We start from the raw sequence: 72,089 nt of genomic DNA, 5'->3' as shown, positions 1-72,089 counted from the left end.
ACCATGGAAGCTCACCACAACTTTCTCATGGGCAATTATGAATTAAATGGATTTGTGAGCAATATCCGCATCCCACAACAAGATGGTCTGAAGAAGGGTCTCGACCTGAAACGTTACCCATTCCTTCTCTCCGGAGAAGCTGTCTGTCCCGCTGAGTTACTCTAGCTTTTTGTATCTATCTTCCCACAAGAAGAATTGTTTTCTGGAATCCCTCAGCTATCTAAATCTCTACTGAGAAACTGTTTTCCCCTGTTCACCTTTCCTCTTTGCTTTCCACCGACTGTTTTCTCATGGTCGCTTGTTGTTTTCTGCATGTTTCTTCATTATTTACTCTCTGATGCCAGCTATAAGAAGAAGCCTTACCTGATCATACCTAGAAGCAATTTAGAGTCACAGAGTCACAGAGTTCTACAGTGTGGAAACAGGCCCTTCGGCCGAACTTGCCCACACCGGCCAACATGTCCCAGCTACACTAGTCCCACCTGCCTGCGTTTGGTCCATATCCCTCCAAACCTGTCCTAACTGTTAAAAATTGGGATAGTCCCAGCCTCAACTACCTCCTCTGGCAGCTTGTTCCATACACCCACCACCCTTTATGTGAAAAGGTTACCTCTCAGATTCCTATTAATTTTTTTCCCCCTTCACCTTGAACCTATGTCTTTCGGCCCTCGATTTCCCGACTCTGGGCTTTCTTTCATATTATTTATTTTCCAATTTTTGTGGAACTCAAACTTTTAAATGAATAAAGAACCATTTCAGCATCAGCTTCTCTGAGCTATTAAAACTGTAGACAAGTAAGTAGAAGAGTGCCATGTGTGAACACAATTGTCTGGCAGCAAAGTATATAATATAGGTTCTGGTGAGGAGAAGTGATCCCTTTACTCTTAGTGACCGGGGGCTGGGTCTTGTTAGCATTTAACCGTGCATTCAGCTGAGCAGAATTATGACAGTCTCGACCCGAAACGTCACCCATTCCTTCTCTCCAGAGATGCTGCCTGTCCCACTGAGTTACTCCAGCTTTTTGTGTCTATCAAAATTATGACAGGATGTGCCAGGAATATACAGATATATGGAACTGCAGGTGTGAGTCCTGACCCAAAACTTCACCTATCCATGTTCTCCAGTGATGCTGCCTGACCTGCTGAAACACTCCAGCACTATGTGTCATACCAGGGATAGGATAGTTTTCAAAAGTATCTCAATGATGACCAATAAAGTTGTTGACTGAGATGCATCATAAATGCCTGCTGCTCACTCTTCTTCACCAACTTAGTTCCCTAGGCAGTGCTTCTTAAACTATTTCAGTGTCATTCACCCTTGAGTCTTTATCACAAAATTTCATTCACCGTGGACTAAATTTTCTTAAGTTTTTTGGTAATTTTCATCATATTCTCCCTTGTGTATAGTTTTATATACAATTTATTTTGTCACATGAGCAAAAAACATAAATTAACTAATTCACACCAAAATAATTTCATTCACCCTTGGGTGAACCATTCTCCAGTTTAAGATGCACCGCCTTAGAGAATTAGGTATGTGTGTACATCTCAACAGCTTTCTTTCACCTCACAGATTTAATATTGATTTTCTGCTCATTTGCGGTGGCATGGTGGCACAGCGGTAGAGTTGCTGCCTTACATTGCCAGAGATCCGGGTTCGATCCCGACTACGGGTGCTGTCTGTACGGATTTTGTACGCCCTCCCCATGACCTGCATGGGTTTTCTCCGAGATCTTCGGTTTCCTCCCACATTCCAAAGATGTACAAGTTAGTAGGTTAATTGGTTTGGTAAAATTGTAAATTGTCCCTAGTGTGGATAGGATAGTGTTGTCTGCGGGGATAGCTGGTCTGTGTGGACTCGGTGGGCCGAAAGGCCTGCTTTGCGTGCTATATATCTCTAAACTAAACGGAACTATCGTACTGACATTCACAAGATCTTATTATCTGCAATTTGACTGCATGCCTGCTTCCCAACTTACAGTAGTGATTACATTTCCAAATCATTTCATCGACTGCAGAGTTGAAAATTGAAAATTTGAGAGATTGTAAAAGATGGTGCAGAAATGCAGCCATTCATTAAGAGATACTCTTTGTAATGCCCCTGTCCCACTTAGGAAACCTGAACGGAAACCTCAGGAGACTTTGCGCCCCACCCAAGGTTTCCGTGCGGTTCCCGGAGGTTGCAGGTGGTTGCCGGAGGTTTCAGGTAGTGGAAGCAGGTAGGGAGACTGACAAAAACCTCCGGGAACTGCGCGGAAACCTTGGGTGGGGCGCAAAGTCTCCAGAGGTTTCCGTTCGGGTTTCCTAAGTGGGACAGGGGCATAAGTGTTCAGAAATGAAAGAAATATCAGTATCTTTAGTCTATGTTCAATGCGGAGCATCACAAGTTAATGTTTTGTAGAATGAGAGGAATTCAAGTCAAGTGAGTTTGATTGTCATATGTTGAGGGGACAGAACAATGGAATCTTTGCTTGCTGTAACTTTACACATAACACAACAGTACAAATACACATACAATAACCCCCAGTAATGGCATAAATTATCAGTAATACTATATAACCAGGCCATAATACTGCCAGCCAAACTTTGTAATGAAACCTATACAAAGTACATAATAGAACGTTGTTGAATTCGTGTTGTTATGGTTTTAGTGTTATAGTGTTGTTGCGGGTTTAAGATCCTGATGGTCAATGGGAAGAATCTAGAGGTCATAGAAACTTAGAACCATAGGAAATAGGTGCAGGAATAGCCATTCGGCCCTTCGAGCCAGCACCGCCATTCAATTTGATCATGGCTGATCATCCAAAATCAGTACCTTGGTCCTGCTTTCTCCCCATATCCCTGGATTCCGTTAGCCCTAAGAGCTATCTCTAATTAGCCACGATCATGGTTCCCTATGGTATGGCAGAGATGAGAGCACAGCAGGGTGGTGTGGGTCTTTTATTGTATCAGCTGCCTTTTTGAGGTATCAAAATGAATCAACATTCAGTTCCTTGATCCTACTAACACTGAGAGTAAGATTGTTGCTCTGGCACCATTCTTTCGTCAGACGGTACTAAATATGTGAAATTCATCGCCACGGACGGCTGTGATGGTCAAGTCAATGGATATTTTTAAGGCGGAGATTGACATATTTTTGATTAATTATGGGGCAAAGGCAGGAGAATGGGGTTGGGAGGGAATGATAAATCAGCCAAAATTGAATGGTGCTGTGGACTTGATGGGCCGAATGGCCTTATTCTGATCGTAGAACGTATGAACATTATATGAATTATGTGCAGGCAGATATGAGTTGGTCTTCACATCATGTTCGGCATGGACACTGCAGGTTGTAGGGCCTTTTCCTGTACTGTATTATTCTATGTTCTATGTCACTTGAGCTACTTGGTTTCACCATAAAGGAAGTAATTGTGTGCAAGCTCTGTAATGCTTGCTTATTGCCCATGCCATCTTCCAGTTTAGACCAAAAGTCTCTTGTTGTTTTCTCGATGGGAAGTCCATGAAGCTTTCTGTTTTACATTTCCAGGAATATGCGAGGTGGACAATAGACAATAAGTGCAGGAGTAGGCCATTCGGCCCTTCGAGCCAGCACCGCCATTCACTGTGATCATGGCTGATCATCCACAATCAGTACCCCGTTCCTGCCTTCTCCCCATATCCCCTGACTCCGCTAACCCTAAGAGCTCTATCTAACTCTCTTGAAAGCATCCAGTGAGTTAGCCCCCACTGCCGTCTGAGGCAGAGGATTCCACAGACTCACAACTCTCAATGTGAAAAGGTTTTTCCTCATCTCCGTTCTAAATGGCTTACCCCTTATTCTTAAACTGGGGACCCTGGTTCTGGACTCCCCCAACATCGGGAACATGTTTCCTGCCTCTAGCGTGTCCAAACCCTTAATAATCTTATATGTTTCAATCAAATAACCTCTCATCCTTATAAATTCCAGAGTATACAATCCCAGCCGCTCCATTCTATCAACATATGACAGTCCCGTCATCCCGGGAATTAACCTGGTGAACCTACGTTGCATTCCCTCAATAGCAAGAATGTCCTTCCTCAAATTAGGGGATCAAAACTGCACACAATACTCCAGGTGTGGTCTCACTAGGGCCCTGTACAACTGCAGAAGGACCTCTTTGCTCCTACAGGCAACTCCTCTTGTTATGAAGGCCAACATGCCATTTGCTTTCTTCATTGCCCACTGTATGCTTACTTTCAGTGATTGATGAACAAGGACCCCCCAGATATTGTTATACTTCCCCTTTTCCTAACTTGACACCATTTAGATAATAATCTGCTTCCTGTTTTTGACACCAAAGTGGATAACCTCACATTTATCCACATTAAACTGCATCTACCATACATCTGCCCACTCACGCAAACTGTTTAAGTTACCCTGCAGCCTCCCAGCATCCTCCTCACAGATCACATTGCCACCCAGCTTTGTGTCATCTGCAAATTTGCTAATGTTACTTTTAATCCATCTAAATCGTTAATGTATATTGTAAATAGCTGCTGTCCCAGCACGGAGCCTTGCGGTACCCCACTAGTCATCGCCTGCCATTCTGAAAGGGATCCGTTTATCCCTACTCTTTGTTTCCTGTCTGCCAACCAATTTTTTTTCCATGTCAGCAACTACCCCCAATACCATGTGCTCTAATTTTGCCCACTAATCTCCTATGTGGGACCTTATCAAAGGCTTTCTTAAAGTCCAGGTACACTACATCCACTGGCTCTCCCTTGTACATTTTCCTAGTTACATCCTCAAAACATTCCAGAAGATTAGTTAAGCATGATTTCCCATTCTTTAATCCATGCTTACTCCGACCGATCCTGTTACTGCTGTCCAAATGTGCTGCTATTTCATCTTTTATAATTTCATCTTCCCACCATCGATGTTAGGCTAACTGATCTATAATTCCCTGTTTTCTCTCTCCCGCCTTTCTTAAAAAGTGGGATAACATTAGCAACCTTCCAATCAACAGGAACTGATCCTGAATCTATAGAACATTGGAAAAGGATCACCAATGCGATTTCTAGAGCCACTTTTTTTAAGTACCCTGGGATGCAGACCACCAGGCCCTGGGGAACTATTTTGCCTTCAGTCCCATCATTCTATTCGACACAATTTCCTGCCTAATGTGAATTTCCTTCAGTTCCTCCATGACCCAAGATCCTCTGGCCACTAGTACAACAGGGAGATTGTGTGTGCCTTCCTAAGTGAAGACAGATCCAGAGTACCTGTTCAACGTATGCCATTTCCTTGTTCCCCATAATAAATTCACCTGTTTCACTCTTCAAGGGTCCAACTTCAGTCTTACATATTTCTTTTCCACTTCACACTCCACTTTTACTATCCTCCTTTATATTCTCGGCTAGCTTACCTTTGTACCTCATCTTTTCTCCCCATAATGCCTTTTTAGTTATCTTCTGTTGCTCTTTAAAAGTTTCCCAATCCTCTGGCTTCCCGCTCATCTTTGCTATGTTATACTACTACTCTTTTATTTTTATACTGTCCCTGACTTCCCTTGTCAGCCATGGTCGCCCCTTACTCCCCTTGGAATCTTTCTTCCTCTTTGGAATGTACTGATCCTGCACCTTCTGTATTATTCCCCGAAATACCTGCCATTGGTGTTCCAATGTCATCCCTGCCAGTGTATCTTTACAGTGAACTTTGGCCAGCTCCTCCCTCATGGCTCCATAGTCCCCTTTGTTCAATTGTAATACTGACACTTCCGATTTCCCCTTCTCGCTCTCAAATTGTAGATTAAAGTTTGTAAAGTCAATTTAAGTCTAGCCAAGTTTATTGTCATTTGGACAAGTACAGAGTAAGGGAGGCAAGGCATGTATCTGACCAGAGCCAACCTGTTGAAGACTTTTGGATTTGTAATGTTATAAGATTTTTATCCAGATATGGGATTTAGAAAAAAATAAACAAAGAGATAAGAGACCAAGAGAAATAAACCAAAAAGATAACCAATAAAGTCTATTATTTAAACTATTTACAAGTGTGGTTTATTTGAAGATTTTGTTTTGCTTGTTATGTTACATCGGCAGACAATCCTGTTATCAAAATGTTGGAGTATCTCAGCAGGACAGGCAGCAGCTCTGGAGAGAAGGAATGGGTGGTGTTTCGGGTTGAGACCCTTCTTCGGACTAGAGTCAGAGGAAAGGGAAACAGGAGATATAGACGGTGATGTAGAGAGATATAGAATGAATGAATTAAAGATATGCAAAAAAATAACAATGATAAAGGAAACAATGATTAAGGCCATTTTTAGCTGTCTGCTAGGTGAGATGTTGTGTTGAAGTGTTGGAGAACTTGAATTTAACTGTACCTCAGTACATGTGACAATAAACTACCATACCAGACCAATTCAAAACCTGAGTGAATTTATTGAGCACATCCTCAAAAAATAAATATTTTATTTGCTGACCATTTCAGCACAAAACCAGTCGATTCTCTGACACGTTTGTTCACGTTTAAGGTACTGTAAGTAACAGTGAAATGTCAACATTGCAACTACTTGACAAATAGTATTGGAGCGACAGATATCAAGTGCAGTTGAAAGGTCAGGGCTCATTGCTCATTAACTTGCCAATGATAATCGCCATCATTACTGAAAGTGGATACACCGATGCAGGGGTCAATTAAGCTTGTTATCATTATCCATCCACAGCACCTAATAACACTTTCCTTAAAGTCCAGCTACTTATAGAGACATGGAGTCATAGGGAGATACTGTGTGGAAACAGGCCCTTCGGCTCAACTCGCCCACACCGGCCAACAATGTCCCGGCAACACTAGTCCTACCTGCTCGCATTTGGTCCCTATCCCTCCAAACCCTTTCCTATCCATGTACATATCTAATTGTTTCTTAAATGTTGGGATAGTCCCAGCCTCAACTACCTCACCTGGCAGCTTGGTCCATACACCCACCACCCTTTGTGTGATAAAGTTACCCCTCAGATACCTGATAAATCTTTTCCCCTTCACCTTAAACCTATCTCCTCTGGTCCTGAATTCCCCTACTCTGGGCAAGAGACTCTGTGCATCTACCTGATCTATTCCTCTCATGATTTCATACACCTCTATAAGATCACCCCTCATCCTCCTGCGCTCCAAGGAATAAAGACCCAGCCTTACTCAACCTCTCCCTATAGCTCACACCCTTTAGTCCTGGAAACATCCTCGTAAAACTAGTTGGGCTCAATGAAACTTGGTATTTCAAACACAGTCGCCTGTACCTGTGTCTGATGCTTAGTTCTCCTCTTCCTTTTGCTGCAATGTTCCTCCCAACTTCTAGGCTTGAACAGGATATAGGCCCACAATTGTGAAACACAGTTCATCTTCAGCAATGGAAATAATTCAAAAGGGAGTTGATAATATTCCATAGGGTCAAAACTCATATCCATCCACACAATTAACAAAGCTTGTCAGTCTTGACAGATAAAGCAGGAGCAGTAATTTCAGGTCAACCACCATGTGTGGGGTTGTTTCTTTTATGTGTGTTGGCGCAATGATGGTTACAGTGAATCTTTGTTGAAGATGACAGAGGAATGAATATCTTCCTGCTTCCATCTAGGTAGTAATTTCACTTTATTACCCGCACGTGGGCCATTTATTGGATGCGTATGAAAGGTTTCCGGAACAGCTGTAGTTTAGAACGTTTATTACCAAACTCGGAAATGTTTCCAGGTCAAGCACATCACTGTTTGGTGCAAGTGTTTCTCCTGCCATTTCTTAATTTATTTTTTCTTCAATTGATCCTGAGGATCCTGGGATGCACAGAGCCTCTTGCCCAGAGTAGGGGGATCAAGGACCAGAGGATATGGGTTTAAGGGGCTGTCCCACTGCGGCGACCTAATTGGCGAGTTTAGAAGAGTTTAGGAGAGTTTGAAAAAATGTCATGTTGAAGACCTCCTTCAACTATGTAGAAGACCTCCTTCGACCTTCTTCGACCTCCTTCGATTATGTTGAAGACTAGCTTCGACTAGCTTCGGGAAAATTGGACACCGAATAGTGGAGTGTGAAGACGACCTCCTTCGATCTCCTTCGACCTCCCTTCGACTATGTTGAAGACTATCTACAACTACCTTAGACTACCTTTGATTACCTTCGACTACCCTCGATTACATACGGATAACATGCCAACCTACTACGACCTACTTCGACTAAACCTATGAGTAAACAAAATATCGATTTTGTCCATGGCAACCTTTTTTTACACGCGGGCATTTTTCAACATGTTGAAAAATATGCCACAACCTAACTGAGGCCTCGAGTACACGGGAACTACCCTCGAGCATGAAGGAGAGTTACAAAGATCACCTAGGACCTCGTGTCGACCATGCTGCAAGTATGAGTCAAGGGCAAACTCGTCAGAACTCACGGATTAGGTTGCCGCAGTGGGACAGGCCCTTTAAGGTGAAGGGGGAAAGATTTAATAGGGATCTGAGGGGTTATACTATCTAACCTCCTTTCTGTGCTCAGCCAAACTGCAAGAATTTGCAAAAGATGTGGACGTAGCCCAGACCATCACAGAAACCAGCCTCCCATCGTTTAACTCCATATACACTTTATGCTGCCTCGCCAAGGCCGTCAGTATAATCAAGGACCAGTCTCGCCCCCATCACTCCCTCTTCTCCCCTGTTACATTAGCCACGAGGTACAGAAGTTTGAAAATGCACGCCTCCAGATTCAGGAACGGTTTCTTGCCAGAAACTGAATGGTTCCCTCATCATCTGCAGTGCGGTCCTGAACTCGCATCTACAGCATTTGTGACCTTTGACCGGACTTTATCGGACTTCAATGCTATATCTTTGCATTAAATGTTGTACCCTTTTTCCTTGATGTGTGCACCATGGATTTTATTTCATGTAGTCCTTTTCGTCACAGAATAGTAAGATTAAACGAGAACTTACCAGTTTGAAGTTTGATCTTTATTTTATGAGGAGTAACGTTGAGGGATTACGTGAAGAACCCGCCAGGACGCATGCGTGTCAATCTTCAAAGCAGCCGTGTGAAATCACAGATAACAGTAAATAAACTGATCATAGTAAGATTAGAGAAATAGGATACCAGTTGAACTTTATGATCGAGGGTGGGAGCGGAGGGCATGTAATCCCTCAACGTTACTCCTCATAAAATAAAGATCAAACTTCAAACTGGTAAGTTCCCGTTTAATCTTACTATTTTGCTTCGGAGTCACGTGAGTGACTACATGAAGATTTTAAAGCTCTGTGATTTCATGCCGTGGAATGAGTCCATGCCGCACGTCTGCCTTAATTGACTAAGGGAGGAATTGTGTTAACGTATTCAAACATGAATCAGACATTGAAAAAACCATGATGAATTTATTAACAAACAAAATTATAGCCCCTATTTTATGGGGTAAATCATGATACAGAACTTAAAATGGATTCTGCAAATGTCACAGGTTTGACCACTGGTTTATTGTAATATAGTTGAACAGTTTTCTCTTTTGACCATCCTGCTGTCCCCAGGATTTGGTCCATAGGTACCTTCAATTCCATAGCTGCCGATGTAGCTGCAGCCCTTGTGGAATGAGATTTGAATATGTTAGTATCCATCCCAGCAGCCGTCAAAACCTGTTTCAGCCATCTGGAAATTGTTTGTACAGATACCCTATTATGGGGCTGTTTGTGGCTGATCAGTAATGCCATCTCATTGCCTCTGAACTGATTAGTGATCTCTATGTATAGTAATAAATGCGTCATAATGCATAGACGATCATCTATTGGGTAAGCTCTAAATTCTATTTTGAGGCCTGACAATCCCGGTCGGTTCTGTTTAACTAATTCGTGGATGTAAAAGGTTATTTTACTAGTTGAAGTGGTCATACTATCCAGCCTTAATTTATGTAATGACTGAACTCTTTGTGCTGAGACCAATGCCATCAGCATGACTATTTTATGAGTTAGTCTTTGCAGGGACAGAGCTCTTGCTGGTAACCAATTCCTCAGTAGCGTAAGGACTACACTCACATCCCATATTTGGGAATACCTTGTCCTAGGGGGATTAATATTAAAAATTCCCCTCATAAGTTTAGTTACCAGGGGGTGAGTCCCGACAGAATGACGCTCTGATCCTTGCCACAGATATGCTGAAAGGGCACTTCTGGCGCAGTTTATGGCACTATAACTGAGCCCCTCATCATAGTGGAGGCATGCCAGGAATTCCAGAACAGAAGTAATATTCGCCGTACAGTAAGTGATGTTGTTCCTAGAACAATATATCTCCCACTTCCTGATGTAGACCAGATATTGTTTTTTGGTGGACTGCCTGTGAGCCGCTGTGATGATATTCATTGTTCAATCCGTCAGCCCCAGGTCCAGAAGTGGTTTATTTAGATTCTACAAATCAACAAATTTGTCCTGCCATGGCATGGATGGCTTTCCCCCATTACAGGATGAACCAACAAATCTGGTCGTTTCGGAACGGAGATGCATGGTTCTAAAACCATATCGAGAATCACAGGGAACCATGGTTGAGTAGGCCAATCGGGCACTACCAAAATACCAGACGCCGAGTCTTGTTGTATTTTGCGTAATACCCGACTGATGAGGCAGAAAGGAGGGAATGCATAGAAAAACAATTTCCCCCAATACAGCGAGAAAGCATCCATCACTGCTGCCCCAGGGTCTGGTTCCCAAGAAACCAAGTTTGGCAACTGGTGATTAAGCCGAGATGCAAATAGATCGATATCTGGTGTTCCATATTTTGCTACAATATCAGCAAACACTTTGCGGTCCAACATCCATTCGATGTTGTCATTGAATTTTCGTGACCTGGTGTCTGCCACTGTATTGAGGTTACGTGGTAGGTAACTAGCTGATATCCAAATATTTTTCTGAATACACCATTGCCAAATTGTGTTAACCAGATTATCACATGATATCAATTTGATTCCACCCATATAGTTAATATATGCCACCACGGTGGTGTTATCAATCTGTAGTCTAACATGCAGGTGATGCATTTCTGAACAGTATGATTTTAGACCATAGAACGCACCTAACATTTCCAAGTAGTTTATGCCATGTGTCTGAGGTAATGATGCCTCTTGTGCATCCCATCTACCTCCACAACTAGAGATGGAATTAGTAGCACCCCAACCATGAGCACTGGCATCAGTTTGTAGCACCACTGAAGGGTTGCTGACAATGATAGGGCTGGAACAATGCCGAATGTTTGCCCTCCACCATTGTAATTCCGTAATTGCTTTGATTGGTAGCTTCATTGGCCTATCGAAATGACCAGTATTGATTTTGAGTGCTTGTACCTTAGCCCTTTGTAAATTTTGGTAATGCAAAGGTCCAAACTGTGTGGCTGGAAAAGCAGCCACAATTTTGCCAATTACCCTTGCTACCAGTCGAATAGATGGTTCACTGATGTCAATGAGGTTGTTGCAGGCCTCAGTTAAGTCTGTTGCCTTGTCCTTGGGTAAAGGCACCGACATGTGAACTGAGTCAATGGTGAACCCTAAGTAATCCATAGTAGTGGAAGGCGTCAGTTTAGATTTAACTGGATGGATGATAAACCCCAGTTTCCCAAACAATTGTTTGGTGGCTGATACAGCTATTTTGGCTAATTCCAAAGTTTTCCCCACAATTAATATGTCATCTAGGTAAGCCATGACCATATGTTTTTGTTTCCGAAGAAACGCTAGGGCTGGTTTCAAAATGTTGGTAAATAATCTGGGGGCGGATGTTAAGCCATTAGGGAGTGCTCAATACTGCCAGAGCTGCCCCATCCAGTTAAACTTTAAATAACGTCTGTGATCCTTCCGTATAGGCACCAAATAGTAAGCATCTTTTAAATCGATGCAAGCCATGAAGTAGCCTTTGGAAATCAATTGTTTGGCAGTAACGGTTTCCATTTTGAAATGAATATACTGCACAAATGTATTCAGTTTGGTCAAATCTATAATGATGCGGCAACCATCATCTTTTTTGTTTTTTGTAAAGATATTTGACACGAATTCCAGAGAGTCGTGTTGGGTTTTCTCAATGACCCCCTTAACATATAGCCTCTCCAGTTCAACATGTGCTTCCAGTTTTTCTTGTCGTGAAAGCACGAACGTTCGGTTCGGTACATGCTGAACCGGAGGATGGTTTTTGTGCACAAATTTGATTGTATATCCCTGAATACTATGCAGGATATAAGTGTCAGCAGTTATTGCACTCCATGCCTCCCAAAAAAAAGTGTAACCTACCACCAATTTGTGTATTATTTACACTTCCTGTTTTTTGGAAGGAACCAGACCCACCTACCTCCATGGTTACCAGTGGAAAGTTTATTTATTCCTGTTCTGTTGCCGTAGAGGTTGAGGCGCCGGAGTGTGGGGTTTGCGCATCTTCCATGAAGGCCGGTCTGGGCCATGGCCTAAAAAAGACCTCTGTCCTGTTTGCCCGGCCCTTGAGCTTTCACCAGCTTCTGTGTGTCTTGCTCTGCTGGTGGGTGCGTAGGGGTGCTGTCGCCATGTGTAGGAGGTCCTACCCGTTGCCGCCTTTATGAGCCCGAAGGTTTTAGCCTCCTCGTCGAGCTCTTTTACCTGTTTTGACAGGTAGCCCCCAAATAGTAATATTGGTGGTTTAGTACCTCCAGGTTTGCACAACCCTGCAAACTTGGGGTTTAAGGCTGGGCAGATGGCGTTCTTCCTGAGACTATTAATCTCGTACTGCGTATTGCAGAATAATGCCAGAGCGTCTTGCTGTGGCTCCGACATCTCCTTTCCATCCACTGACCGGGCAAATGCTGTGATCCCTGCAGTCAATAGTTTTAGGATTTTTTGAAGCTTGACCTCCTAGCGTCTGACTCCCACTCCAATGTACCTCCAGATGCAACTGTTCACCACAGGAACGTTGAGAGATACACAATTTACCGGTGCCAAATATTTGGCAGTAATGTCCATTACAGTCTGTTCTTGTAGTGGTTTAAATGAGAGATAGTCAATACTGGATGCTAATTTTAGTTCTAATGGCTGTCCAGTCTGCTCTGGTTGTACAAATTTGGACACCATTTCCAGCAGGTTTTTCTTGTTCTTGCACCCCCTGCACACTAGTTGTTTCTTCAGCAAACCCCTCTTCAGAGCCAGCCCAGAATTGGCTCCTAGCGCTCCCCTCTGCCGAGGGAGATGCACTATGCAGCCCTGGATAAGGTGCTGCCAAGGGTATATTATAAGACCCATGGTGACTAGACTCCATCTCCCGGAGGTGCAATTGAAGTTGAGCACATTTTAGTTACCAGATTGGTGAAACCAGGGAAGTAAATGAATTAGAAAAGTAAAATGCTGCAGATGCTGTAAAACGGAAATAAAAATTGAAAGTACTGAAAACTCTTCTGGGATGAGGTAACGCCTCTTAAGAGAGAAATACATTTAGTGTGACTTAAAATGATGGAGTAACTCAGTAGGACGGGCAGCACCTCTGAAGAGAAAGATTGGGTGATGTTTCAGCTCGAGACCCTTCTTCAGACTCCACAAGCTGCTGGATTAACTCAGTGGGACAGACAGCATCTCTGGAGAGAAAGAAGACTCTGGAGAGACGTCTGATGTCTGAAGAAGGGCCTCGACCTGAAACGTCACCTATTTCTTCTCTCCAGAGATGCTGCCTGTCCCGCTGAGTTGCTCCAGCAATTTGTGTCTATCTTCAGTGTAAACCAGCATCTGCACTTCCTTCCTGCCTAATACATTTAGTGTTTCGGGCTAGTGGCTTTCCATTCTAACTGGAAAAAGTTTGAGGTAAATTAATAAAGCAGAAAAAAGATTCTGTACCTGCATGCTTACCTTCTGTGACTGATGAACAAGAACATTGTACTTCTCATTGTACTTCCCCTTTTCCCAATTTGACACCATTCAGATAATAATCTGCCTTCCTGTTTTTGCCACCATAGTGGATAACCTCACATTTATCCACATTAAACTGCATCTGCCATGCATCTGCCCACTCACCCAACCTGTCCAAGTCACCCTGCATTCTCATAGCATCCTCCTCACAGTTCACACTGCCACCTAGCTTTGTGTCATCTGCAAATTTGCTAATGTTACTTTGAATACCTTCATCTAAATCATTAATGTATATTGTAAATAGCTGCGGTCCTAGCACCGAGCCTTGCGGCACCCCACTAGTCACTGCCTGCCATTCTGAAAGGGACCCGTTATTCCCTACTCTTTGTTTCCTGTCTGCCAACCACTTCTCTATCCATGTCTACCCACAATACCATGTGCCCTAATTTTTCTTACTAATCTCCTATGTGGGATTTTATCAAATGCTTTCTGAAAGTCCAGGAACACTACATCCACTGGCTCTCCCTTGTCCATTTTCCTGTTATATCCTCAAAATATTCCAGAAGATTAGTCAAGCATGATTTCCCCTTCGCAAATCCATGCTGACTCAGACCATTCCTATTACTGCTATCCAAATGTGCTGCTATTTCATCTTTTATAATTGACTCCAGCAACTTCCCCACCACCGATGTCAGGCTAATTGGTCTATAATTCCCTGTTTTTTTTGCTACCTTCTTTCTTAAAAAGGGGGATAACATTAGTTACCCTCCAATCCACAGGAACTGATCCTAAATTTATAGAGCATTGGAAAATGGTCCAATGCATCCACAATTTCTGAAGCCACTTCCTTAAGTACCCTGGGATGCAGACCACCAGGCCCTGGGAATTTATCAGCCTTCAGTCCCATCAGTCTATCCAACACCATTTCCTGCCTAATGCAGATTTCCTTCAGTTCTTCCGTCACCCTAGGTCCTCTGGCCACAAGTACATCTGGGAGATTGTTTGTGTCTTCCTCAGTGAAGACAGATCCAAAGTACCTGTTCAACTTGTCTGCCATTTCCTTGTTCCCCATAATAAATTCACCTGTTTCTGTCTTCAAGGGTCCAACTCTGGTCTTAACTAATTTTTTCTTCTTCAAATATCTAAAGAAGCTTTTACCATCCTCCTTTATAGTCTTGGCTAGCTTACCTTCGTACCTCATTGTTTCTTCCCGTATTACCTTTTTAGTTATCTTCTGTTGCCCTTTGAAAATTTCCCAATCCTCTGGCTTCCCGTACATCTTTGCTATGTTATACATCTTCTCTTTTAATTTTATACTGTGCTTGACTTCCCTTGTCCGCCAGTGTCACCTCTTACTCCCCTTAGAATCTTTCCTCCTCTTTGGAATGAACGGATCCTGCATCTTCTGTATTATTCCCCGAAATACCTGCCATTGTTGCTCCACTGCTAGGGTATCTTTCCAATCAATTTTAGCCAGCTCCTCCCTCATGGCTCCATAGTCCCCTTTGCTCAACTATAACACTGACACTTCTGATTTTCCCTTCTCACTCTCAAATTATAGATTAAAATCTAATATGTAGACCATATTATGGTCGCTACCACCTAATGGCTCCTTTACCTCGAGTTCCCTTATCAAATCTGGTTCATTACACAACACTAAATCCAGAATTGCCTTCTCTCTGGTCGGCTCCAATACAAGCTGCTCAAAGAATCCATCTCAGAGGCACTCCACAAACTCCCTTTCTTGGGGTCCAGTACCAACCTGATATTCCCAGTCTACCTGCATGTTGAAATCTCCCATAACCACCGTAGCATTAAGGGCCTGTCCCACTTAGGCGATTTTCCTCGTCGGCAGCTGGAAAATAGGCTGTCACCACATGGTTGCGGGATGATGCCTGTATTGTCATGTTGTCTCCTCAAGTATCATAACTTTTTTCTTATCACCGCTGGATTTTTAAATATTCAAAACCTTTTGGCGACAGTGGACTTATCTTCTCCTGTCGTAGGTGCTGTCGTAGGTTGTCACCAGGATGACACCAGGTGACGTTGGTTGTGACTGGGTGATGACCTTGTTGAATTCCATTGGCGACATCCCACATCATCCTACGTCAACCGGTGACAGTTTTGTCGACTGAATTGTCTTCAGTTGTCGCCGACAGGGTCGTTGCTTGTTGAAGCTTGTCGCAAGTGGACGTAGGTTGACTTCGGTTGTCGTAGGTTCTTGCCTGTGTGGTCGTAGGTTGCCGTAGGTGTGGTCGTAGGTGGATGTCCTAAGTTGGGACGATTGGGTCACCGGTTGTCGGTAGCTTGAGGTCAACTAGGTGGTAGGTTGTCGTAGACATTATCATAGACATTGTCATAGGGGAGGTCCAGTCTCCGCTTTTTTGGCGACCTGCTTCAACTGTGACAGTCACCGGCAGTCGCCGATAAATTCGCCTTAGTGGGACAGCCCCTTTACCTTTGCGACATGTCAATTTTAATTCTTGATTCAACTTGCACCCTATGTTCAGGCTATTGTTTGGGGGCATGTAGATAACCCATTAAGGTCTTTTTACCATTGCAATTCCTCAGTTCTATCCATACTGACTCCACATCTCCTGATACTATGTCACCCCTTGCAAGGAACTGAATTTCATTCATTACCAACAGAGCTACCCCACCCCCTCTGCCCACCTGTCTGTCTTTTCATTAGGACGTACACCCCTGAATATTCAGTTCCCAGCCCTGGCCCTCTTGCAGCCATGTCTCTGTAATTCCCACAACATCATACTTGCCAATTTCTAACCGAGCCTCAAGCTCATCAACTTTATTTCTAATACTTTGTGCATTCATATATAATACTTTTAATCCATTAATCACCTCACCTTTCACATCAATTCCTATTTCACTTGACCATACTCTCCTTTCCCTTTGTGAGCTCTGGCGTCTTTCTCAACTTTTCCTATAGTCTCTTTCCCTTTAACTCCATCCTTGTATTTCCAATTTGTCTCCTCCCTCCCCGCTATTTAGTTTAAACACACCCATGTAGCAGTGGCAAACCTGATGAAAGAATGGGTCGACTGGGCATGCCTTCACTGGAATTTAGAAGGATGATAGGGCATCTTATAGAAACATATAAAATTCTTAAGGGATTGGACAGGTTAGATGCAGGAAAAATGTTCCCATGTTGGGGAAGTTCAGAACCAGGGGTCACAGTTTATGAATAAGGGGTAGCCATTTAGGACTGAGATGAGGAAAAATATTTTCACCCAGAGAGTTGTGAATCTGTGGAATTATCTGCCACAGAAGGCATTGGAGGCCAATTCACTGAATGTTTTCAAGAGTTAGATATAGCTCCTAGGGCTAACAGAAACAAAAGATATGGGGAAAAAGCAGGAACGATGTACTGATTTTTGATGATCAGCCATGATCATATTGAATGGTGGTGATGGCTCGAAGGGCCGAATGGCCTACTCCTGCACCTAATTTCTATGTTTCTATGTTTGATGATAAGATAAGATAAGATAAGATAAGATAAGATAGCCTTTTATTGTCATCCAGACCGAAGTCTGAACGAAATTGAAGCAGTCATACATACAATACAATACAATAAAAAACAACAATAAACACATATTAACATCCACCACAGTGAGTCCACCCAACATCTCCTCACTGTGATGGAGGCAAAAGTCTTAGGGCTGCAGTCTCTTCCCTCCTCTTCTCCTTCTGCGCTGAGGCGATACCCCCCGGGCGATGTTAAAACCTGTCCCGCGGCTCAAACACCACGGCCTGGGGTAGTCGAAGCTGCCGCTCACCAGACCTGCTGACGCAGCCGCTGGCCCGCGGCCGAACCCGGTCTCAGGCCACCGCCACCAGAACTGCCGTCCCAGCCCCCGGAGCATCGTTCCAGCCCCGAGCCGGATCGCCCTCACGTGAGTACTGCCACCGTCTCAGCCTCGCGCCAGGCCGCCGCTCCTCCCTCGGGCTGGGCCGCCCCGACTGGGCGCCGCTCCTCCCTCGGGCTGGGCCGCCCCGACCGGGCACCGCTCCTCCCTCGGGCTGGGCCGCCCCGACCGGGCACCGCTCCTCCCTCGGGCTGGGCCGCCCCGACCGGGCACCGCTCCTCCCTCGGGCTGGGCCGCCCCGACCGGGCGCCGCTCCTCCCTCGGGCTGGGAACGCCGTACCTCCCCGAGCTTGGCCACTCCGACGGGAGCACCGTTCCTTCCTCGGGCCGGCCGTCACAGCCCCTCACGAAAGCCCTGTTCCAGCCCCGAGCCGGGCCGTCCTCACGGGAGCGAGCTCAGTGCGAGTCCTGGCGGGCTCTGCCTCCTGAGCCTCGAGGTCGCCAGCTCCGCCATTAGGCCTCAGCGCAGACGGAGGCAGAGAAGGGGAATACGGCAAAAAAGTCGCATTCCCCCGCAGGGAGAGACAGCAAGCCCCGTTTCAACCCCCCCCCCAAAAAACACAAACTAAAAACCAAAACTAGACTAACCAAAACGAAAATAAACAACCCAAAAAACACAAAACAAACAGGACTGCCGGAGAGCCGCTGCAGCCAGAGCCGCGCCGCCACTAGGAGCATAGATCAGCATAGACATGATGGGCTGAAGGGCTGCTTCTGTGCTGTACGACTCTGTGACTTTCCAGAGTTGCTGTCTGACCCGCTGAGTTACTCCAGCGTTTTTTGCCATCTTCTGTATGACTCTTTGATTATTTTGATAGATGGATTGAGATTAATGTATCTGCATTGTGACTTAAGCAGCAGTAACCCAAGCTGCAGTAGGAAAATCTTTGAGTTCTGATAGTTATTCTTCAAGTCTGGCGTCTTCAGATTGGTCTCCAGATGATGACCCCTGTGTAACACTGAGGTGCTCAGATATACACAGCCTGTCAGGGTGCTTAATATCCCCTGCAAATGAGTACATAACATGATCACTCAGCAAAGTGTGTAAAAAAACAAATGCAGATGTTCGAAATAAGAAAAAAGAATTCAGAGGCAGTCAGGCCATGAATGTAGATAAATAAACTGAGTTGATATCTTAGGTCACTGGCTTTTTGTCATTTCTAATTCCTGGCTAACTATCAGAATAAACAGAATTTAACCATTTATGTGTAATATATATTGTCTTAAGTTTTGCTGAATAGCACTGATTATTTAAGTGTAGATTCAATTATAGGGCACAATAAGTGTAATAATGGATTGCACTCCTGTGTTGTCTGTGAGATAGATGTGAGATAATTTGGTAGATGCACAGTGTCTCTTGCCCAGAGTAGGTAAATCGAGGACCAGTGGACATAGGCCTAAGGTGAAGGCGAAAAGATTTAATAGGAATCTGAGGGGTAACTTTCACACAAAGGGTGGTGGGTGTATGGAACAAGTTGCCAGAGGAGGTAGTTGAGGCAATGTTTAAGAAAGAGTTAGACAGGTAAATGATAGGACAGGTTAGGAGGGATATGGGTCAAACGCAGACAGGTGGGACTAGTGGACCTGCAACATGTTGGCCAGTGTGGGCAAGTTGGGCCGAAGGGCCTGTTTCCACACTATATAACTCTATGACTCTATGGGATCCACGTGTTGTTGAAATGTCAAATCTAGTGTAGTCTTCAGATACCTTTATTTTCCGAAATCATTGACATGGTTTAATGCATTTAAGCAACATTGAAACTTGTCCTGTTACAAGATGCTATGGCGATCAAATGTAGGTGGGGTGAGGGAGGAATTGAGTAAAATGGGAGATGAGTTGAAATGAATATTTCGGTGGTGGGATGGGTTAATGTTGCCTGAGTCTCTTCGGAGATTTTACACACGATTCCTTTGTAACAGCAGAATGATCGATCTTTTTCAATATGAGAACTGTCATTTAATCATATAATCAAGTGGTTGCTTGCAAATGAGAAAACCTGATGGAAAGGCTTATACTGATTCCACTGTGTTGCAAGAGTCAGATATCAAGGGATTAGCAGTGATTTGGTTGTATGCATTTAAAACTGGCTTACTGTTAGAAGATAGAGGAGTAAGGACGATATTCAGCCTGAAGGTCTGGGACCAGTGGAGTTCCGCAGATATGTTTGCTATGACATCTGTTGTTTGTGATATATATATATATAAATGATCGCACGTAAGTATACTGTAGATGGGTCGGTTATTAAGTTTGCAGATGAAACCAAGAATGCTGGGGTTGTGGCCTGTGAGGAGGTTTGCCAACGTATACAGCGGGATATAGATCATCTACAGAAGTGGGTGGAGAAATAGCAGGTGGAGTTTAATCCAAGCAAGTGTGAGGTGTTGCACTTGGGACGTTGAATGTAAGTCTAAAACAGACAACTAACGGCAAGAGTGATAAAGAAGGAATGTGTCATGCTTGCCTTCATTGGTTGGGGCATTAAGTATAAGAGTCAGGAGGCCATGATGCATAGCAACATCGAAAATAGGTGCAGGAGTAGGCTATTTGGCCCTTCGAACAAGCACCGCCATTCAATATGATCATGGCTGATCATCCAAAATCAGTATCCCGTTCTGGTTTTTCCCCATATCCCTTGATTCCATTAGCTCTAAGAGCTAAATTTAACTCTCGCTTGATAGCTTTATAGGACTTTGGTTGGGCCACATATGGAATATTGTGTGCAGTTCTATTCACCCCAATAAAAGAAGAATGTGAAGGCTTTGTAACGGGTACAGAGGAGATTTACTAGAATGATGTAGGAAGGAACTGCAGATGCTGGCTTAAACCGAAGATAGACACAAAATGCAGGAGTAACTCAGCGGGACAAGCAGCTTCCCTGGAGAGAAGGAATGGGTGATGTTTCGGTTCGAGATCCTTCTTCGTTCGAACATTCTCCTCACCCCCATCATCCGCCCACTGTCTGAAGAAGGACCTCAACCTGTTTTGCTGAGTTACTCCAGCATTTTGTGTCAATCTTTGGTGTAAATTAGCATCTGCAGTTCCTTCCTATATAAGCCTTTTTGATGATGGGGAGCTACCACTCTCTGCAGCCTCCTTCATTTCTGGGCGTTCAAGTTACTGACAGTCAGTATGTTCTCCAACACATATCTCATCATCAATCTAGTGCCACCACCAGGACCATGGATTTTAAGGCCAGGATAAGACTCGATCATTTTAAGTACTTGATATTAAAAAGGTACGAGTGGCGACGTGTACTGTCTCAAAATGAATTTATTGTAGTTTAGTTTAGAGAGACAGCACGGAAACAGGTCTTTCGGCCTACCCGGTCCGCACCGACCAGCGATCCCCGCACATTGACACTACCCTACACACACTAGGGACTATTTACATTTATACCAAGCCAATTAACCTCACACATGTACGTCTTTGGAGTGTGGGAGGAAACCAAAGGTCTCAGAGAAAACCCACACGGTCACAGGAAGAACATACAAACTCCATACAGACAGCACCCGTTGTCGGGATCAAACCCGGGTCTCCAGGGCTGCAAGCGCAGTACCGCTGCGCCACCGGGCCACATGGTAATCAATTATTTCTGACACTATAATCATTGTACTCTTTTACTTATGTATGGTTGAGCTCGTGTGGTATGATTTTACTTCGGAGTCACGTGAGTGACTACGTGAAGAACCCGCTCAGTGCGCAGGCGCGGCATTACGCCAGCAGTGCAACAGCGGCAGCGGGAGCTAGGCACTCCCGCAACAGAGAAACGGACCGTCAGGTGAGTATCCTGAGGTCGGTTTTCTTTTACAGGGGAGCCCCTTTTTCTGCTTGTGTTTTACAGGCAGAGAAAAAGGCTCTGGAACAAAACTGTCCCCCGTTCGAGGAGGAACGGTTTCCCGTCGGGGGGAAGGGGGGCAGCAACAGGCGGAGGAGCGACCCGGTGTTCCTCTATTCCCCGACACCGTGCCGAGCCCAGCCCGATAGCGGGCTGGATGTATAGCCACCCGAAGAGGCATCCGGCAGGTGTTCCCGATTTGGGACGGGACGTCTCTCCACCCGCACGGGGGGAGAGAGAGCCGCCTGAGCCGCTGGAGCGGTTCACGGAGCAGGTGCCTGCGAGACGCGCTGCTTGAGGGGCGCTCTCGCTACTACAAGGCACAAAAGCTCCAGAAGAAGGCGGTAGGAACATTTAACCGGGCGTTCCGCTATCCCCACACCGCGCCGAAGCCAGTCCCGCTAGTGCCTGAGCTGCGGGCTGGATATTCAGCCATCCGAAGAGGCATCCGGCCGGTGGCTTCCGACTTGTCGGAGGGGACGTCTCTCCACCCGCAGGGAGAGAGACAGCCACCTGAGCCGCTGGAGCGGCTCCTGGAGCAGGAGCTCCTGCGAGACACGCTACGTGAGGGGCATTCTCGCTGGAGGGTTCAGGCATACCCTCCACAGTGCCTAGGCACTGCCCATCGCTTCCTCCTTAGTGTGGTTAGCTTTGGGGTGACCAGTGGCTGGGCTGGTCATGAAGAGGGGTCACTGGCTGAACAATATCGGGAGTATGCTTGAGGTACAGGATCAGGAAGAGCTGCTGGGTGTGGCCGCTATGTGGCTCCACCACTAGCGAGATGGCTTTTCAGTCTCAACTGATGGCCAGCTTACTACCTGTCTTTTCCAAAAAACCTCTCCAAGACAGGTAGCCATGAGGCGTTGGTTTTATCACGCCTCCCCTAAATTGCATTTACTCAAAGTGCCCGCCATTATTGGGGGATACATTGAGCAGCGCATTTAACCTAAATATTTAAAAAATGCATTTGGTACCCTGACGTCGGCTATCATGTCCACCTGCTCATTCCAGAAGGGCAGGGTAGTATGGCAAAACACCTGACCCTACTGTTCAACGGTATACCTCATAACTTCTGAAATGAACTCACAAACCTGCCCTCAATCTATGAAATTAACAGGACTATGAGAACGCCGACCTCATAAGCACAGATCCTGCTACCTGGCACTTACCAAACCAGTCCTAAAAAACTGGACGAAGTGTTCAAACTATTCGGCACAAGAGGGCAGAGTCTGGAATGAGCACCACACTAAACCAGACAGCAGTACCTCTACGTGTCCACCAGGGGCGTCTTCCTCATGGTACTGGTGAAAGCTCGGGGCCTGCATGCCAAACCTGTAGCATTTTAGGCCACGGCCCAGAGCAGGCCCCAGGGGAAAATGTGCCACCCCCCAACAAACATCGTCCCTACAAGAACAAGGAACCAGAAACCGAAGAAAACAACAATGAAGACAGATAAGTATGGTTCCTACCATCACATAAAGGTTAAGGGTTGTACTAACAAGGGGTGGATGAATCACGCCTGGTTAGGAAGCTATCACTCTTGGTAGTTATATACCAAAAAATAAATACAAGGGGAATAGAATTAATATCTTGCCACCAATTCAGCAAGCACCCCAAGTGGTCTACCCTCCCACGATGGTGAATGTCGCACCATCATTGATAAACCACTTGAGTATTTCACCAGGTATACCCATTCATGGGATTTGTAACTACTACCATGGATCCAAGGATACTTTATGGTAGACATCGACCTTGAAGATGCACACTATCAGTACCTTCTCATATAAGTTTCGGATATACCGCAATTACCTGGATGGAGTAACCATGATGAGCGTTGCGGCATTTAAGTCAAAGTTATCCAGAATCAACTAGCCCTGACACTTAGAAACATTCCGTCATGGCATGTCTATATATTAACGACAAACTATCCTTGGATACAGCTTTAGCTGCATCGCTTCTCGGCCTTTTGGCTAAGATCAAGTGTAGTATCTGTTCTTATCAGTTTAATAATCTGATACGTCCCTTATCTAGGGACCACATATTAAATTGAATTTTGGAACAGGGAGATGGAATAGGGGCTTGCTCCGTCCACTCCACGCATCGACCCAGTATTGCAGTGCCTCTGGGAACGGTGCACAAAATATATATCCAGATATTTACGTTGACCATCCACAACGTTGTTATCTGGTATTCATTAAGACTATCAGTCATGGTGCATTAACCACCAATCAACTACGTGGCAAAGTAATTGGGATATAGCAGCATTACCAGCTACTGAACTTTGTACCTTTCCTATGAGCTGAGATACTAGTGTTCAAAACTATCTCCATACCTGTAATATGGGGGCAAATGGATTAATCTGTAGTGTTATCATGGAATTTATCGGCAGGAAGGATTATGGTTGTACACTTCCACCTGTTTTGAGTAGCATCTTATGTGTCCTGATGTGTTACTGAGCTTGTAATACTTAATGCCAATATGAATTGACTTAAACATGTTATATATTAATTTACTTAATTCTAGTGAAGCATTTGCTCAGTAATCCACCAAATTTGCATGTTCGTTTATAAGATAACAACATCAGTGGTGGCATATACCAAACCACTTGGGCGGAGAACATCGATATTAGGGGACAATTTATTAACAATTGGAAACCGTATGTCGTCAAACATGTTTGACCATCAGTAACTCACCTATCAGGTGAGCTAAATACTGTAAACATACATTTAAACCAAAAATATTTGCTGAAATCACTAAGCAATATGGACAACAGATATCGATTCCTTATATCCAATTAAATCACCACGTACTAACTTACGTCACATGAAACCAATCTCAAGGAAGCGGCAATGGAGACATTCCCGCGTATTGAGGGGTGGGGGGAACCTAATCTCTATGTTTTCCTTTCCTTCTACCTCTTCAATAGGTACTACGGCTTCATCAGTCGGGTACTTCGCAAATTACAGTGGACCAAGTCCACAAGCATGGTTCCCAGTGATCCTCGACATGGTCATTAAAAGAATTGCAGAATTGGGAAGACCATTGCTGTGCTTGGATCAGGAGCACTATCAACCTGATGACAGCATTCCGTCGCATATCCTAGGGAACATACCTGAGGAGCATCAAGAAATGGTACACTGTTTCCAAAACAGGAATTACACATTCAACTATAACAAAAAACTGTACTGGAGCTCCTGGCAGGTCTTCACCACAATGAAGGACATGTTCTGTTAGCCTACTCAACTTGGGTACCGCTCACTGGTGATCAGATACAGGAGAGGTATATCAATCCATTCCCCAGAAATAGGTACACCCAAATTGGGATGTCAGTGAAATCCTGACATACCTTAGGGGATGATCACCAGCCAGGTCACTCACCCTGGAACAGCCTACCCTGAAGATGGACATGCTGGTGGCCTTACATCAACACAAAGAGCCAGCTCTCCCATCTACTGCGATGGGACAACATGGTTATAACACCAGATAGTGTCACATGCCCATTCAAGGGTTGGCCAAACAGAACAGACCAGGAACATCAGGTCCAGTCATGAAATTCCGGGCATACCCACCTGAACCACGTTTTATGTGTCATGACCCACTTAGAGATCGACACAATAAGGAATACCGAGGGAGAGGAAAAAGCCTTATGGGTCAGCCACAGGAAACCTCATGGTCGGGTGACGAGCTAAACTATCTCTAGTGGCTCAAGCAGGTACTGGGAGTTGCTGGAGTAAATACTAACGTGTATAAAATCTTATTCCACCAGAACAGCTTCCACGTCAGTAACTAAGAGGATGGACGAGCCTATGGACCACATCCTGGCTACTGCAGGGTGGTCTAGGGAGTATACGTTCCAAACTTTTATAACAAACCACTGACAGAACCTGTATCGTTTGCAGAAAAAGAATCTGCAAAAAATATATAATTTAAGCCCGGGGGAGCAATTGGTCTTGTTGTTGTTAATAACACCATTATTGTTTTTACAAACAGATTCATGGTTGATTACGATAACATACTTCCTCCCTCGAATGACTTCGGCAGCGAGTGAAGTATGAACTGTTACACGGTTTGAAATCACAGAGCTTTGAAGTCTTCACGTAGTCACTCACGTGACTCCGAAGTAAAATAGTAAGATTAAACGAGAACTTACCAGTTTGAAGTTTGATCTGTATTTTATGAGGAGTTACGATGAGGGATTACGTGCCCTCCGCTCCCACCCTCATTATATGGATCAAACTAATAAATTGATGTCTCCTTATCTTTACTATGTTTACTTCAAATAACTGTGTCTATCTGTGATTCCACACCGCTGCTTGGAAGTATGCCGCGCCTGCGCACTGAGCGGGTTCTTCACGTAATCCCTCATCGTAACTCCTCATAAAATACAGATCAAACTTCAAACTGGTAAGTTCTCGTTTAATCTTACTATTTTACTGGATTGTATGTGCACTGTGTAGAGCTACTGGGACAATTAAGTAAGTATTGAACTAATGAAAGAGATGCCTTGCTAACATCAGGAGACCTGTGTGAGTTCCTTCATAGAGACTGGAGGCTTCCAAAGAGTGTGCTACAAGTAACAGAAATAACTTTATCCCAGCTGTTTTCCAGGTACCCACTGAATTGTGACTTCACTGGTAGCATCACCAGCAGCAATGTTTTACTGGACATCAGTGAATATCAAAAATAACTTACAAACTCCGTACAGACAGCACCCGTAGCCAGGATCGAACTTGGGTCTCAAGCGCTACAGGCACTGTTATGCCCCTGTCCCACTTAGGAAACCTGAATGGAATCCTCTGGAGACTTTGCGCCCCACTCAAGGTTTCCGTGCGGTTCCCGGAGGTTTTTGTCAGACTTCCTACCTGCTTCCACTACCTGCAACCTCCGGCAACCACCTGCAACCTCCGGGAACCGCACGGAAACCTTGGGTGGGGTGCAAAGTCTTCAGAGGTTTCCGTTCAGGTTTCCTAAGTGAGACAGGGGCATAAGGCAACAACTCTACCGCTGCACCAACGTGCCACACTAATGTGTAGGAAGGAACTACAGATGCTGGTTTACACCAAATATCAACACAAAAATGCTGGAGTAACTCAGATGGACTGGCAGCATCTCTGAATAGTCTTGACCCAAAACGTCATATCCATAAATGCTGCCTGTCCTGCTGAGTTACTCCAGCATTTTGTGTCTATCTTATGTAGAAGCACCAAATGCAGTATCTGAGCTAGTTCACATAGGCAGCTCACCAGCACTTTGTAAAGTCACAGGCAAAAAATGTTAACCTCAACAACAATGTCCGCAACTGATTAAAAAAAATGCCTACCCATTCCATAAACAAGATTGTATACACATGTGGTGAATAATTGTTGTCTAAAAGTAGCTTCTTAAGGGACATTGTTAGTTGTATCCCACAGTTTAGTCCTCTATTTCTGTTCCCCATCTCCTGCTGCTCAGCTAACTTTCGAACTAGGTCAACCATTTGCCTTCAATTCTGTGACTTTCAAGTCTCAGTAAGATGTCAAATTCTTTCTGGAATGTAAAAATAACCCATCAATAATGCACTGGCTGCCACTTCAGTCACCTCTCCAAAACATCATATACGTTTGTCATTTGTGACCTATATACGAATTGTTTAAAACTTTTTCCTTTATTGGTGTTCTCTTTGCTTTTTCTTTGTCGAGCAATATCACCATTCTCCACAAGATGTAATTGGTTAAGTGTAAAAAGGGTGAATCTATTTTTAATTTATTTCTGGAATCTGGGCCATTTAGCACCCTCTACACATGCTATTTAAAACAAAGCCTCCATACATAGGAGAGGAGGAGCCATCTTGGGGAACGGCTGCTAACCAGCAGCTGTCCGTTCAATTCACTTTTTTAAATTAGTTTTTAGTGAATTTTGTCCTATGTTTGTTGGGGAATTTGACTTTTTTATGTGGGGGGGAAGGGGGAAACTATTTTCTAGGTCCCTACCTGGTCGGTGAGGCAGCTTTTTCCACGGGCTGCACCGTCGACCCGTCCTTGCGGCCTACCAGCGGGAGTGGAGCGGCGTTTTCCTGGTGGGGACCGCCCAGCACCTTCAGCTTCGGTGGCGGCACAGCGCTGGAGCGCTATTGCGGAGCGGAGCGGGCGATGCCTTGCCTGGGTCGCCGCGCTGGGTCGCCGCGCTGGAGCTCCGGTATGCTGAGGCCACCGTGATCAACACCGTCGAGCTGCGGGACTGTGGAGCGGCCAGCCGCGGGCGGCAGCGCTGACTTTAACATCGGGAGCCTCCAAGCACCAATCGACGCGGCCCTGTCGGCTTCGGAAGCCACGGACTCCGGTAGGGAATCGGCCGTTCCAGCCGTCCCAACCGCTGTGAGGACTCTCCCAACGCCGGAGCAACACCACCCGGCGAGAACGGCCAGGAACATCGGGCCTCCGTAGAGGCAACTGTGGAGGGATGGGCCTGACTATGGGAGAACTGGGGATGGGGACTGGACATTGTGCCATCCCCCACAGTGGTAACCATTGTAGGGGGATGTTTTTTTTGTGTGTAAATGATTATTTTATTCTGTGCCCAAGATGGCTGCCGGAAGGGAGAGTGTACGCTGGCGCGCTTTAGCTGCCACTGCTCTCTCTTCATATTGTGTTTTTGATTTTTGTCTTTGGATTGAATTCTGTCTTTAATTTGTGTACTGGTGATGTCTTTACTATTTATTTCATTCCGCTTACATGTTTTTACTCTATTTGCTAAATTTTGTAAGGTGTCCTTGAGACGCTTGAAAGGCGCCCATAAATACAATGTATTATTATTATTATTATTACATTGTAAATCCACTGATGTTTGGGAATGGAGAAGATTGGAGACAAGCACAATGAATAGTTTAGTTTAGAGATACAGCGCGGAAACAGTACCTTTTGCCCACCGGGTCTGCACCGACCAGCGATCCCCGCACATTAACACTTCCCTACACATACTAGGGACTATTCATACTTATAACAAACCAATTAACCTACAAACCTGTATGTCTTTGGCGTGTGGGAGGAAACCGAAGATCCCGGAGAAAACCCATGCGGTCTCGGGGAGAACATACAAACTCCGTAAAGACAGCACCCGTAGTCGGGATTGAACCCATATCTCTGGCACTGCAAGCGCTGTCAGGCAGTAATTCTACCGCTGCGCCACCTTGGTTTGTAAGAAGGTTGATTCCAAAAACCCAGGGTTGGATATTCCCTCAATGTCAGCAATACACAGAGATAGTGATGGACTTCAGGAAGTGAAGCGGTTCACATAGCTCAGTTTGCATTGATGGTGCTGAATTAGAGATGGTTGAAAACTTCAAATTCCTAGGAGTCAATATCACCAACGACTTCTCCTGGACCACCCATAATGAAGCAACGACCAAGAAAGCACACCAATGTCTCTACTTCCTTAGAAAGCTTGGTATGTTCAGCATGGCGTGGTGTGGACGGCAGCTGCTCGACTACAGTCCGTCTGTCTTTTTTAATTTTTGTCTTGTTATATGTCTGTCTTGAGTCTAGTTTTTATTATTTTTCTTTAGCTGTGTATATGTGGGGGATGGGGGGGGGGGGTGAAACCGTTAGTCTCTTCCCTGTACGGGACCCAACTTTTTCCCTGTCAGGTCTCTGGTGTCATTGGGCCTAACATGGTGGAGCCGGCGGCGGCCTCCAGCCGGAACCAACCTGAGGGCTCCACTCGCGGAGACTGCGGACTCCCCATCGCGGAGCTGGCCGACTTCTGAACGGGAAGAGCTGTGGTGGCGCGCGGCTGCGACCCGACTTCGGAGCTTCGGAGGCTCCGGCTGCAGGCCCCGTGGACAGGAACATCGGGAGCTCACAGGTCCCTGGTGGGAGACCGCTTTTCGGAGCTCCCGCAATGGCAACTTCACCCGCTGGAATCGTGGGGTTAAAGGACACGGAGCGGGGCCTTACATCGCCCCGCGGGGCTTAAACGACCACAGGACTTACCATCGCCCGCCGAGGGCTTTAACATCGGGAGCCCCAGTTTGCCTCGACACTGCAGTTGGACTGCTGGACCACGGGAGGAGAACAAAGGGAAGAGATAAGTCTTTGAATTCCATCACAGTGAGGAGGTGTTGGAGATCCACTGTGATGGATGTTTATGTAAACTGTGTTAAGTGTGGGTCTTGGTTTTTTTTGTAATGTAAGACTAGAAAATGCAATTTCGTTCAAACCAAGCTGTTTGAATGACAATAAAAGGCATTTTATTCTATGTCCCCAACAACTCTCACCAACTTCTACAGATGCACCATAGAAAGCATTTTATCAGGATGCATCACAGCTTGGTTTTGGGAACAGCGCAATCCAAGACCCCAAGAAATTGCAGAGAATTGTGGACACAGCCCAGACCATCGCACAAACCAACCTCCCTTCCATTGACCCCATTTACACCTCACGCTGCCTCGGGGGCAAGGCCAGCAGCATAATCAAGGACGAGTCACACCCTGGCCACTTCCTCTTCTCCCCTCTCCCATCAGGGGGAAGTGTGAAAATGCACACCTCCAGATTCAGTGATAGTTTCTTCCCAGCTGTTATCAGGCAACTGAACCATCCTGCCAACAACTAGAGAGCAGTACTGAACTACTATCTACCTCATTGGAGATCTTCGGACTATCTTGCAGACTGCCTTTACTAGCGTTATCTTGCAGTAAACGTTATTCAGGTTATTCCCTTTGTCATGTATCTGTACACAGAGGATGGCACGATTATAATCATGTGTTGCCTTTCCACTGACTGGTTAGCAAACAACAAAAAAAGGGGAAAGTACCTTGGTACACTTAACAATAAACTAACCTAAACTAACCTAAACAAAACTAACCTAAACTAGACTAGACCAGACTAGACTAGACTAGAGTAGACTAGACTAGACTAGACTAGACTAGACTAGACTAGACTAGACTAAGCCAATGTATTTTTGAGCCAGAAACTTGTGGATTAGTTAATGTGCATTCAATGTTACTGAGAAGGGAATGAGGGGCTCAAGAGAACAGGGCAGCTGACCAACCAGGAAGGGCCTGTCCCATTTGGCTAATTTTTTGGCGGCTGCCGGCATCATATCAGGGTCACCATAAGATTTTGAACATTTCAAAATCCACCGGTGACAAAAATAAGTTGCGACACTTGAAAAAACACCGCTCGTCATACATCATCACCCCGCATCACACTGAATCACGGCGCAAATTTTTTGGTGACCTGATACGTCAGTCAATTATGCCAGCAGTCGCTGAACAAATCGCCAAGTGGGACAGGCCCTTCAGAATTATTCTCAGCAAAAGGGTCATTCCACAATGTGGTGAGGAAGCAGTTCTTTCATGTGTATCTAAGTGAAGCCCACATCTGCAGTTCCTTCCTACATAAGATAACGGAGTCTGGGGATATGGTGAGAAGGCAGGAACGGGGTGCTGAATGTGGATGATCAACCATGATCACAGTGAATGGCAGTGCTGGCTCGAAGGGCCGAATGGCCTACTCCTGCACCAATTGCCTATTGTCTATTGTCTCTGGGGAGCACGAAAGCAAGTTGATAGTGGCCATAGATAGACACAAAAAGCTGGAGTAACTCAACGGGTCAGACAGCATCTCTGGAGAAAAGCAATTGGTGACGTTTCGGGTCGAGACCCTTCTTTAGACTTCAAGGCCTGAAGAAGACTTCAGTTTCAGGGTCTGAAAAGGGCCTTGACCCAAAATGTCACCTATTCCTTTTCTCCAGTGATGCTGTCTGTCCCGCTGAGTTACTCCAGCAATTTGTGTTTATCTGAGGTTTAAACCAGCATCAGCAGTTCCTTCCTACACAAGGCAGTGGCCCTGATCTGTCATGTGCTACAGTGGCCGAAATATGAAAGATGTCATTAATTCTCAAAGTGTACTCTTTTGGGTGTTTCCATAGCAGTTATGGGGAAATCCGTAACTGAACTGAGATATTAGAGAGATTTTGGAGAAGACATGGAAATAACCTCATCTTCTCATTTGATAGATCAGCATGCAATACATGCTGAACTAAGGTTTCTGGAATTGCAGGCTTTCCTGTTATGCAGTCAAATGGATAGCATTTGCATTGTGTTGAGGATTCCATAGTGAGATGCAGAAATGCATAAAGGGCCTGTCCCACTGCGGCAAACTATTTGGCGAGTTCAGAAGAGTTTGCCCTTGACTCATACTCGCAGAATGGTCGACATGAGGTCCTAGGTGGTCTTTGTACCTCTCCTTCATGGTCGAGAGTAGTCCCCGCGTACTCAAGGCCTCAGCTTCGTTGCGGTGTATTTTTTTCAACATGCTAAAAAATGCCTGTGATTAAAAAAAGGTTGCCATAGAAAAAATCAATTTTTTTTACTCGTAGGTTTATTCGAGGTAGGTCGTAGTAGGTCGGCATGCTATCGTAGGTAAGCAAAGGCAATCGAAGGCAATCGAAGGTAAAGCACATTGAAAAAAAAAGGTAAGTAAACCGACCGGTAGTGTTAAATGCCCGCTAAACTTTATTAAAAGTTGTCTGGATTCTTAAAAACGTCTCCACTCCTTCTCCCCTTTTCTCCCATTCTCTCCCCTTCTCACCCCTTCTCTCTCCCCTTCTCTCCCCTTCTCTCCCCTTCTCTATCCCCCCCCCTCCGGACTCTCTAAAGGACTTACCGTAACTTTGCGAGCCGTCTCTTACCTTCCTGTTCATCGCGGGTGTGAATCTCAGACAGCGCTCCCCCGCTTTCCCTGGCCCCCGGCTTTGCGATATGTTTGTGTGTGTGTGTGTGTGTGTGTGTGTTTGTGTGTGTGTGTGTGTGTGTGTGTGTGTGTGTGTGTGTGTGTGTGTGTGTGTGTGTGCAGACGGTCGATCCGGCTCGCGATTTCATCGCTGACAGTTGATCTAGCTCGAGGTTTTTTCAGGAGAGTGCCCTCAAGCTTGAAGGCCGAAGCCAGTCGCTGAAAAGTCACGTTAGTGAGACAGGCCCTTTACTAGCACACAATGTTTCACTCCATCAAGCCTCAAAGACCTAGGAGTTCTCCTTTGTCTTTATCCTTTGGCAGTCAACTGTATCCTCCACCTTTCAACAACTGGCTGCCTTGGGACTGGGCGATCCACTGTCCACCTGGTTTTACACTCTCCTATCTATTCATGCCACTTGAGAGTAAAAGCTAATCTCCAAACTAAACTAAACTAAATTCAAAGAAAGGAGATTATGTCAGGAGTTTTTTTGTGTTGTGTTTTCAGGGGGGAGTCTGCTGGCCTTGAATTTTCAGTGGGAAGAAATTGAGATCATAATGTTACTGCTCAGGGGATGAAGCTCTCAACGTCGGAAGACCTAGATCGCATTCACCCATAGAACTGCAACCAATGGCCATCTATCAAAATGAAGAGTCAAACAACAGCATTTAACTGCATTGCTATCTCGGAACACTCATCATTAACATCCTAGTGAGCCAGTACTGACCAGAAGTTTATCCAGACCTGTTGTTAAAACAATATAGAGGTGCTGGCTTGAAGGACTGAATGGCCTCCTCCTGCACCTATTATCTATGTAGAAGTGGACAGTTTGAGGTGATGTACTCAACTCTGCTGCACGAAGACATACAGTAGCACCATTTACTGGGATGGATGATGCTGCTCAACAAGGCTCAAGAAAATTCATGGCATCGACATCCCACTTGCGGCTGAACATAAATTCTCTTCCTCACTTGCACCTCCTCAGAAATTTTTGAATGCAACTAGAGTGAGGTTCTTGAAAGAAGGCGTGGACTTCTGCATATCAGCGAGACCAAGCGCAGGTTTGCCGATCGTTTTGCTGAACACCTCCGCACAGTCCGCCTAAGCCTTCCTGATCTCCCAGGTGCTACACACTCTAACTCTCCCTCCCATTCCCACACTGACCTTTCTGTCCTGGGCCTCCTCCATTGTCAGAGTGAGTCCCAGCGCAAATTGGAGGAACAGCGCCTCATATTTTGCTTCGGCAACTTACATCCAGCGGACAAAATGTGTAGGAAAGAACTGCAGATGCTGGTTTAACATCGAAGGTAGACACAAAACGCTGGAGTAACTCAGGCGGGCCAGGCAGCATCTCTGGAGAGAAGGAATGGGTGGCGTTTTGGGGTGAGACCCTTCTTCAGAACCAAAGGTATGAATATTGGCTCCACTACCTTCAAGTAATAATAATAATAATAAATTTTATTTATTGGGCGCCTTTCAGACATCTCAAGGACACCTTACATAGATTAACAGGAAAAACATATAATCAGAGTAAAATAAATAATAAAGACATCACAGAGACACAAACTAAAAACAGAATTCAGTCCAAAAACAGAATATCAAAAACACAGTGTGAAGAGAGAGCAGCGGCAGCCAAAGCGCGCCAGCGTCCACTCTCCCTCCACGGCAGCCATCTTGGACAAAGACTAACAGGATTACATTACAGACAAAAAAAATCATCCCCCCACAGTGGATACCACTGTGAGGGAAGGCACAATGTCCAGTCCCCATCCCAAGTTCACCCCAAAGTCAGGCCTATTGAGGCCACCGCAATTGCCTCTACGGAGGCCCGATGTTCCTGGCCGTTCTCACCGGGTGGTGTTGACCCGGCGTCGGGAGAGTCCTCTCAGCGGCTGGGCCACCTGGAACGGCCGCTTTCTAGTTGGAGACCGCGGCTTCCGAAGCCGACATGGCCGCGCCGGTTTGGAGCTCGCAGGTTCCCGATGTTAAAGTCGGCGCCGCCCGCTCCGCTCTGCAGACCCGCAGCCCGGAGGTGTTGAACACGGCATAACCCTTGCCTTCCCTCTCTCTCCATCCCTCCCCTGACTCTGACTGTCCTCGTTTACATTTTATGTCTGTTTGCTTTGTTGTTACCTTCTCCTAGCTATCAATTATCTATTTTACATTTTCCTTGATCTCCATCCACTCTGTCTCATTTTCACACCTTACACTTTCTTATCTCTGTATCTCTCTCTCCTTTGACAGTCTGAAGAAGGATCTCGACCCGAAACGTCACCCAATCCTCTATCCAGGGATGCTGCCTGGCCCGCTGAGTTGTTCCAGCATTTTGTATCTATCTTCTTGAAAGAAGGAGTCTGAAGAAGGGTCTTGATCCAAAACATCACCTATTCCTTATCTCCAGAGATGCTGTCTGACCCACTGAGTTACTCCAGCTTTGTGTGTCCATCTAAGGTTCTTGATGGTATGTGACCAGTCTTCAACCTTACCATCAGGAATGCGACAGTTAAAAATCACAGGAAATCATCAGCATCTACAGGTGTTCCTCTTTGTCAATCCAGATATTGCCGAGGCAGCATCCAGATTGGGAGCGGATAGCATGGCAGACAAGAATGATCATGTCTCATGCACTGGAGAAGGTGGTGAGGATCTCCACTAAGCCAGACCTTGGAGTGATCAAACTGTGCTTTCAGACCCATTGATAGTGGACAGCCACAAATCTATTTTAAAATCAGGGCATTGTATGACTTTCGCAATTCCACATATTGAAAGTCTAGAATTTTCAAAGTAGACTGGTTTAGGTGAATATCTTTTGTTGCCTTTCAATGGAATTATTTACCACACAAGTCAAAGATAGGAGGTCAACAAGACAGATTCACAATGTGAAGACCACTAATTTTATTCCCCAAAACATATTAGGAACCCTACAGGCTGTTATGGCAATCTTGGTAGATTCCTTTTCCAATTCCAAGCTATAGTTTTGCAATTAAATGTAACATCTCCACGTATGCAGATGACGCTAATCTGGGTGGCATTGTGAGCTGTGAGGAGGATGCTTTGTGGCTGCAGGGTGACATGGATAGGTTGGGTGAGTGGGCAGATGCTTGGCAGAGGCAGTGTAAGGTTATCCACTTTGGTGGCAAGAACAAGAAGGCAGCTTATTAACTGAATGCTGTCAGATTAGGAAAAGGGGAGGTGCAATGAGACTTGGGTGTCCTTGTACATCAGTCACTGAAAGTAAGCTTGCAGGTACAGCAGGCAGTGAGATGAAGAAAAAACTATTTCATATTGAATGTCAAAGGGCCGGGTGGCCTACCCCAGCACCAAATTTCTATGTTTCTATGTTTCTATGTAATTCTTCAGCGCTAGCAGTGATGTTTGAACTAATTTCTCCAGAGCAGCAGTCCACAGGATTATTGGTCCAGGAACTAACAATTCTCCATCCTTGTGTCTCATGGTTGTAAAAGTGAACAGATATTAATATAGTGAAAAACTCAATCTCCTTAGATTGCAGGGATAATCTAATAATTAAATCACTGTTTATAAAGAATAAAGTTTGGTAAACTCGTATTGTGAGCCTGGCAGCAGTTTGGAACCTTCTATTCACAAACACTAGTAGATGCAGAGGTAATATTTAATTTAATTTTGAGTTTGATCATTCTTCAAAACATTGCATGTAAGCATGCAGGTACAGCATGCAGTGAAGAAAGCAAATGGCATGTTGGTCTTCATAGTGAGAGGATTTGAGTTTAAGAGCAAAGAGGTCCTACTGCAGTTGTACAGGGCCCTGGTGAGACAACACCTAGAATATCGTCTGCAGATTTGGTCGCCTAATTTGAGGAAGGACAATCTTGCTAATGAGGGTGTATAGCGTAGGTTTACTCTCAGGATGGTGGGACTGACATATGAACAAAGAATGGATAGACTGGGCTGATATTCACTGGAATTTAGTAAGATGGGTGTGGATCTTATAGAAACATATAAAATTCTTAAGGGATTAGACAGGCTAGATGCAGGAAAAATGTTCCCGATGTTGGGGGAGTCCAGAACCAGAGGTCACAGTTTAAGAATAAGGGGTAGGCCATTCAGGACTGAGATGAGGAAAAACGTTTTCACCCAGTTGTGTATCTGTGGAATTATCTGCCACAGAAGGCAGTGGAGGCCGATTCACTGGATGTTCTCAAGAGAGAGATACAGCTCTTAGGGCAAACAGAATCAAGGGATATGGGGAAAAAGCAGGCACGAGGTACTGATTCTGGGTGATCTGCCATGATCATATTGAATGGCGGTGCTGGGTCGAAGAGCCGAATGGCCTACTCCTGCACCTACTTTCTATGGTTGTACATTTCTATGTTTATATGTTTCTATTACCACTTGTGTCATTCACATGTGTTATGTAAATAGATGAGGGGGGGGTGGGGGGGAAGGGGAGGGGGGGTAGATCAATTGTGATTTTAACGGACAAACAAACAGGCTCAAGGGATAACTATCTTACTCCTCTTCCGTCCACCAAGGACACAGTGCAATGTTTAACCACGAATGGTTAAAATAAATGTGACAACTTCTGGCATCCTAAGTTACTGCTTTAAGGGCCTGTCCCACTTGTGCGTCATTTGTGCGTCATTTACGCTACATCATTTACGCGTCACGACGCACGACGCGCGTGTTGTGACGTGCACGTGATGCGCGCATGGTGCACATTACGCGCGCATTGTGCGTGGTGACGTAGGCCGTGACGCGCGGTTGCGCACTGCGCCCCAGGATTTTGGGATGTACTGAACTTTTGCGCGCCACCTACGTGACACGCAAATGACGCCCGAGTGGGACAGGTCCTTCAATAAGCAGCCATAAAATTCTTGACAAATGTTCTCTAAAATGCAATACTTTGTTTGAAGAAATTGTTGGAGAGAACTTTTATGCATTTGCGTATCAGTGACAGTTTTGCGACTGATGGCTATTACTAACGCAGAGCGGAGACACAGGCAGTGAGGTCAAGGACATGCAGAAATGATAGTGCCTGTCATGCAGTAATGCACAGATCTCACAGTAGCTGACATTTTATAAGCAACAAAAGCACAACATATCCCTCCATTGTTCACCTCAGACCTTTTGAACACACAACAATATTTATGCTACACAAAAATGCTGGAGAAACTCAGCGGGTGCAGCAGCATCTATGGAGCGAAGGAAATAGGCGACGTTTCGGGCCGAAACCCTTCTTCAGATGTTACCTGCAACGTCTGAAGAAGGGTTTTGGCCCGAAACGTCGCCTATTTCCTTCGCTCCATAGATGCTGCTGCACCCGCTGAGTTTCTCCAGCATTTTTGTGTACCTTCGATCTTCCAGCATCTGCAGTTCCTTCTTGAACACAATATTTATGTTGTTGAGTGGTGAGAATGAAAACAAATCTTTAGCGACATAAATAGGGGAATAGAGTTAAATTGTTAAACAAACTAATGGCTGATTTACTGGGAGAAATCGGATCACATTGGAAAACCTGCACTGGATTATGAAAACAAATGTTTGCACCAATGTCACCGATGTTACCTGCAATGTAAGCATGGGAATCATTGTAATGATTGAAGTGTCTAGCCACTACCAATTCATAAGGTCATAAGTGATTGGAGCAGAATTAGACCATTCAGCCCATCAAGTCTACTCCGCCATTCAATCATGGCTGATCTATCTCTCCCCTTAACCACATTCTCCTGCCTTCTCTCCATAACCCCGAACACCTGTACTAATCAAGAATCTATCTATCTCTGCCTTAAAAATATCCATTGACTTGGACTCCACAGCCTTCTGTGGCAATGAATCCCACAGATTCGCCAACCTCTAACTAAAGAAATTCCTCCTCATCTCCCTCCGAAAGTAATGTTCATTTGTTCTGAGGCTATGACCTCTGGTCCCAGGCTCTCCCACTAGTGGAACCATTCTCTCCACATCCACTCTATCAAAGCCTTTCACTATTCTGTAAGTTTCAATGAGGTCCCCCCTCATTCTTCTAAACTCCAGCAAGTTTAGGCCCAACACTGTCAAACGCTTATCATATGTTAACCCACACATTCCTGGGATAATTCTCATAAATCCCCCCCCCCCCCCCCCCATATCTTTGCACATGCCTAATCCTTTGCACATGCCTAATCCGGGGATAAATGATGTTCTATCGTATCGTATTGTATCCTACGATGCCTTCCGACAAAACCTAGCCCATTTAGCAGGAACAGACTCCCAGGTCCACATGGGATTTGGATGCAGTGAGAAAATAAATTAATTGAGTTCACAGTTATCTGAAAATCATAAGATCATATGTGATAGGAGTAGAGGGGGGGAGAGAAGAGGGGGGGGAGAGAGGGGGTGAGAGGAGAAAAGGGGGGGGGAGGAGAAAAGGGCGGGGGGGAGAAAAGGGGGGGGGAGAAAAAAGGGGGGGGGGGGAGAAAAAAAAGGGAGGGGGGGAGAGAAGGGAAGGGGGGGGGGGGGGGGGAGAGATGTTTAAGAAGTCAGACAACTTTTAATAAAGTTTAGCGGGCATTTAACATTACCGATCAGTTTTCCTTGGTCCTGAAAACTCCAATGAGCCAATTATAATGCCCGGTCAACAAAAAAGATTGCCTACAGCTGCCCTCGCCTGCCTATAATTACATAGTGACCCCACTCCACTGCAGTACGACTTCAAACGAACCATGCCGACCAATGTTTACTCGCATGCTGAAACATTTTCCTCGACCAAACTGAGGCCGCGAGTATGCGGAGACTTCCCTCGAGCATGAAGGAGAGTTCCAGTGACCACGTGTCGACCATGCTGCGAGTATGAGTCGAGGGCAAACTCTTCTAAACTCGCCAATTAGGTCCCCGCAGTGGGACAGGCCCTTAACAGAGCTTGCAGCGCTGGAGATCCGACTACGGGTGTCTGTACGAAGTTTGTATGTTCTCCCTGTGACCTGTGTGGGATTCCTCCAAGATCTTCGGTCCCCCCCCCCCCCCCCCCCCCCCCCACACTCCAAAGATGGAGAATTGTGGAATTCTCTACCACAGAAGGCAGTGAGGCCAATTCACTGGATGTTTTCAAGAGAGAGTTAGATATAGCTCATAGCGCTAATGGAATCAAGGGAAATGGGGAGAAAGCAGGAATGGGCTACTGAATTTGGATGATCAGCCATGATCATATTGAATGGCAGTGCTGGCTCGAAGGGCCGAATGGCCTACATCTGCACCTACTTTCAATGTTTCTATCTACAGGCATGTATGTTAATTAGCTTGGTATAAGTGTAAATTGTCCCAAGTGTGTGTAGGATAGTGCTAATGTGCGGGGATCGCTGTTTGGTGCGGACTTGGTGAGCCGATGGTTCTGTTTCCGCTCATGCCTCTCTAAACTTGCAGCTTGAGAGACATGAGCGGCAGGAGGGGCAGGGGCATGTAAGTTATTGGGGCAAATCCTCCAAAATTATGGAAGTACTCGGATAAGGACATGGATATTTTAAAAAGACAGATTTGCTGGCTGCAACGGAAAAACCCCCCCAATACACAGAAATAATCAGTTTCAAGTTTCAAACCCGTCTGGCCTGTGGACTTGGACATCACACAACGGTGTGAACAGGAAAGGCTGAGACGGAGATAACGAGATTCTCTTGGATACACAAAGGAAGGAACCATGCCTCAGCAGACGGTGGTAAACAGGCCAGCAGAAGCACAATCACCATCGGGGATGATAACGATCAGGCTGAGGGATCATGACATCAGCAAACCCCTTATCATCAGAAGCCTATTGTTCATGCCAGATCGAAACTGGGAAACATCAAAAGAACCCCTTTTATCCAGAGGACCACCTGGGGGTTTCAAAGGAAGCTCAGGTATAAAAGCCGAAGTCAAGCCAGAACTCTTCCTCTCTTCCTGCTCTTTCTGCTCTGCTGGACAGCTCGTGAGCCTGCATCGACCTAAGCTGTGAGTATCCTGGTGACCTGGTGAACTTCCCGAAATAGGATAGAGGTTGAGAAAGGGGAGTAAAATTGTTAAAGTAAGTTTTACGACGTGCCCGATAGTTTTCCGTCCATAGTCTTAGTTTAAAGCATAAGTTTAGCCACGTATTATGTAGTGTTGGTGAGATTCGATTTCTCATTGTTTAATAAAGCCTGTAAATTTAGACTTGCTTTGAGTCCATCTTGGTTTCTGTTTTCTCTCATCGGCACACTCTGGTCAATTCAACCTTTTTATCATATCCCACCATAATTCCGAGGTCTAGAACCTAGGGGAATCCTTTTTGTGGAGTAAAGGGAAACGCAAAACCCCTACAGCACCAGGAAGCTGCCAGGCAAGTGCAGGCAAACCTCCACAAGGCATGTCTCCCATTAGAGCAGAGAGGCACTGGCGGCACAAGCAATAAGGGAACTTGTAATTAAATGGAATCCAGTCTGCATGCAACAAACCTGCTCTACAATATTAAACTTAGCACCTGCACAATGCACCTGCAATCAATTGAGAGGGCTCGGATGATATACAATAATCCCTCACATCCTGATCCAATTACTGAAGTTATTACCACAGCAGTTTACAGTGATGTAAACATCACTCTTACAGTTTAGTTTAGTTTAAAGAATCAGCATGGAAACAGGTTCTTCGGCCCACTGAGTCTGCACCGCGCAGCGATCCCCACACATTAACACTATCCTACACACACTAGGGAGAATTTTACATTGATACCAGGCCAATTAACCTGCATCTTTGGAGTGTGGGAGGAAACCGAAGATCTTGGAGAAATCCCACCCAGGTCACGGGGAGACCGTACAAACTCCGTACAGACAAGCACTAGTAGTCAGGTTCTAACCCAGGTCTCTGGCACTGTAAGGCAGTAGCTCTACCACTGGTCCCCCCTCCTCTTGTGAGGAGACAAAATATGTTTCTGCATTGCTCATATGCTGAACATAATCCATATCTCTCCAATCCCTGTGTATTGAATTGGATCATATCCAAAAGTTGCTTAAATACAACTATTGTATCTGCCTCCACCATCACCAATGCTGGCAGCATGTTGTGGGAATTCGACACTTTCCGTGTTTAAAGAAATGCACTGCCCATCTCCTTTACACATTCCTCCATTCACCTTAAAGCTATGCCCTTTAGTATTTGACATGCCCATTCTGGGAAAATGTTAATAATGTTTAAAAAATGTTGAGATTCTCTCTCCAGAATCCGGAGGGACTATAAAACCCGGAAGTGTTGAGTGCCTCAGTCAGTCTCTTTAAGATGGGGAGCGAGAGGGTCATGTCTCTCTGTCTGAGCTGCGAATAACACTGAACACATGTCTACTACTGTGAGTGCCCTTAATGTGGTATGAAAATGCAAAAGTTGGTTTGAGAATACTTGAGTTGCCTTGCCTAATTGAAAAGTTGGTATGAGAATACAAAAGTTGCCTTGCCTAATTGAAAAGTTGGTTTGAGAATGCTGAGGTTGCCTTGCCTAATTGAAAAGTTGGTTTGAGAATGCCTTGCCTACTGGAAAGTTGGTTTGAAAATGCTTTGCCTAATTGAAAATCGGTTTGAGAATGCCTTGCCTAATTGAAAAGTTGGTTTGAGAACGCCTTGCCTAATTGAAAAGTTGGTTTGAGAATGCCTTGCCTAATTGAAAAGTTGGTTTGAGAATGCCTTGACTAATTGAAAAGTTGGTTTGAGAATGCAAAAGTTGCCTTGCCTAATTGTAAAGTTGATTTGAGGATGCTAAAGTTGCCTTGCCTCATTGAAAAGTTGGTTTGAGAATGCTAAAGTTGCCTTGCCTCATTGAAAAGTTGGTTTGAGAATGCTAAAGTTGCCTTGCCTAATTGAAAAGTTGGTTTGAGAATGCAAATGTTGCCTTGCCGTCAATAAAATTAAAAGTCTAATCGTGACCACTTCCTGTTTGCGCTGTATATTGATTTTAGGAAAAACGCTACCATGTACGGCTGTGATATTTGGCCATCTTACGCGGAGTCCCCCTCCGCTCATCAGGTGCCGAAGATTTTTCCCATCGATGAAAAATAAAATAGTTATCAGTGTTTATAAAATATTGAGATTATCTCTCCTGTCAATCACGCCATGCAGGCCACTCCCCTTCTGGTGGGAGGGACTATAAAACCTGGAAGTGTGGGCGTGGCTCAGTCTCTGGAAGAAGGGGGAGGGAGAGGTCATGGCTCTCTATTTTTAGTGGCCTTGCACTCTGCTTGAAATGGTATGAAACTGCATTTGAATTTGGTGGCCTTGAACCCTGCTTGAAATGGTATGAAACTGCACTTGAATTTGGTGGCCTTGCACCCTGCTTGAACTGGTATGACACTGCACTCAAATTTGGTGGCCTTGCACCCTGCTTGAACTGGTATGACACTGCACTCAAATTTGGTGGTCTTGTACCCTGCTTGAAGTGGCAGGAAACTGCACTTGAATTTGGTGGCCTAGCAACCTTCTTGAAGTGGCCTTTCAAGGAATAACCGTGCGTCAACTGCCAGCCCACCAGCCTTGAGTGAGTGAGCTGCCAGCACACCAGGCTGGAGTGACTGAGCCGCCAGCCCAAGAATCCATTCGCCAACAATATCCATACTAGCCCTCTGGAAACCAGTCTCTTCAGCCCACAACACACATAGTAGCGCTCCAGGAAGCCCCCCTCTGGCCACCAATATTGGAATTGGTGGAGAGGTGGAATATTGCATTGGGGGACCAGCCCTCCCGTGTCTAGTGATCCTATAAAGCCACATTAACCTGGGATAGATCTCAGCAGGTCCTGGGTATTCTACCCACCATAATGCTCTTCAATATCCCACCACCTCTTCCTTCTAATCTCAAACATCCCTTGCATTACTCTTCTCCATACTGTTCTCACAGGCCACCATGTCCTTCTCCTTGGTGAAAACAGATGCAAAATACTCATTTAGTACCTCACCTACATCCTCTGCCTGGAGAGAAAGAATGGGTGAAGTTTTGGGTCGAGACCCTTCTTCAGACCTGAAACGTCACCCATTCCTTCTCTCCAGAGATGTTGCCTGTCCTGCTGAATTATTTCAGAATTTTGTGTCTATCTTTGTTTTAAAACAGCATCTGCAGTTCCTTCATACACAAGGTCTAGTATGTTCTCTTCTCGGGTTGGACTATCCACTTAAAGTTTCAAGAAACCCTCTTTGGTGCACCCAACAAAATTCTGTCCCGTCTACGTCTTTGGCACTGAACAAGTCCCAGTCAATATTGGAGAAGTTAAAGTCATCCATTAGGACAAAGAATGAAGTAACGTTGGGGTTTAAAGTTGAAGTAAAGCCTGAAGAAGGGTCTCCACCAGAAACGTCACCTATTCCTTTTCTCCAGAGATTCTATCTGACCCGCTGAGTTACTCCAGCACTTTGTGTCTAGCTTCCATTCGGACAACCCTGTTGCTTTGGCATGTTTTGGTAATCTGTCCACACATCTGTACTTCTATCTCCTGCTTGCTATTGGGGGCCCCATAATGCAATCCTATTAGAATGATTGGACCTTTCTTATTTTAAATTTCTAACCCTGTTGCTGCAGTTTATGAACTCTTTAGTATGTCCTCTCTGAGTGCTGCCGTGACAATCTCCCTGGTTAGTAGTGCAACCACTTCATCTCCTTTCCCATTCTCTCCGTCATGTCTGAAACATCAAAAGCCTAGTTCACTGGGCTGCCACACCTGTCCCACTCACAACCATGTTTCTGCAATGGCCATAACATCATAGTCCCAGGCACTGATCCAAGCTCTAATTTCATCTGCTTTCCCCACTAATTGTATTGCAATAAGCACACCTAGGCCCATCAGCTTCACCATATTCTGTCCCCTCTCCCATGCATGTCCTTCCTTTGAGACATACTGGTCCTACCGTTCTTTCAGGAAAAAGAAGATGAGAAATTTATTAAGTCAGAGGGTGGTGAATCTGTGGAATTATTTGCCACAGAAACCTGTGGAGGCCAAGTTAATGGATATTTTTAAGGCAGAGATAGATGGATTCTTGATTAGTACGGGTGTCAGGAGTTATGGGGAGAAGGCAGGAGAATGGGGTTAGGAGGAAGAGAGAGATCAGCCATGATTAAATAGCGAAGTAGACGTGATGGGCTGAATGGGCTAATACTACTCCTATTCCTTATGACCTATCCTCTACCTTCCCATCACTCCTTCCAATTTTTGATCCTACTACTCTGGTTCCCACCCCCTTGTTTAAATCCTCTGGTTTAAACCTTCTTGAATAACACTAATAAACATCCCTGCAATGATAATAGATTTTCTCCAAGCCGTCATTCCACTGATGAGAACACCATGCATCTTTCACCAAATCTGTTCCTGTCCCTGTTGCCGCAGGTATCTACCTCTTGGCACCCATTGCCTAAGTTGCTGGTATCTGGCTACTGTGGGGAGTTCGATTAATGTGCAGCAATCTGTCTCAAGCTGTATTCAGAGATACGTGGTCCAGTGGTATAACAGTACAACAGGGTTCTAAATACCAATTTGGCCAATAATCCTCAGAGTATTCTATCTAGAACAGTGGAAATGAGAAACAGATGGCATAGGTTTAAGGTTAGAGGGGAAAGATTTAATATAAACATCAGGGGAAATCTGTTCACTCAGAGAGTGGAGGGTTTGTGGAAGGAGAAGCAAGGCTATACTTGGAATGCAGGAGGAAATGTTATAACAGCATTTAAAAGACTTGGGCAGGAACATGGATAGGAAGTGCTTGACAGAACATGTGCCAAATGTGAATGAAATTCATCACAAATTCAAATGTGACATAATTGGTTGGAATATTGCATATCATACTAGTATGAATAATTATGCACTCTGGAACTGGTGAGTTTCATTGAGAGGAGTGAAATTAGGAAATTGTCCCCTTAAATGTTTGTCTGTCATAGTCAATGCTTATAATCTCCATATGTTCTGTTTGTCATTAGGGTACAATTGGATAATAAAGAACATCAGTTGTCCTTTCATGCAGAACAGTGGGGGGTAAAATACCCGGCATAAATGATTTATTAATAGTGCATGCAATTTTGAAAACTGATTCACATGCGTAGAGACTTTCCAAAGTATTGAGGCAAACATGTGTTCTCACTCTATAAGGCGCTGGTCAGGCCGCATTTGTGAGCAAATTTGGGCCCCATATCTGAGGATGGATGTGCTGGCTCCAGAAAGGGTCCAGGGGAGGTTTACAAGAATGATTCCAGGAATGAGTGGGTTAGCATATGGAGCGTTTGACAGCACTGGGACTGTACTCGCTGGAGTTTAGAAGGCTGAGGGGGGACCTAATTTAAACCTACAGAATAATGAAAGGTATAGATAGAGTCGATGTGGAAAGGATGTTTCCACGTGGGAGAGTCTAGAACCAGAGGTCATAGCCTCAAAATTAAAGGGCACTCTTTTAGAAAGGAGGTGAGGAGGAACTTATTTAATCATTGCCACAGAGGCTGTGGAAGCCAAGTCAGTGGATATTTTTAAGGCAGAGATAGACAAATTCTTGATTAGGGCGGGTCTCAAGTGTTATGGGTAGAAGGCAGGAAAATGGGATAAAGAGGCAGTGATCAGCCATGATTTATTGGCGGTGTAGACTCATTGGGCTGGATGGCCTAATTCTACTCCTATAACTTGTGAACTCACTTGTGAACTCACTACCAGGCATCGATAAATGTTCACCTGACCACCAATTATCTTCATCAACCTTTGATGAGAATGATCAGTGGATGGAGGAACTATCAAACACTGATGTAACAACTTCCTGAGTTTGAAGTTTCACCTCTCTTCAAGGTAAAAATAGTACTTCAATGAGCACATGAAGGAGAGGTCTTACAGAAAATCCATGACCTAAATCACACATGATGGATGGAGAGAGTTTGGGAGGTTAACTCATTGACAAAGTTGCCATCTACACCTGCTGAAAATAGTCCTCTTCAACCATATTCATACAAGCATCCTTGACTCCATCGTACAATAAATTATCCAGGCTAGTGTTGCCGCTTCCCCATAACAATTGAAAGTCAAGAAGATCTTATCTAAACTCAAAAATACCTAGGCCTCAGGAAGAGAGCATATTCCCACTGAAACCATGAAGCTCACAGCCTCAATCATAAATTCACAATCTCACTGTGCATTTCTGGGAAGAGGGGGATATGTCAGGAAACCTCAGAGGTGCCATCTGCAAGTAGAGGTCTGATTTTGTTGAAAACAGAAGAGGTCTTCCTGCTCTTCCCACAGGGAAGGTTAATCAACCACCTCCTCCCTAAGCACAGTGTAGATTCCATCTATCAAGAACCATAACCTTTGTAGCACAACTCCGGCAAGAAAATAGCTGAGATCAGCACCAATCATTATATCCTTCTTCAACCTCACTTAAAGCCTTTGACTCCATCAATTCAAAGGGACTGTGGACCAATCTTGTCAAATTTGTTTCCATCTTACATCTGGCATTAAGCATGTCTGCGTGGTGGCCCAGGTTTTTTTCTCAATATTTCTTACCACAGCGTTATAACTCTCCAACAAGTTGCCTGTGGAATGGATCTAATAATGAGAAAATAACGTTCAATCTATGGTAACAACAGTAATACCGTCATCTCACTATCCTCCAAGTTCACAGGAAAGATATGTGTACCAATTGCAGCATCCTTCCTCACAGGGCAAATTCACTCTAGTTGGCTACAATCGAGTGACTACGTCATTCCTATGCCTGACCCATTGACGTCCGATACAAAGCGGTGCTGGTGGAGGAATTTACCTGGTGAACAGAGCAAAATAATCGAGCACAAAGCTTCATAGAAGAAGCGTAAGGAGCATTTGGGATGGTATTGTGATCCTCAAGGTCAGGTATCAGGACTGCACAGTATGAAGTCCTGTGCAGCACAGTGCGCAGCGATAGAGTTGCTGCCTTACAGAGCTTGCAGTGCCAGAGACCCGGGCTCAAACCCGACTACGGGTGCTGTCTGTACGGAGTTTGTACGTTCCCCCAGTGACCACGCAGGTTTCCTCCGAGATCTCCGGTTTCCTCCCACACTCCAAAGACTGACAGGTTTGCAGGTTGGTTGGCTTGGTGTAAGTGAAAAATTGTCCCTAGTGTGTAGGATAGTGTTAATGTGTGAGGATAGCTGGTCGGTGCGGACTCGGTGAGCCGAAGGTTTCCGTGCTGTATCTGTAAACTAAACTGAGTTAAAGCAGCAGAAGGATCACACGCTACCCACCTACCCGTTCAATCAGACAGTCCTGCCCGCTCTGTGAAGATTCTGATGTACCTGCATTGGCTTCACTCACCACCTCACAACCTGAAAAACATGGTGACGAATGAAGTCACCCTTGATGCAGAGGGACGACTTAAGATGTTGGAAGATTCTGTTTAATTCTTACCTCCTCCAATCTCTCAACTATTTCCAGTCAAGAGAAATATATTAACCTAATAAAATATTCACTCTTTACCCAAATATAATCCAAAGATAAATAAATAAATCGCATCAACCATAAATCTTCATTGCTCCCAAAGGGAAAACTGCCAAGAATCCTGAGTGTTTCAATATTTCTTCTTCATGCACTCAAAATATACATGTTTAATGAAAGGAAAGAAAATTGTGTCATAAAAATTACATCAATATTTAAATTCTCAGAGTTTCCACTCACTGTATGGATTCTTGCCTGATAGGGCACGCAGTTCAACGTAGCAGAACTATCTGTCCAAATTGGATTTCTGTGTATCCTACTCAGTTGTCTAATCTTTGCACAGATCTCTAATCCTCCTGTGATGGAAAGGGAAATAGTTTCTGAAAACTTACTCCTGTGAGAGACCACACGATGCATTTCCACTCTGTGTTTCAAAGATGTGATTAGACTGGTGAGGTTCCAGAAAAGATTTCCAAGGATGTTTTAGATTACCTTAGTTTAGTTTAGTTTCTACGCAATTCCTGTTAGTTTAGTTTAGAGATACAGCGCGGAAACAGGCCCTTCGGCCCACCGAGTCTGCACTGACCAGCGCTCCCTGCACATTAACACCATCCTACACACACTGGGGACAATTTAAACATATACAAACCCAAGGTAATTCTACAATGATGTACGTCTTTGGACTGTGGGAGGAAACCGAAGATGTCGCAGGTCACGGGGAGAACGTACAAAACTCCATACAGGCAGCACCTGTAGTCGGGATCGAACCCGTGTCTCCGGCGCTGCAAGTGCTGTAAGGCAACAACTCTACCGTTACGCCACTGTGCCGCCCATGTTGTCTGGCCTGGATGGTTTATTTTATCAGGAAAAATAGAATAAGCTTATCTGTTTCCTGAAATCAAAGGAAGCTGAGAGGTGAAATGATAAAAGTACATAAAAATTATGAGGGGAATAAATAGGGTAGATAACATGTTTAAGAAGGAACTGCAGATGCTGGAAAATCGAAGGTAGACAAAAATGCTGGAGAAACTCAGCGGGTGAGGCAGCATCTATGGAGTAAAGGAAATAGGCAACGTTTCGGGCCAAAACCTTCAGACTTATGTGAGGGTGGGGAGGGGGGTGGGAAGAAGAATAGAAGAGGAGGAGCCAGTGGGCTGACGGAGAGCTGAGAAGGGGAGGAGAAAGTAAGGACTACCTCAAATTAGAGAAGTAAATGTTCATACCGCTGGGGTGCAAACTACCCAAGCGAAATATGAGGTGCTGCTCCTCCAATTTACGGTGGTCCTCACTCTGGCCATGGAGGAGGCCAAGGACAGAAAGGTCGGATTCGGAATGGGAGGGGGAGTTGAAGTGCTGGGCCACCGGGAGATCAGGTTGGTTATTGCGAACCGAACAGAGGTGTTGGGCGAAGCGATCGCCAAGCCTACGCTTGGCCTCACCGATGTAGAGCAGCTGACATCTCGAGCAGTGGATGCAGTAGATGAGGTTGGAGGAGGCGCAGGTGAACCTCTGCAGCACCTGGAAAGACTGCTTGGGTCCTTGAATGGAGTCAAGGGGGTAGGTGAAGCGACAAGTGTAGCATTTCCTGCGGTTGCACGGGAAAGTGCCCGGAGAGGAGGTGGTTCGGCTGGGAAGGGACAAATTGACCAGGGAGTTATGGAGGGAGCAGTCTCTGTGGAAAGCAGACCAGGGGGGAGATGGGAGGATGTGGCAAGTGGTGGGGTCACGTTGGAGGTGGCAAAAATGATGGAGGATTATTTGTTGTACGTGATGGCTGGTAGGGTGGAAGGTGAGGACAAGGGGGACTCTGCCCTTGTTACGAGTGGGGGGATGGGGAGTGAGAGTAGAGTCACGGGGTATAGAAGAGACCGTGGTGAGAGCCTCATCTATAGTCAAAGAGGGGAACCCCCATTCCCTAAAGAATGAGGACATCTCCGATGCCCTGGTGTGGAACACCTCATCCTGGCTGCAGATGTGTGACTCTACTCTCACTCCCCATCCCGGAGTCAGGATTGAACCCGGGTCTCTGGCGCTTTAAGGCAGTAGCTCTACCGCTATGCCACTGTGGCGCCCTTTGGTTCTATGAGTCATCAATACCACCAACCAGTGGCGCTTATGTCCAAGGTGATGAAGTGCTTTCAGAGGTTGGTTATGGCGCACATCAATTAACAAACTCCACACAAACCAGGACCCACTACAATTTGTCTACCACCACAATATATCAATGGAATATGCATTTTGCTCACTCTCCAATCTGCGCAGGACCACTCGGACTATAAAATACATCAAGCTGTTGTTGATCAACTACAGCTCGGCATTCAACACCATCATCCCCTCCAAACTGGTTACCAATCTCGTGGATCTGAAGAAGGGTTTTGGCACAAAACGTTGCCCATTTCCTTCGCTCCATAGATGCTGCTGCACCTGCTGAGTTTCTCCAGCATTGTCTACCAATCTCGTGGAATTGGGTCTTTGCCCACCCCCCTTTGCCTATCAGTATGAATTGGCAGCACCACTTCCTTCTCGATAACCATCAGCTCTGGAGCATGTCAAGCCTGTGTGCTCAGAGCCCCTGCTCTACTCATTCCGTACACATGACTGTGAACACCACAATACCAACCCTATCATTAAATTTACCAATGATGATATATCATCACAGGAGGGGGTGTGGAAGATTGCACCCTTCACGTGGTCTGCCCTGTTTTGATGAATGCAATCAACCTGGCGTGCACAATCAAGTAAGATCAAATAGAAAAAGTTGTCCTACAACTTTAGGCTGTGCACGCCGTACGCAAGAAGAAGAAGCTCACAGGAGGGTGATCGTCTGACTGATTGGAGTCAGAGCAACAATCTGGGTCTCAACGTCCGTGAAACTAAGGAATTGATTGTTGACTTTGGAAGAAGAAGGCTGAGAATCCACAAACCTGTCTTCATCAACGGGTTAGTGGTGGAGAGAGTCAAAAACGTCAAATTCCTGTGCCTACAGATCTCTCCTGGACCGAGCAGCATTAAAGAAAACCCATTAATTCCTCTACTTCCTTGATGAGTTTCTGTATGTCGACATATATTCTGTTGAACTTCTACAGCTGTACAGGAGAGAGTATATTGACCGGTTACCACAGCACGGCCCCTTTCGGCAGCTTGGATGTCCAGAAATGAAGAAGATTGCAAAAGGTGGTGAACACTACCCAGTCCATCACGAATTCTGACCTCCCCACCATCGATGGGGTCTGTAGGAATCGCTGCCTCAAAAAGGCAGCCAGCATCATCGAGACCCACACCACCCTGCCACACTCATTTCACTCCAGCCATCGGGAGGAAGCTATAGGAGGTTGAAAACTGTAACATCAAGGTTCAGGAGTAACTTCCCAACAACCATCAGGCTATTGAACACCACAAACTTCAACTAAACTCCAAACTGCTGGACATTGTTTTAGTCTTTACACTATATTGTTTGTTTATTCTTTCAGTTTAGTTTAGTTTAGTTTAGTTTAGAGATACAGCGTGGAAACAGGCCCTTCGGCCCACCGAGTCCGCACCGACCAGCGATCACCCCATACACTAGCACTATCCTACACACACTAGAGACAATTTACACTTATACCAAGCCAATTAACCTACAAACTTGTATGTCTTTGGAGTCTGGGAGGAAACCGAAGATCTCGGAGGAAACCCATGCAGGTCATGGGGAGAACATACAAACTCCGTTCAGATAGCATCCATAGTCGGGATCGAACCGGGGGTGTATGGCGCTGTAAGCATTGTAAGTTAGCAACTCTACCGCTGTGCCACCATGCCACCCCACCGCATATATTTTTATATATTGAACTTCTTTTTGTTGTTCATTACGGTATCCGAGTACTATTTCTAAATGTCTGCTGTGCGACTGCAAGTAAAAATGTATTTATTCCATTTTTGGGTATATGACAGTAAAAAGCTCTTGACAGAATCCTGGCATACATTGCTGAAGTTCCATTACTATCAAGTGCTCCTGTTTAGCAAGATATCACAATGACAATTGTTTATTTATGCAAACTGGTTCATTAGAATTTTGCTAAAGAGATTCATTAAGTATGTACACCTTATCTCTTCAGGCTGAACTGTTAACCAATGACCAGAATAGGTTGCAGTTGAATTGAATATTCCATACCTTGATTTAAAACATATTAGCTCAGTTCAGTTCAGTTAAAACGTATTAGCTGTATCAAACAACTAAACAGTAGGAGGTATTTTAACGTTGACTTTTTTGCCATTACACACACTAAGGGTTAATATATACAGCACTCTAGAATATATTTAAAAAATATAATATAGAACAGCAACAGACACTTCATCCCATAATATCCATGCCGAACATGACTTGCATGGACATTGGCAGGCTTGGATAGGGTGGATATGGAGAGGATGTTTCCACTAGCGGGGAAGTCTAGGACTAGAGGTCATAGCCTCAAAATGTAAGGACATTGTTTTAAGAAGTTGAGGAGGAATTTCTATAGTCAGAGGGTTAGTGAATCTATGGAATTCTGTGCATGTACCCGATCTACTGCTCTCATGATTTTTTACAACTTTATAAGATCACCCCTCATCGTCCTGTGCTCCAAGGAATAACGAGTCCCAGTCGACTCAACCTCTGCTTATAGCTCAGACCCTCTAGTCCTGGGAACATCCTCGTAAATCTTCTCTGCACCCTTTCCAGCTTGACAACCTCCTTCCTATAACATGGTGCCCTGAATTGAACATATTAGAATGAGCTTGTCTGCAACTTTAATGCCTTAAGGGGCTGTCCCACTTGGCGATTTTTTTAGGCAACTGCCGGCAACTGTCATAGTCATAGCAGGTTGGCGAAAAAACTACATCATCCTGGCGACAACCTACGACAGCACCTACGTCAGTAGAAGTCAAGCTACGCTCATTGGCGTCAAAGCCACTGTCGCCAAAAATTTTTAAACATGTTGAAAATTTAGAGGCGACCAGAAAGGCGCTATGATGTTTTGCACGACTGAGGAGACTCCTCCCGGCAACCACGTGACGACAACTAGTCGCCTGTAGTTGCCTAAAAATTGCTAAGTGGGACAGGCCCATTAGATTAATAATTGGTTGATGGTATGGCAACACTGCACAGGCGACAGCATTCATCACACTATCCCTGTGACATTATTTTATTGATTGAAGGATAGTCAATTCTCACAAGTAGAGATAACTGAGACTAATTCAATGTATGCACAAAACAATATTAACCATTCAACTTGAAAGTGTTCTTAAGCACATTTTCCTAATTCACGTTCATAATTTAATTACCCAACAGCATATCTGAAATTCCTTTAAAAGAGAGATAATAGAATCTCCAGCAGAGAGACAAATACCATTTGTGACAAACAGCTTAGAAGTTTATTGTGACCAGGTTTTATTTTGTAATTCCATCTTTATTTTCTACAATAGGTTAACAATTATGAAAGTCAAACATGATGTCAAAGTAATTGGAAATTCATGTTGAAATTATTACATCAAGACCTTGCCTTAAAAATCTATAAAGGGTAATCCATTGCATTCCATTCCATTGAGTCATGTTTAAATAGTTAATCTCAAATTCAGGTTAAAGTGGGGAAAGTTCATTGTGCAATTTTGTCATTTTATCTTCTCAGTAGCAGGAATATATCAAGATTACCAATGACACCTTTAAAATATGGGATTGGATGCAATCTTTATAATAAGAATATACCATCTTAAGGCAGAATGACAAGAGTTGGAAATTTTAGTTTAGTTTAGAGATACAGGATGGAAACAGGCCTTTTGGCACAGCGAGTCTGCACCGACGAGCGATTACATTATATTATATAGGTTATATGTCACCCAACCGTAGCATCTTACACACTAGGGGTAATTTACAGAAGCCAATTAACCTACACATATTTGGCATGTGGGAACACCTGGAGAAAACCCACACAGGTCATCGGGAGAACATACAAACTCGACTCGATTAATGATTTTTTAAATCATTAATCTGCACACAATACCCCATAATAAAAAAGTGAAAACAGGGGTTTTCAAATTTTTGCAAATTAAAAAGAGATAACTGAAATATCACATTTACATAAGTATTCAGACCCTTTACTCAGTACTTTGTTGAGGTACCTTTGGCAGCGATTAGAGCCTCAAGTGCATTTCGTTGTCTCTGTACTGGACACTGACAATGACAATTAAAATTGAATCTGAATCTGAAGTCTTCTTGGGTATGACACTACAAGCTTGGCACACCTGTATTTGGGTAATTTCTCCCATTCTTCCCCGCAGATCCTCTCCAGCTCCATCAGGTTGGATAGGGAGCATCAATGCACAGCTATTTTCAGGTCCCTCCAGAGATGCTCGATCGGGTTCAATTCTGGGCTCTGGCTGGGCCACTCAAGGACATTCACGGAGTTGTCACAAAGCCACTCCTGTGTTATCTTGGCTGTGTGCTTAGGGTCATTGTCTTGTTGGAAGGTGAACCTCCACCCCAGTCTGAGATCAGGTTTTCATCAAGGATCTCTAGGTACTTTGCTCCGTTCATCTTTCCCTCAATCCTGACTAGTCTCCCACCTCCTATTGCTGAAAAACATCCCCACGGCATGATGCTGCCACCACCATGCTTCACTGTAGGATGGTATTGGCCAGGTGATGAGCGGTGCCTGGTTTCCTCCAGACGTGACGCTTGGCATTCAGGCCAAATAGTTCAATCTTGGTTTCATCAGGCCAGAGAATTCTGTTTCTTATGCCTTTTGGCAAACTCCAAGCGGGCTGTCATGTGCCTTTTACTGAGGAGTGGCTTCCGTCTGGCCACTCTACCATAAAGGCCTGATTGGTGGAGAGCTGCAGATATAGTTGTCCTTCTGGAAGGTTCTCCCATCTCCACAGAAGAACTCTGAAGCTCTGTCAGAGTGACCATCGGGTTCTTAGTCATCTCCCTGACCAAGGCCCTTCTCCCCCGATTGTTCAGTTTGGACGGGCGGCCAGCTCTATGAAGAGTCCTGGTGGCTCCAAATGTCTTCCATTTAAGAATGACGGAGGCCACTGTGCTGTTCAGGACCTGCAATGCTGCAGAAATTGTTTTATACCCTTCCCCAGATCTGTGTCTCGACACAATCCTGTTATCGGAGGTCTACGGACAATTCTTTAATCTTCATGGCTTGGTTTCTGCTCTGACATGCACTGTCAACTGTGGGACCATACATAGACAGGTGTGTGTCTTTCCAAATCATGTCCAATCAATTTAACTTACCATTGGTGACCTCCAATCAAGTTGTAGAAACATCGCAAGGATAATCAATGGAAACAGGATGAACCTAAGCTCAATTTTGAGTTTCTAAGCAAAGAATACTTATGTAAATGTGATATTTCAGTTATTTCTTTTTAATTACTTTGCAAACATTTTTAAACACCTGTTTTCACTTTTTGATTATGGGGTATTGTGTGTAGATTGATGATAAAAAAAAAAGAAATGAATCCATTTTAAAATAAGGCTGTAACGTAACAAAATGTGGAAAAACTGAAGGGGTCTGAATCCTTTCTGAATGCACTGTATGATTGTATTTCACATATGATTGCTGTATAATTAGAATCATAGCACGAAAAGACGTTAATTAACCCAACCCTTCCATTTTGAGAAAGTCGTCTACCTGACCTGGTCCGATTTGCCTGCATTTGGCCCATAAGCCTCCAACCTTTTTCTATCCACATACCTGTCCAAACAGCTCTTACATTTTGCCATTATATCTGTCTGTACTACTTCATCATTCCACTCACAGCTCATTCCACCCTCTGTGTGAAGAGGTTGCCCCACGTTACCTATATATATTTTATATAAGGGCATAGATAAATGTATGATGTACAGTATACCTATTTAAGATTTCCCTTCAGCCTCAGATGCTCCAAAGAAAAACTCACCAGCCTATCCAGTCTCTTCTAACAGGCAAGAGACTAACATTGAATCCATACCTCACAGTACATATGCATCTGACAATAAACCTGACTTGACTTTCAAGTCCTCCAAGGCCACTGACGTCCACTCTCTTTAAACAAAGATTCCTACGTGGGGCCCTTGAACATATCAGCTTTAACGTGTGAGAAAGGAGACACATCAAAGCCACTTTATTCAGGATTGATGAGCTGTGTCTGCATTCCAAACACTTTGGCATATTAAGTAGGGGGAGAAATGGCCAGACATGGTATTTCAGGAGGCAGGTAAATCCCTTAAAGTAGCCATTTCTAAATTTGTGAATGGTCAGGGGTAAGACAATATGATATCGGAATTGGCAAGGAGAGGGATCGAGAGGATAGTTCCTGAGGATTGCACTCTTGCGTTCCTTCTCCATCTCTCTCCCATCCGACTTCTCCGACTGTCCTCCTGATTAAATTTAATCTCCGTTGTCACCTTACCCTAGCTAACAATGATCTATTCTACATTTTGTTTGAACTGCGTCCCCTTTGATGGCTCATTTTCACACCTTACTCTTCCATATCTCTGTGTCTCCCTCTCCCCTGACTCTCAGTATGAAGAAGGGTCTCGACCTGAAACGTCACCAATTCCTTCCCTCCAGAGATGCTTCCTGTCCTGCTAAGTTACTCCAGCGCTTTGTGTCTATCTTCGGTGTAGACCAGCATCTGCAGTTCCTTCCGACACACGCCACCCCATATTCTTGTCCAACAGATATGTTTCTTGCTCCCTGTCTCGAAACAGTGGGAACTCCAGTGATAGGAGGGCTGAGGGAAAAGGCACTCTCCTCTGCCACATAGACAGATAATCTTGCCTGGTACTAGGGTTAAAGTCATCCCTTACGGGCTGGACATGTACTTGGAATGAGAGATGGAGGGATTAGTGTTGTGAACGATGAAGGAACCAACAACAATGGTAGACCTAGGAAGGAGAATCTACTGATGTATTACGTGGAGCTCAGGACAAAATTGAAAAACAGGGCCACAAGGGTGACAATCTCTATATTAGTGTGTGAACTTGCCCCATAGCAGAAGTATCTACGTCGCGGGGCTGAAAACTGGAAGTATCCCAAGCTAATTCTGCTACCACCATCATCTATTGCAACAAGTGATGTCTCCCACTGATTGTCGCTGGAAGCTTGAGTCCTTTTCAGGACGGATGATGCCAGCGAGGTCAACATTTGTAACATGGAAGATGGACATGAAAGAAGATGTGAGTGAACTATGTGCAATTTTCAATGAGGCCAGGTAATGTGTGGCTCAAAATTTGATATGGTACCGGTTCTTGGCACACTGGCACCAGTACAATGGAAGGACAGGTCTGTTCTGTTAGGATGGTTTTCCTCAGAATTGAAGATAGCCATAAAGAGCTGGAGTAGCTCAGCAGGACAGGCAGCATCTCTGGATAGATGGAATGGGTGACGTTTCGGGTCAAGACACTTTTTTCAGACTGAGTCAGGGGAGAGGGACATACAGAGATAAGGAAGAGCAAGGTGTGAAAACGAGACAAAGGGGATGAAACTCATGGGAAATGTTAAATCGCAGAGGTAGAAGATGGAGGCGCAGGCAACCGAGAAAATAAATGCGGCTGTGGTAATCCAATGTTCTTGTAAATAAGATAAATATGATCACAGACATGGCTTTAAAGTAAATAGGAGAGGGGTCTGTGAATGATATAATTAATAAATCAAGAGGAGAAGAGAGAAATGAGGAGGAATTGACAAGAAAAGTGTGAGATGTGGAGAGTGGATGTGGAGAGGATGTTTCCACTGGTGGGACAGTATAGGACTAGAAGTCATAGCCTCAGAATTAAAGGACTTTCCTTTTTGGAAGGAGATGAGGTGAAATTTTGTTTGTCAGAGGGTGATGAATCTGTGGAATTATTTGCCACAGAAGGCTGTGGAGGACAAGTCAGTGGATATTTTTAAGGCAGAGTTAGATAGATTCGTGTTTAGTATGGCTGTCAGAGGTTATGGGGAGAAGGCAGGAGAATAGAGTTAGGAGGGAGAGATAGATAAGCCATGACTGAATGGCAGAGTAGACTGGATGGACTGAATGGCCAAATTCTACTATTCCTTATGACCTTATGAGAGGCTTGGATAGAAGATGTAAACACAAGTATGCAGCACAGATCATACAAAGTGGCAAGTGGTGGCGATAATCTAGTGGACAAGGAAGTATTTAGTATGCAGCAGTGAAAAAAAAATAAAAAGTTCATGAAAGGAGAAACTTGATTTTCGAGAAAACCTGTGCATGTAAGAGTTTCTATGGATATGTAAATAGGAAGAAGGCGGCTAAAGTCCAGTTAGCACTGCAAGAGAACAACACTGGCGAATTAATAACAGGAAACAAAGAATTTGCAGGTATGTTAAAACAATTGTTTGCATCAATCTTCACTGTAGTCGTCTCTGCAAATATCCCAAGAAAACAGAAGGTAAGTGAGAGGATTCAGTAAAAATCCCAAATAGTGGAAAAGTATCAGACACATTTACTGGGGTAATGCCAGACACATCATTGGGACTCGTTCACTTGCCTTCAAGCGGATGCAGTGAAAGTGGACCCATTGTTTGAGATTATTCAGCGCCCAGTAAATTCCAGGAAGGTATGAGAAGATTCATAAACAGCCAGTGTGATTCCCTTGTTCAAAGATAGGAGGGAGGCTGAAGACAGGCAACTGTAGGCTAGTTGTTTTAATATCTAACATTAACAAAGTCTTGTCATCAATAATCAAAGATAAAGTAGTTAATGTTTTAGCAAAGATGAATATAATCAAATCCAGTCCACCAAGTTTCATGGAAGATAAATCATGGTTGCTGAATTTAGCTTTTAGTTTTTAGGCATGCAGTATGTAAACGGGCCCTTTGGCCCACCGAGTCCATGCTGACCAATGATTACCCATTCTCACTAGTTCTGTTATCTCACTTTCTCATCCACTCCTTACACAACAGGGGCAATTTACAGTGGCCAATGAACCTTCATTTCTGCAAATCTTTGAGATGTGGGAGGAAGCAGGAGCACCCGAAGGAAACCCAAGTGGTCGCAGGGAGAACATGCAAACTCCAATTGCACAAGATCCGAGGTCACTATCGAAACAGGGTCTCATGGTGCTGTGAGGCAAGAATTCTATCAGCTGTAGGGCTGTGTCACCCGTGCTTTGTTAGAATTTGTTAACATTCCTTGAGGATTGGTCAGGGAGAGTTGATCGAGGAGAGTGTGTACATGTGGTACATTTTGATTTTCAAAGCGCATTTAACATTGCCACAAAAATTAAGAGCCCAAGTTATAGGAAGCAGTGTGTTGGCATGGATTAAAAACTAGGTGTAACATGGAACATACGGAAATTGAATGAAATGGTCCTTCACAGGCTGAAAAGATGTAATTAGTGCAGTACAACACACATTTTTGGCCCCAGTTTTTGTTATTTTACACATGCCCTGAAAGAAGGAATAAAATTTAAAAATTCTAAGTTTAGCAATGATATATAAATAGGTGGTAGAGCATGATCTGATGAGAACATTTTGATTCTGCAACAGGATTTGGATAGACTGGGGGAATGTCTTTTAAATGTCGTAATTGTATTCGCATCTATAGTTTTCTCTGGCAGCTCATTCCAGATACAAACTGAGTGAAAAGGTTTATCCTGAGAACCCTCTTAAATATCTCCCCTCTCAACTTTAGCCTATACCCTCTAATTTTAGAACCCCTACCTTGGATAAATGAATGTGAACACTCATTTCATCCATGGCTTCATGATTGTGTACATCTCAGCCTTCTATGCTCTAGGAAACAAATGACCCAATCTATCTAACCTCTCCCTGTAACGCAAGCTTGCAAATTCAGTTAACATCCTGGTAAATCACTTCTGACCTTTTCAAACTTAATGACATAGAAACATAGAAACATAGAAAGTAGGTGCGAGAGTAGACCACCAGGTCCGTCGAGCCCGCACCGCCATTCGCTCATGGCTGAACACTAAACAGACAAACTTACCCACAAACAGTAGACACAGAACACAAGACACTACCCTCCCCTTTATACCGCTATCACCCCTCTCCACCCCAAGAACCGCGTGATCTCCTGGGGGAGGCAAAAAAACGGATAAAAACCCAGGTCCAATTCGGGAAAAAAATCCGGGAAATTCCTCTCCGACCCCAATCCAGGCGATCGACACTTGTCCAGGACATCCTTACTATGGCTGGATGATCAGAAGGTCATACATATTATGAATGTAGTCTAATCAATGACTTGTCCAGCATCATCGCAAGATTTGTACTCAACACCCTTCCCGATGAAGGCAAGCATGCAAGTGCCTTCTTCAGCACATTGTCCAGCTAGTGTTCCTCTTTCAGTTAACCATCCACCTGGGCACACCGGTAGAGTTGCTGCCTTACAGCATCAGAGACCCAGGTTCAATCCTGACTATGGGTGCTGTCTGTATGGAGATTATACGCTCTCCCTCTCACCACATGGGTTTTCTCCGGGAGCTTTGGTTTCCTCCCACGCTGCAAAGGCGTGCAGGTTTGTAGTTTAATTGGCTTTGGTAAATCGTACTGGAGTGTAGGATAGAGCTAGTGTATGGGTGGTCGCTGGTCAAAGCCAAAGTCAAAGTCAAAGTCAATTCTATTCGTCAGTCGTTTTATTGGTCAGCGCAGACTCAACGGGCTGAAGGGCCTGTTTCCACACTGTATCTCTAAACTAAACTAAACTAAACTAAACTAAACTAAGTGGGGTGATACGGTGGCGCAGCGGCAAATATCCCTCCTCACTGTCCTCCATATCGCTAATTTTGGTGTCATCTGCAAATTTATTATACAATGTTCACAACGTTGTATTCCAAATCAATACTGTAGATATTAACAACACTGGCACCAGCATCAACCCCTACGGCAATGCAAATAAGAGACTTATTTCAGAGGGATCAAAGAGTTCCATGGAATGAATCATACAAGGTTAGCAGATAGATCAAACAAGTGATTAAGACTTTAATTATAATGGTGTTGCGGTTTAAGAAAAGGCAATAGACTGCATGATCATTTCACTAAACATCTTTGCTTAGTCTGTCTGGACCTACCTGATCTCCGGGTTGCCAAACACTTTAATTCTCCTTCCCATTCCCACACTGACCTTTCTGTCCTCGGTCTCCTCCATTTCATAGTGAGGCCAAACGCAAATTAGAGGAACAGCATCTCATATTTCGTTGGGCAGCTTACAACCCAGTGGTATGAATATTAATTTATCTAACTTCAAGTAACCCCTGCATTCCCTCTCACTCAATCCCTCCCCCACCCAAGTCACACCAGCTTCTCGTTCTCATCTAGCAAACACCTAAAAATGGCCTGTTTCCTTTATCATCATTACTTTTTTGCACATCTTTAATTCATTTGTTCTATATTTCTCTCCACATCACCATCTTTATCTCTCTTTTCCCTCTCCCCGACTCTCAGCCTGAACTTCTCTTTACCGAAACATCACCCATTCCTTCTCTCCAGAGATGCTGCCTGTCCCGCTGAGTTACTCCAGCTTTCCGTGTCCATCTACTGTTACATTTATACATGCCATTGGTGAGGCCACTCCTAGAATCTGTCATGCAGATGCAGTTCACCTTTCCTAAAAAAAAGGGTTATAGTTGCATTGGAGTTAATTCGATGAGATGGATTTGTCATCAAGAAGGGACAAGATGCTTTGGGCCTGTATTCCTTGGAGTTTAGGAGAATAAGGGTAAACTTCTCAAATATGTAAGATCCTTTGGGGTTTGAAGGGGTACATGCTGAAACGTTTTCACTCGTGGGAATCATGAACAAGGGTACATAACCACACAAATAAAACTCATTTAAAACTGAGTTGAGTAGAAATTTCTTCCAGTTCACAGGCCACAAATGTGCAAATTAATTTTGTTCAAATAATGTCAAGATGTGCACTCCATCATGTTTGATGGTCATGATTGGAAAACTTGAGTTTGCATGGAAGACCACAAATTAACTTACTATCATAGGTTTCCATGTGCGAATGTGATTTCATATTTAATTTAATTGAGAGACACAAAAAGCTGGAGTAACTCAGCGGGTCAGGCAGCATCTCTGGAGAAAACGAATAGGTGACCTTTCGGGTCGAGACCCTTCTTCAGACTGAGAGTCAGGGGAAAGAGAAACGAGAGATATAGACGGTGATGTAGAGCGATATAGAAGAAATGAATGAAAGATATGCAAAAAGGTAACGATGCTAAAGGAAACAGGCCATTGTTAGCTGTAACCCAGGTGAAAACGAGTATAGACCGATTAAATGTGTTTTTATACTGTGATATGCAATGGATCTTAACATATAGAAACATAGAAACATAGAAAATAGCTGCAGGAGTAGGCCATTCGGCCCTTTGAGCCTGCACTGCCATTCAATGTGATCATGGCTGATCATCCAACTCAGTATCCTGTACCTGCCTTCTCTCCATACCCCCTGATCCCTTTAGCCACAAGGGCCACATCTAACTCCCTCTTAAATGTAGCCAATGAACTGGCCTCAACTGCCTTCTGTGGCAGAGAATTCCACAGATTCACCACTCTCTGTGTGAATTTTTTTTTCTCATCTCGGTCCTAAAAGATTTCCCCCTATCCTTAAACTGAGACCCCTTGTTCTGGACTTCCCCAACATCGGGACCAATCTTCCTGCATCTAGCCTGTCCAACCCCTTAAGAATTTTGAACGTTTCTATAAGACCCTCAATCTTCTAAATTCTAGCGAGTACAAGCCGAGTCTATCCAGTCTTTCTTCATATGAAAGTCCTGACATCCCAGGAATCAGTCTGGTGAACCTTCTCTGTACTCCCTCTATGGCAAGAATGTCTTTCTTCAGATTAGGAGACCAAAACTGTACGCAATACTCCAGGTGTGGTCTCACCAAGACCCTGTACAACAGCAGTAGAACCTCCCTGCTCCTATACTCAAATCCTTTTGCTATATTAATGACTGCTTTTAAATACATCAACATTAGCTAAATTAGCTAAATTAAGAATGTGAATTGACAGCACCAATTGTAATATGTGCTCTTTTATAAATAAAACCTCCCAAGCAGGAGCTGTCAGAGCTCATAAAGAGTGGAAATAATTTATTTTCAGTTAAAATTGTGATTTCACTCCATACCGCACAGAACTTTCTGATCACTGCCATTAAATCTTGCTGTGTTTTAGAAATTATACCACCAAGGGGGACGATGAATTATTTTCTTGTTACCAATGAAAAATATGTGCAGAGCTATTGTCTGCCAACTGTATTCGACACGGCAAATACAGTTCAATTGTCTTCAAGGGTGTTGAATATGCAGAGGAATGTGTACGTGCATACAATATTACAGGTGGCGCAGCGCCAGAGGCACGGTTCGATCCAGACTATGAGTGATTCCTTGTATGGAGTTTGTACGTTTTCCCAGTGACCTACGTGGATTTTCTCCGAGAACTTCAGTTTCCACCAACACTCCAAAGACGTACAGATTTGTAGGTTAAGTGGTTTGGTATAAATGTAAAGGAAATTGCCCCAAGTGTAGGATATTGTTAATGTGCGGGGATCGCTGGTCGGTGAGGGCTCGATGGGCCGAAGGGCCTGTTTCCGTACTGTATCTCTAAACTAGCCTCAACTAAATATGCTTACCTGTATTTAGTCACAGCGGCATAGCTGGCAGAACTGCTACTTTACAAAGCCAGAGACTTGGGTTCAATCCTGACCTTGAATGCTGTCTGTGTGGAGTTTGTATGTTCTCCCTGTGACTAGGTGGGCTTCCTCCATGTGCTCTGGTTTCCTCTACACATCCCAAAGACGTATAGGTTACTTGGCCTCTGTGAATTACTCCTAGTGTGTAGGAAGTGGATTCAAATGTGGGATAACATGGAACTGTTGTGAATGGGTGATCGATAGTCGGCATGGATTTGGTGGCCAATGGGCCTGTTTCCATGCTGTATCCCTGAGCTCAACTAAACTAGTGCTGGTGAACAAAAGGAAAAATCCCCCAAAACACTAAATAAATGAAGTAAACTATAGAGAGTCAATGTTTCAAGATGATGACTTAGTTAAAATTATCTTTGAAGAAAGAGAATCTTGATTACCCACTCACCAGCACCCGTGAAATGGTACTCAGCAATGTTAGACATTCAGATAGATATACCATACTGAGACATTTAACCTGCATTTGAACCCAAGGGCTACTGAAGTAATTTATTCCATCATACACTCAATTCCTGATAGATCAGATTAACAAGACAAATCCTATTAAGGAAATGTTTCAGTCTGGGTTATTCATATCCAGGTAACCGTTACAAATCAATACCAATAGTCTCAGATCAAAGCAAGTTGGAAATCCCCCCACTTCTCATTGTCCAGATTTCAATTAGGGGCCCCTGAGCCACAGATAACTGACAACCCAGAACATACAGGAAGAAGGAAGGGTGGAGACTCCTGCGAAGTGCTTTCTTTACATTAACTTTTCTCTGAGATTTTGTATTTGTCAGATTGTCAAAGCCGATATGTATCATCCATATCCGTATGGAAAGTGGTGAACAACCTTCTGCAAACATTTCTCTGGTGAAGACATTCCCACATTACTTTTGGATATCAGGTTCTAGCATTAAGACCAAGTGCTGGTGACAGCACAGTGATATATTTCCAAGTGAGGATGAGTTAGGGGAAACGTACAGTCAGTGGTGTCCTCATGCACCAATTGCTCTTGTCCTGATGATATGAGTAGCAGGTTTGGGAGGTTCTATAAGTGGAGCACAGGAGAGTAACTACAATGCATTTTGTGAATTATCCAATATTTCCTTTACATATCAAAAAGGTCACTCAGCTGATCCAGTCTCTGCAGCCTCATAAAGCAATCCCATCCTCTAATAGTCCTCTGGAATCATTCCTGACTCACACTCAGGACGCCTTCTGGAGGTGCCGCTGAGAAGCTGAGGCCGGAGCCTAGCGGGTCGGAGCCTCGCGGGTCGACGAAGCCGCGGCCAATGGCCCCTGGGTTGGCGGAGCCCGTGGCTGGGGCCTGGGTCGGCGCCACGGCGTCCAGAGAGGGCCCGGCGGTGATAGTGGAGAAGTCGGTGCTGTGGTCGATGATAGGGCCGACCGACGGACGAGGACGGACACGTTGAGTGAGGATGCCGCTGCCGGGGGAAGGAACAAAGAAGGACCCGGTGTGGGGGGACCACCGTGAGGGAGGGGGAGGGGTGAAGAATAACAGAGGAACTGGAGTGGGGAGGGAACTTGTAGCTTTGTAAGCACCCATTATGGCTGACCATTTGCAGACACCTTGGGTATGCAAGCAAATAATGTAATTGTGACTTGTCACATGTGACAACAAAGTATTCAGTTCAATTCAAGTCCTACACTCAAGATGGAGCCCAACCCAGGCGACTATTTGTGTGCTAACCACAGAAGCAGATCTACAATCACATATTACAATCGCTCCAAACTCTTCAATCTCTATTCCTACGGCAACATTTATCCTTGATCAGACTTTGCTTTACCTTCCACTAAACATTATTCCATTATCATGTATCTATACACCATAAACGGCTCGATCATAATCATTCATTGTCTTTCTGCTTAAGAAGGAACTGCAGATGCTGGAAAATCGAAGGTAGACAAAAATGCAGGAGAAACTCAGCGGGTGAGGCAGCATCTATGGAGCGAAGGAAATTGGGAACGTTTCGGGTCGAAACTCGAAGGTATGTTGCCTATTTCCTTCGCTCCATAGATGCTGCCTCACCCGCTGAGTTTCTCCAGCATTTTTGTCTACCCTGCCTTTCTACTGCCTGGATAGCACACAACAAAAGCTTTTCACTGTATCTCGGTACATGTGGCAATAAACTAAACTGAACTGAACTGAAACTCCCTAATTTTGTTTAGGTTACAATTAGGCTACAATTGTCCCCATATTCCCATCTTTGCCAACATTCACCCACACCAGAAACAATTTATAGTGGCCTATTAACCCATCAACCCACAGTCTTGGGGAGAAATGGGAGCACCAGATGGCAAGATTGAACCAGAGTCACTGGAGCTGTGAGGGTCTGTTAGCTGTGCCCCCTGTAAAAGGTATACACTGGTGCTGCGGTCTGACAGTGGTGTGGGAAATGATTAGTAATGATTGCAGTGGCAATTAATTGGTTTATTTTATCTTGGTGTGTTCTGAGCTCCATGTGCATTGCTGGTGATGTGTGTGTGTGTGAGCAGGCAGTCGTTTGTGACCAGTGGTTTGCAGATGGTGTAAGGGCTTTCGGATGTAAGGAGGGGAGTCATCTGTCAGAGGATCTACAGGCACTGACTTGCTCTTGAAGCCACTGTATTGCTGTAGCTGACTTAGAGTCATAGAGACTAGAGATTCAAGAGGCATTTATTGTCACATGCACCAATTGGTACAGTGAAATTTGTGGTCACCATACATTCATACGATCAAAAAAACATCACAGAACACGATAGTCTTTAACATAAACATCCCCACACAGCGGAATCAAAGTTTCCCACTGTGAGGGAAGGCCCAAAGTTCAGTCAACCTCCTCTTTGATGTTCTTTGATGTTCACCTGTGGTCTGAGCCTCCAGAGCCCTCCGCAGTCGCCGCTACGGGCGGCCCGATGTTCAGGCCCTCTTGCCGGGATAATGGAACTCCGACGTCAGAACGGAAGAACATCCTCAGCGGCTTGGACCTCCGAATTGGCCACTTCCTACCGGAGACCACGGCTCCCGAAGTCCATAGGCCGAACTGGGCAGAGATTCACGCTGGCTGCCCTCGGCAAAGGGATTCCAGGACTCAGCGATGTTGAAGTCAGCGCCGCTTGTGCTGGAAGCTCCACAAACCACAGCTCCGCGACGTTGAAGCAGCAGGCCCAACACTCCGGAGCTTCAAACGGCGATCCCAGGTAAGGCATACTCCTCGGTAAATCCAGTGCTGCACCGCTGCTGAAGCTCTGGTCCGGTCTCCAGCAGGAAAGGCCGCGCCAATCCAGTTGGTACGCTGCGAGGGGGGGAGGGGGAAGATGCGACTCGGAGAATAGTCACATCCTCGCCAGGAAGTGACTGGGAAAAGGTTTCCCCCTTACCCAGCCCACCTCCCCCACATAAAAAGACTAGGAAACTCCAGATACTTTTTAAACAGACTGAAAATAACTAAAAAGATGGAAAAACAGACAGACTGTAGGCAGAGGCTACCATCATGCGGCGCCCCTAGTGGCCTACTGTATCATAGAGTGATACAGTGTGGAAACAGGCTCTTCAGCCCAACTTGAGCCAGAGACCTGGGTTCAATCCTGACTACCGATGCTGTCTATGCGGAGTTTGTACGTTCTCCTTGTAACCACGTGGATTTTCTCCAGGTGCTTCTGTAAAGTTTCATATTTCAAAGATGTGCAGGTTTGTAGGTTAATTGGCTTCTGTAAATTTACACTCGAGTGTACAGGGATCGCAGGTCGGCACAGACTCTTAGGGCCAAGGGCCTGTTTCCACACTGTATCTCTAAAGTAAACTAAACCAAACTGTGTTCAAAGGCAGAGTTGGCCAAGTTTGGGAGCAGGCACTACAAAATTATAGTCCTGCTCTACAAGTATAGAAGATGAAGGGAGCAATCTTCTCACTTAGAGCCATACAGCTTGCAGCATGAAAACAACTTGCCCATACTGACCAAGATGCCCCATCTACGTTAGTCCCACCTACCGGCTTAAGGCCTTCTAAACCGTCCCTATCCTTGTATATGACCAGGTGGGAATTAGCAATACGATAATTGTTGTAAATAAGACTCTAATTCAACATCATGACTGATCAGTAATGCGCTCATGGCAGCAACCCTATTTGCCAAGTACTACATCGGTAAACCTACTCTCTGCTATTAAACATCATCATGGATCTGACAAGAACTCCATTTAGGACACCTCAGTTCTTTTGCAATTGTACCCTTATTGGCAGAGATTACAGCATACAGCTACCCTGATCCAAAATACAATCACGAATGATCAATAGCAAAATCTTTCCCCTTGATGAGTACATAAATCACTCTGATAATGTAATTCTCAGCTGTACTAGGAAGATTCTTCACCTGCCTGCAAGCAGAATAATTAATTATCTAATTATGAATATACACTGATACCAATAACTGCAGTGACATTTCACAGAATGCTTAGAAGGAACATATCACCCGTTTCACAGAGCATGACAAAATTATTATGCACCTAGAGGAGGTTTCTCAACAAGTTGATGCTCCAGGGGTATAACCAACTTGAAGGCTACTTTTGATATTATAAACATTCCGTTTGTAGGACTATCTGAGCCTGCAGATGGTGTTACAGCGTGGAGCACAGCCCCTCGCAGCTGTTACTTTGTATCACATGCAAAAGTCATAAAATGTGTCATGTTTTAATTAGGAATACTTAATGGTTTGAATACTCCAGTTATTGAAATTTACTGTTGCAATAATTGCCATCCCTGGTCATTGCCTTTTAGTTGATGGAATTATCATCTCCAACCAATTCCTCAAAATTCATAATATGAAAATTTTCTCCGGTCATTGGCTTCTACTATCACCATTGTGGAAATGTGTACTAAACAATCCACTATTTTGAACTAAGAGGTTGCTGGTTGTTTTTCTTTCTTAAATAGAATTTTCTTTGTGTATATGTATTGAATACAGTCATAGAGTCATAGAATGATACAGTGTGGAAACAAGCCCTTCGGTCCCTCCAGACCTGTCCTATCCATGTATCTGTCTAACTGTTTCTTAAATGTTGTGATAGGCCCTGCCTCAACTGCCTCATCTGACAGATTGTTCCATTCACCCACCACCACGTGAAAACGTTACCCCTCAGATTCTTATTCAAACATTTCCCCTTCACCTTAAACCTATGTCTTCTGATCCTCGATTCACCTACCCTGGGCAAGAGACTGTGCATCTACCCGATCTATTCCATGGTGAGTGTATTTTCTTACCATAGTTCAAGAGAGAGTCAAGAGTCAAGAGTGTTTTATTGTCATATGTCCCAGATAGAACAATGAAATTCTTACTGTCCCACTGAGTTACTCCAACATTTTGTCTCTACCTTCCATGAAATTCTTACTTGTGGCAACACAAAATAATATGTACACATGGAACACTGTAAACAGTATAATAATATTCACAATGACATGAATGGTTCAGTTTTGATGGTTTCACCTGACTTTGTCTGTCTGAACATATTTTTGAACATAACTGAACACATGAGACCATCAGAGGGATGGTGATGCTTGAGAAGCATTCCTTTCACGGTGCCAAATGAATTTGTGCCACTGAAACTGATAACAAGTTGTAAATGATTTGCCAGATAGATTTAATTTCAAACGCAGCTACTACCATCATTGTATTATTCTAACATTTGACCTCTCTATTTAAGCAGGCACTGTTTTAACTTAGTTAATTAAATCCGCCAGGGTTTAGCAGTATAACTGTCTCTATCCATAAGCTTACCTTTTCAACTGTAAAGAAATTCCCTTTCTTCTGATAGCTCTGAGCTGTTGCAAAACATCTGGAAACATTTTTAGCAGTAATTTACAATCCTTTGATATAGATTTTCAAATACTAGTATTAGATTAACCTTGAGTAAAATAGCTTATGAAGGGAACACAGACATAACAATCAGTTTCTGAATTAATCAGTTGTTTGACACAATAGTGTAACTAGAGGAACAAAAGACAAGTGTGTGATTGTGGATGTAGTGTTACATGGTAACAGAAAGCCTGCATCTTGTGTGGCCACTCATTAGTGATGGCCTTTTTCTTGTGGTGTAGTCAGGTATGGTCAGGGATTTGGAAATTGAAAACTAGTTGCATTTTGTGGAATATTTAAGTAACTCGGAGAATTTTGTATCACATTTATTCTTTCTTTGCTGCTGTCTTCTGCTAATCCTCCTTGACTTGAGAGAGAAATTTGTATTGCACTCCACACTGACCAGGGCAGCACGGTGGCACAGCAGTAGAGTAGCTGCCTTTTTATGCCCCTGTCCCACTTAGGAAACCTGAACGGAAACCTCTGGAGACTGTGTTGCAGGTGGTTGCCGGAGGTTGCAGGTAGTGGAAGCAGGTAGGGAGACTTACAAAAACCTCCGGGAACTGCACGGAAACATTGGGTGGGGCGCAAAGTCTCCAGAGGTTTCCGTTCAAGTTTCCTAAATGGGACAGGGGCAATACAGCGCTCGTAACGCCGATCCTGACTATGGGTGCTATCTGTACAGAGTGTGTACGTTCACCCCGTGACCTGCGTGGGTTTTCTCCAAATTTGCTGGTCAGTGCAGACTCGGTGGGTTGAAGGGCCTGTTTCCGCGCTGTATCTCTAAACTACACAAAACTAAACTGTCACTATAGGTGCTTCTCAAGCAGGCTGAGAGATGACTGATCAAATGTAACCTTGACCTCTAACTTATAAAATTCCATTCGCAGGGTCAGGCTGACTGGAGTGACCTGCCTCAGAATTAGCAGGAACTGAAACTGAAATATTCCAGGAGTGTGCAGTTGAAAGACTTCATACATAACCCCTGGATTATTGCAACTGAGGACCAGGAACTCGTTGAGAAACAAATCTGTTTATGTACTAAAACAAATAAGTTGTACATGTTACCCTTTCATTGTTCACACTTATTTTATATGACCAATTTAATAGTTAAAATCTTGTATGAAACCATCGCCTTCTGGCAAAAACATACTGTGAGATGAGACATTCTTGAAACGCAGCGTGTTGCTAAATTCTAACATACACATTTGAAAGAGTGAAGGAAGGAGCTTAACTCATGTTTTCAGAAAGAAAACTGGATATATTCTTGAAAAGATGATCTTTTCAGAGTTCTGATGGAAAGAATTAGAAAGGTAGGAATAAGCAGTAATAGTTCGCACAATAGACGGGATTGCCTCTTTCACCCAGACAGTGACAGTCCATGCTTGCATTCTTTGACCTTTGGCCCAATTGGCCATGTAAAATATGAATTTGTGAATAGGATAGTCCAATCACTAGGAACAGATGTTTATGAGAACGGAACAACACAAGCAATGTTTAGTTTAGTTTAGAGATACAGCGCGGAAACAGGCCCTTCGGCCCACTGAGTCCACACCGACCAGCGATCCCCGCACATTAACACCACCCTACACTCACTAGGGACAATTTTACATTTATACCAAGCCAAGTAACCTACAAATGTGTGCATCTTTGGAATGTGGGTGTAAACCAAAGATCTCAGATAAATCCCACGCAGGTCACAGGGGGAACGTACAAACTCCATACAGACAGCACCCATAGTCAGGATCAAACCCGGGTCTCTGGTGCTGTAAGGGCACTGTGCCACTGTGCCGCAAGGCAATGGAAATATTCATGATGGAAATTTTCTTTCCATTATTTCAATGGAACTGAAAATCTGAATTGGTACCACACAGTTCTCCAAGAAGTTAATATTTGAAATTAGCTGCCAGTTTCCCCATTGACGAGTTATCTTTTTGACACCTGCATCTTACGATCTGCTATCCCGCAAATAATGCATGGTGGTGGGGAGTAAATCTGTGAATGAGGGATTTTCTACAAATCTGTTTTGTTTCACTTTGTTTTCAAACCACTGTAAGAAGATGGCAGGGATGTCTCTTCACGGGTTACATCACAGCAAATAGATTGTGATAATAATGATCAATAATTTACACCTCTTACACCACTTAGCCCATTGTGCCATCTGGGATGACAGATGGCACAATGGGCTAAGTGTTCGGCTGGCAACCGGAAGGTAGCTGGTTCGAATCCCGCTTGGAGTGCATACTGTCGTTGTGTCTTTGGGCAAGACACTTCACCCACCTTTGCCTGTGTGTGTCCTTGGGCAAGACACTTCACCCACCTTTGCCTGTGTGTGTCCTTGGGCAAGACACTTCACCCACCTTTGCCTGTGTGTGTGGATGTAATTATGTGAAGCACTTTGGGGTCAATGCAAGTTGACTAAAAATGTGCTATATAAATAAAGAAATTTAATTTTTAATTTAAATCTGTGAAAAATAAAATTGTTATCATCTATAATAAAATAATTATAACAATATTACATATTGTATAACTAATACTAAAACTATAATACCATTCCTTCTATCCAGAGATGCTGCCTGTCCTGCTGAGTTACTCCAGCACTTTGTGTCTAACCTACAAACCTGTACGTCTTTGGAGTATGGGAGGAAACTGGAGATCCTGAACAAAACCAACGCAGGTCACGGGTAGAAGGTTCAAACTCCCTGCAGACAAGCACTCATAGTCAGGATCAAACCTGTATTGACCTCAAACTTTAGGTAACTTTTGCTTTCTCCCTCTCTCTCCCTCCCACCCCCCCTTCCCAGTTTTCCGACCAGTCTGACTGTCCCCTTGATTACATTTTATCTCTATTTGCTTTGTTGTCACCTTCTCCCAGCTAACAATGATCTATTTGACATTTTCCTTGAGCCCCATCTCTTTTGATGCCTCATTTTCACACCTCACCCTTCCTTATCTCTGTCTTCATCTCCC

General features: G+C 44.5%; 1 long non-coding RNA gene and 1 other non-coding gene across 2 annotated transcripts; one reads left to right on the top strand and one right to left on the bottom strand.

Moving 5' to 3' along the window:
- Window positions 1–22,602: 22,602 nt before the first annotated feature.
- On the bottom strand, window positions 22,603–44,219 carry LOC116973971. Its single transcript, XR_004412224.1, has 3 exons — window positions 44,083–44,219; window positions 29,489–29,492; window positions 22,603–22,612 (listed from the first exon to the last, which is right to left on the bottom strand). It is a non-coding gene; the product is annotated as an uncharacterized LOC116973971 (long non-coding RNA).
- LOC116974750 lies at window positions 23,481–23,672 on the top strand. Its single transcript, XR_004412421.1, has one exon. It is a non-coding gene; the product is annotated as a U2 spliceosomal RNA (small nuclear RNA).
- Window positions 44,220–72,089: the final 27,870 nt, after the last annotated feature.

This window comes from Amblyraja radiata, chromosome 6 (assembly GCF_010909765.2).
Source record: "Amblyraja radiata isolate CabotCenter1 chromosome 6, sAmbRad1.1.pri, whole genome shotgun sequence".
Lineage (NCBI taxonomy): Eukaryota > Metazoa > Chordata > Chondrichthyes > Rajiformes > Rajidae > Amblyraja > Amblyraja radiata.
Note: the sequence above shows the minus strand (reverse complement) of the source record. Positions and strands in the feature narration are given on the sequence as shown.